Raw genomic sequence first — 72,089 nt, forward strand, 5'->3', positions numbered from 1 at the left:
ATTTATACCCTGATTTTGACTGTACTTCTGTTGTGGCTATAAATACTCCCTGACTTGTGTAGAGTATCCCCAGCCTTAGAAACTGTAACACAAACAGCATCTGCTGCTTTAAAGCTCTGCTCTCTAGTGTATTCTCGCTCTGATTTTTATTATTAGGCTAAATAAACCAAAGCTTTAGCGAACACCTTTTCGGGTCAGTGTTTGGGATGGCTGAAATAAACCACTACTACTACTTCTACTACTACCACTGATTATACACAGATAGTTCAGTGATATTAACTGAGCAGCCACTTCATTAAGCCTCCTCGTTTCTACACTCATTCCCTGGTTAAAAAAAATAAACTTAATTGTTCTTAAAACATATTGAGAAATGTCTAATTATGCTGTAAAAATACTAACAGATTTATGTGCTTACTTAAAATATAGGTACATAAGTACTTTGATATTATGCTTTTATCAAATCTTTGAAAGTAAACTTTTGTCATACTTTTTAAAAAGTACAATATAGTGTATTTAAGAAAAATAGACTACTATGAAGTATACTTTTTTCTTTTAATGTAATTCAGTATACTTCTAAAATACTTATTTCTAAATACTTTTGTACATTTTAGCAAAGTGTGTTAAAGACAACTGTTACAGTAGTTCACTTAAAGCACAATGTATCTTGTAAATTAAATTACTACGTCTCATTTAAAAAATGTAAATTAAATCTGTAACACGCTAAAATTGTAGTACAGTATATAAAAAAATATTTTTATACCCAACAAAGTATACTAGAAATGTGCTACTAACAAAAGACAGAAACTATCAATTCTTTTTACATTTCTAATATAGCCTGTGTATAATAGTGATACAGTTGTAATACTCATAAATATCAAATAGGCCTAAAAAAAATGGGGTGACCATTTTCGGTATTTTGCTTGAAATGCGCATAACTTCATAAGCTTGCTGGTTTTGCGGAGCGCGGAGGAGAGTGGGGAAGTAGTTTAAAGCAGTTTCTTAACCCTGATCTCTGCCCTAAAATTGTGTGTTTTCACCGGATCCAGCTGATCAGCTAATAAACTCTCATTTATTGAGTTTACCTGTTAAAATCCCTTAGCCCCTTAGATTTACTAATGGAATATATCTGGTCCTTTAGTAAAAACTCATTTAACTAACAGACTAGGAGGGTCATCTAAAGTTTATATTAACATCTGCCAAAAATCTCTATGAAACATAAGGTTACATTCTTTAATGTAAAAGACCACCATCAATACACAATAAACAGAAGTACAGAAAGAATGGTTTATTTGTGATTAAAGGTAATGGGCTCCTTGCACTCACGGCTCTGACGCATTTCCGCTTTCAAATAATACGGCTCGGACGTTTCCGGTTGTATTGTTTACATTCGCCTGTATAGGCAAAACTTAATATTTTTACTAGCGAGAGGTCAAAATGAGTATCCAGCGTGACGTTTTCAAGATGTTTTCAGCACTGCTGTGTTCCTTTTTGCATGGCATCGGCTAAGTTTTATGGAAACTTTAGGCTTTCATAGCTTCCCTGCCTCAGAGTGATCTAATAAACAGTGGCTAATGAACATTAGTCGGGACCACTTTACCATTTCACCGTATGAAAGGTCTGTATCAAACATTTCATACCAGACTACCTGCTTAAACCAAAAACATCAGAAGCTTGGAGACGACTGGCAAAGCATGCAGTGCCACTGCTTTTTAAATAGAATAATTAACGTAACAGCACCCAGGCTCCACGTGTTTGGGGGAGGAGATCAGCTAAACGTACTTGCCTGAATGATCCACCACCTAGCATTTTTATTATTATTATTATTATTATAGCTAGATATTATTATTATTATTATTATTATTATTGTAGCTAGCATTTGTTTTTTTTACTTTTATTATAGCTCGCATTGTTTGTTATTATTATAGCTAGAATGTATTATTATTATTATTATAGCTAGCATTATTTTTATAATTTAACTTTACTATCATTATTATAGTTAGCATTATTATAACTAGCATTTTAACTAGCATATTTGTATAAATATATTTTAATGGTTATTATAGTTAGCATTATTATTATTATTATTAGTATTATTAGTATTGCTAGCACTTTTATTATTATTAATAAAATTATTGCTAGCATTTGTATGATTCTTTTTGTAGTAATTATTATTTTTACGATCATCATTATTATAGTTAGCATTATTATAGCTAGCATTTTTATTATTATTATAGCTAGCATTTGTATAAATATTTTTTAATGGTTATTATAGTTAGCATTATTATTATTATTATTATTATCATTATTATTGCTAGCACTTTTATTATTATTAATAATATTATCGCTAGCGTTTGTATGATTCTTTTTATAGTAATTATTATTTTTACTATCATTATTATTATATTTAGCAATATTATAGGTAGCATTTTTATTATTATAGCTAGCATTTTTATGATGATTATTATAGTTAGCATTATTATTATTATTACTAGCATTTTATTAGACTTCCATTTGAAAACAGGAGAAACTAACAACTATCAGTAATGCACCAAGCAAGCTAGTTAGCTATACTAGCTAATGCTGAGCTGTGTGGGCTAACGTAAAATATAAGAAAAAAATCTTCGTAGTTGTGTAGGTATGAAGATGCATATAGTTTAAAGCCTTTCTCTAGCTTTCTAGTGGTAGGCTTTACTGGTCTCCTCGACGTTGAGGTTAATTTTTAGAAGCTCTTGTAAACACCAGCTGAAAATACTGCCATAGCGAGTGTATTGGAAAAGCCAAACAGGAAACGCTGGAGCAGCACTGATGAGAATGCGGAAGTAGTTGTGCAAAGAGCGCATTCCACAAATGTTGTTCTAAGAGTCTATAAGGTGGGCTTTGATTCATATAAAGCAGATGTCCCCCCCCCCCAATATCAAACCTGCTCCTACGCCCTTGCTCATTTAAATTGATGATGCCGCTAGACGCTCACGCTCTCTCTCTACCCTGAGATTTTATAATACAGTGAAAAAGGATCTAGTCTGTCAGACTCAAACCACACTACACATTTACTATTACTGTCCACTCCCAGTAATACAGGGAAACAAAAATTATCATGATTTTAATTGATTTTAAAGTGATTGACACTACTAATTTTAATATAATTTGATCTAATGCTCATATTTCCTAAAAAGAACTCTATATTTATATACTCTATATTTGTAGTAATTAGGAGTGTGCCATATCGTATCGTGCGCGATAATATCACCAACATTTTGTGAACAATATTATACCCTGAAATATGGAGCCATATCACCCACTCCTAATTATCACATCTGGGTTCTACTTTTTTGCTGTTTTTAGCAAAAGAATAATTCACACTGTTCTCATTTCCCATTATATATCTACTAGAGACAGATTATATCTGTACAGTATCATTTATTTTACTTTAATCCTGGATATATGGAGATATATGGAATGCATTAATATTATTAGAATCATGACATTCTGGATCATTGACTTCTGTTACAAATCTGATCCAATTTTTGTATTTTTTAATATCTCAGTTAGGGATGTGCCATATCATATCCTATGCAATATTAAAATTTAATTTCCATTTTGTTGCAGTAGTGTATTCTTGAAAAAAAAAAAGAAAAGGAAAAAAAACAAAAAAAAAACAAAACAAAAAAAAAAACAGTATTTTGCCCAAGAGTATCGTTATTGCAAAAATACCATTAAATATTGTGATATTATGTTAGGGCTATATTAACCACCCCTAGTAGTAATGCTGTAGTTTTTGTTATTAATAAAGCACCACAAACATGTTCACTGTTTGTTTGTTCCAATAAGATCCGAAAAGATGGTAGTCTCTCATGGTGACAGTTTGAGGATGAGATTACTCATGCCGGCTGTTAATTAAATATGATGTGAGAATAATTGTTGCTTTTTGCATTCTTTTGGTTACAATTTAGAAAAAGGTATCGAAAAAGTTATATAATTTGGGAATCAGTATTAAATTAAAAGTACGGAACATTTTAAAAACAATACCTAGGCCTAGATGTTACTCAACGAGTTCAACTGCGCTAGGCGCTAACTCTTTAGCTGTTCAGAGGTGAGTATTATCTGCCTGTAGCCTGCTGCTAACCCCGGACAGCACTGCTTGAGAAGCATTAGTATAAGCCACTAACTGTGCTAAGCGCTAGCTCTATCCCCGATCAGAGGTATATTGGCCTGTTGCCTGCTGCTATTCCCAGCTAGCACTGCTAGAGCAGTATTAGCATTAGCTGCTAACCACGCTAAGCACTACCTCTTTTGCTGTTCAGAGGTGAGTATTATTGGCTTGTAGCCTGCTGCTAACCTCGGCTAGCACTGCTGGACCACTATTAGCATTATCTGTGCTAAGCGCTAGCTCTTTTGCTGTTTAAAGGCAAGTATATCAGTATAAATGTAGCCTGTGCATATACCATGTTTAAACAAACTACAAGGGATGAAATGCTAGCTAAAATCACTCTGCTTTACCAGAACACTCAGGGTTCCTCAGTGTAGCGCTGTCAGGTTAGCTGCTAATGCTGCTGCACCCAGCCTTAATGGAAATCTGGAAATCTTCTGGAAAAAGATTACTGTAAAATCAACGAAAGCGCTTTAATCACCCAAATAACAATTTTCAGGAGAGAAATCTGTGTAGATTAATATCCTGCACTCGATTAACTATGTTTTTTTTAAGAGACCTGCTGAATTAGAAGGAAAACATAGCAACACCTTATAATAAAGTGCACCTTATACAACCCCTGGCAAAAAGTATGGAATCACCAGTCTTGGATGAGCACTCCTTCAGATATTTCATTCTGTAAAACAAACTCTGATCAAAAACATGATACAATAATAAGGTCATTCCAAAGTGCAACTTGTTGGCTTTCAGGAACACTCAAAGAAATGAAGAAAAAACATTGTGGAAGTCAGTGAATGTTACTTTTATTGACCAACCACAGGGAAAAAAATATGGAATCACTCAATTCTGAGGAGAAAAGTATGGAATCATGAAAAACAGATAAACAAAAGATGATTCAAAATACATCACTAGTATTTAGTTGCACCACCTTTGGCTTTTATAACGGCTTTCAGTCTCTGAGGCATGGACTTGATGAGTGACAAACAGTATTCTGCATCAATTTGGTGCCAACTCTCTTTGATAGCAGTTGCCAGATCAGCTTTGCAGGTCGGAGCCTTCTTGTGGACCATTTTTTTCAATTTCCACCACAGGTTTTCAATTGGGTTGAGATCTGGACTATTTGCAGGCCATGACATCGACTGAATGTGTCTTTCTCCAAGGAATGCCTTCACTGTTTTTGCCCTATGGCACGATGCATTGTCATCTTGGAAAATTATTTCTCCAAACATCTGTTCAATTGAAGGGATGAGAAAACTGTCCAAAATGTCAATGTAAACTTGTGCATTGATAGAAGAATTAACCACAGTCATCTCCCCAGTGCCTTTGCCTGACATGCAGCCCCATATCATCAAGGACTGTGGAAATTTGGTTGTTTTCTTCAGGCAGGCCTCTTCATAAATCTCACTGGAACGGCACCAAACTAAAGTTCCAGCATCATCACCTTGTCCAATGCAGATTCTTGACTCATCACTGAAGATAACTTTCATCCAGTCATCCACAGTCCATGATTGCCTCTCCTTAGCCCACTGCAGTCTTGTTCTTTTATGTTTAGGTGTCAATGATGGTTTTCTTTTAGCTTTCCTGTATTGAAATCCCATTTCCTTTAGGCGATTTCTTACGGTTCGGCCACATACATTGGCTCCAGCTTCTTCCCATTTATGCTTCATCTGTTTAGTTGTACTTTTTCGGTTTTCAAGACAAATGGCCTTAAGTTGCTTGTCTTGACGCTTTGATGTCTTTCTCGGTCTACCAGTACGCTTGGCTTTAACAACCATTCCATGCTGTTTGTATTTGGTCCATATCTTGGATACAGCTGACTGTGAACAGCCCACATCTTTAGCAACCATGCGTGAAGAGTTACCTTCTTCAAGAAGTTTCACAATCCTCTCTTTTGTTTCAAGAGACATTTCTCTTGTTGGAGCCATGGTTCTTGCCACTCTAATTCGTCCAGCAGCCCTCCAAGGTGTCATGACTGCAGGTGTTTTTAACTGCAGACTAACGAGCAGATCTAATCTGAGGCAGGTGTCCATTTAGGGAAAGGAAATTGACTGGGTGTGTCCTTATTTTCTACTTTCAATTTGAGTGATTCCATACTTTTTTCCTCAGAATTGAGTGATTCCATATTTTTTTCCCTGTGGTTGGTCAATAAAAGTAACATTCACTGACTTCCACAATGTTTTTTCTTCATTTCTTTGAGTGTTCCTGAAAGCCAACAAGTTGCACTTTGGAATGACCTTATTATTGTATCATGTTTTTGATCAGAGTTTGTTTTACAGAATGAAATGTCTGAAGGAGTGCTCATCCAAGACTGGTGATTCCATACTTTTTGCCAGGGGTTGTAGTGCGAAAAACACAATAGCTGGTTTGTGTTGGTCATCCTCAGCATCCTTTAGCAATAGGTGCTTAAATTAAAGTAGCTAAAAGAATTGATAAGAAAGGAGGTCTCTACTAACATTTGTAAATATAGTGTATTAATATAACCCATATTAGTGCAGTTATGCAAATGTTCATGATCAAACCTGTCCACTGCAGTGTCCTCAATATTAAATGTTCTAATTCACCACACCTGTTCCAGAAAATCGGGTAATTTCAGGAGTGCCTGGGGTGTGTTAATGACTGAGATTAACTTTCCAAGTCAGTAGGTCAACAGAGGCAGGGCAGGACATCCTTAACACACAGATACTAGCTTGTTTGCGCAACTTCATTTGCAAATGTTTGTGGACGCCCCTGGAAATGAATGCATTCGGCTACTTTAATGACGCTTATCCACAGCATGGTACCAACAATACTTGACTCAACTCCTGGTACTTAGAATCACGTATGTTTCTGCTAACTGGACAGAGAGAATAATCACTGTATGCAGAGGGGGGGAAATCACAGGGCATCTCACAATATGACATTATCCTGATACACAATAAAGCCCACAATGACATCACAATACTGTGACACTCAAAATATCGCCAGACAATTCTCTACGATACTTCAGAGTATCTGTTACTAAAGAGGATAAAATGGAAAAAAGGAATAATGGATTTATTGGTGTGAGTTATCAATATTCTTTACTGCAGGTTTACCCTATTCATTTGATTATAGCGCCACCATGTGGAGTAATGAAGCAGTGACTCTATTAAGTCAAATTGGGGTTGAGTCTTTGAGTATTTGACGCCACATATTGATAATGTAATAATCTGGAACACAATCTCTTTAGTAGTTGGCACCAGTTACATTTTGGGCAAGGGGTGGGATAGGTCTATTAACTTGTCTAGTCCAGATGGAGTTTCTGAAGAAGATAAACATAAACCCCTTTTTTAAGATACCTAATGCCCGGTAGATTGATACACAGCCCTCCAGCATTGAGCTGTGGAGCAGTGGAACTGTGTTCTCTGGAATGATGGAGCTCTACTGCTGCTCTTGTTAATGATCGCAATCAAATCCTCACAGCGCTGCTCCAAAATCTAGTAAAAGGCCTACTAGCAGGACAAATTATTTGCCTTACTACCTCAAAATCTAGTAAAAGGCCTACTAGCAGGACAAATTATTTGAATACCCTTGATTTTAAAAGAAACTGTTGAAAAGCAGGTGTACCAATACTGTTGTACAGTCTATTACTATACTAAGTAAAATTAGTCTCCTATCACTTAGTGCTCTTCTGCAAAGGAAAAGAGATAGAGAGACTACAGATGGAGAAAAATTCAGAACGGAAAGAGAGAGAAAAGAGCATCAGGAAGATTAGGAGGAGGAACGTGGGAGGCAGAGGAAAAGGATGTGGGAGGCAGGAAGGAGATGAAAGACCTGATCACTCTCATCAGCTGTTTCTCTGGACTGATAAGAAGAAGACAAGCTAGTGGTGGACATCAAGATACACACACAAACACACACACACACACACACACACAGATACGATATGAGAGCGCGAGAGAGAGAGTCCTGCTTAGCACAGCTAAATGAAGGTGTAGTCCTGTCGAGAAATAAACACCGCTGAATCTAATTTCAGTACAAGCTCCGTCTACAGAGACAAGCTACAAACAAATAACCACAACACTGCTGCTGCTGGAGCCCAGCCAAGCAGCCTCACGCCTTACTGATCACTGCCTTACAGTCTCACAGCATTACTACCTCACTGCCTTACAGTCTCACAGCCTCACTGCATTACTACCTCACTGCCTTACAGTCTCACAGCCTCACTGCATTACTACCTCACTGCCTTACAGTCTCACAGCCTCACTGCATTACTACCTCACTGCCTTACAGTCTCACAGCCTCACTGCATTACTACCTCACTGCCTTACAGTCTCACAGCCTCACTGCATTACTACCTCACTGCCTTACAGTCTCACAGCCTCAATGCTTTACAGTCTCACAGCCTCATAGCCTTACTACCTCACTGCCTTACAGTCTCACAGCCTCACTGCATTACTACCTCACTGCCTTACAGTCTCACAGCCTTACTACCTCACTGCCTTACAGTCTCACAGCCTCACTGCATTACTACCTCACTGCCTTACAGTCTCACAGCCTCAATGCTTTACAGTCTCACAGCTTCATAGCCTTACTACCTCACTGCCTTACAGTCTCACAGCCTCACTGCATTACTACCTCACTGCCTTACAGTCTCACAGCCTTACTACCTCACTGCCTCACTGCATTACTACCTCACTGCCTTACAGTCTCACAGCCTCAATGCTTTACAGCCTTACAGCCTCATAGCCTTACTACCTCACTGCCTCACAGCCTTACTACCTCATAGCCTTACTACCTCACGGCCTTACAGCCTCACAGCCTTACTACCTTACAGCCTCACAGCCTTACTACCTCACTGCCTTACAGTCTCACAGCCTTAATGCCTTACAGCCTCACTGCCTTACAGTCTCACACCCTCAATGCTTTAATACTTCACTTTCTTACAGCCTTATAGTCTCATAGTCCTACTGCCTCACTATCTCATGGCCTTAGAATATTGTAGCCTCACTGCCCCACTACATCACTGCCTCACTGACTTACTGACTGATGACTTCACAGCATTACAGACTTATAGCCTCACTACGCTTCCTCATGGCCTTAATGCCTCACAGCCTCATTGCCTCGCATAACAGCTTCAACCCCTCAATGCCTTACAGCCTCATTGCCTCACTGCCTTACTGCAACATTGCCTTCCTGCCTCATGGCCTCCCTGCCTCACAGTGTCACAGCCTCATGCCCACACTGCCTCATTACCTGAGGCCCGCAGGTTTGTTTACTGATAAATAAAGACTGAAATTGCAGCAGAATGAAGATCTCCAGAGGGGTGATGCTATAATCAGCTCTAATCACACACTCATCTCTGACTGTATAACATACACACTAACCTGACGGGTAAACACAACCAGACCCCCGATCACTGCAGTGGAGGCTATTTAGAGAGGCAGAAAGTGCAGAGGCAAGCAGAACGACAGAGAGAAGGAGAGAGGGAGAGAAAGAAGAAGATGGTGGAGGGGGCCAAGAACACTGGGAGGAGACAGAGACAGGGTGTTGGGGAGAAGAAAAGATAGGAAGAACAATAGTGAAATAAAGAAAGAAAGAAAGAAAGAAAGAAAGAAAGGGATATCTGTAAAGCCAAACTGTTAAAAACATTCTTCTATATACTATACTACTCTATACTACTCTATATTAATCTCTACTCCCCATTCTACTATACAATACTCCATACTACCCTATACACGCCCTTATATTATATACTAATATATACTACCTCTTACTCTACCTTATACGACCCAATACTGTATATTGTACTCCATATTGTACTCTTTCACATATACTCTACACTATACTACCCACTACTTCCCATTATACTATACACTACCCTCTGCTCCCATTATACACTTTACTACTCTATACTACCCTATACTACATTCTACCACTATACACTATTCTACACTGCCGTCTTCTCCCCATTATACTATATACTACCTGACTCCCCTTTATACTATTTACTACTCTTATCTATCCTATGCCAGCGTATACAAAAACATACACCATATACACACAGTTAGGTAGATGGAGAAAAAAAATCAGAAAGGAGCAAAACAATGAAAAAGAGAGAGATAGAAAAGAGAGTGAGAGCTATATAGGAGGACCCACATAATGGTATTGGGAAAAGAACAGAAAAGAGATTTTTAATAATTCCAATTATAGAAGAAAAAGGAGTAAAGCATGAAAAATGGAAGAAAAAGAAAGGACAAAGAAAAGGGTCAGAGAGAATGAGAGAGGTGAGCTAGAAAAGTTTCAATACCACTAAAGTCAGTAAAAAAATAATAATAATAATAAATAATAAATGATGATGTATTAAGCCATAAGCACGCTGACCCCTGGGGAGTCAGAGAGCTGCTGTCGGATTGCTGGAGATGGGCGGCCTGGCTGAGATCCTCAGGGCAGCAGCTGTAATGAAGATGAAACACTCTCGCTGTCCTGAGGACATGAGGCCCAGACACTTATCTGTCACTCTCTCTCTCCTCCCCTCTCTTCACTCATTCCCCTCACTCTCTCCCTCTTTCCTTTCTCCCTCCGTCTCTCTCTCTCTCTTTTTCTCTCTCTGCTCTACTTCATCCAGAAACACAGCATCCTGCAGCCCAAATGGCCTCGTACTCTGTCCACTCCAGCAGCCGGCACTATCCATCACCCGCATGGCCAATAGCGCTGTCCGTTTTCTGTAAAGTCTCTGTTTCTCCAGTCGCCACACAAAAACAAGCCTCCATACAACACAATAATGAGGCAGGGTGTCTGTGCCAGAGAAACAAAGCTTTTAACTTCAGCTGACCTTACAGAACCAGGCTCTCAAGGGCATTCACCAGTACTGCACTGGAACCGTCCCACTGCTGAACGTGCCACAGTGAGTAAAGACTAAAACTGCAGCAGAATGAAAATCTCTACAGCAGGCATTGTGCAGCAGCTGGTAGTACAGTATTTGTATTATAAGCTATTATGCTATCTGACAGCTTGGTCAAGTTGGTGATGTGATGAACTGTCTGGTCGACCAGCATGACTGTGATTGACCACCAGCTGATTCAGGTAGGTCATGTTGATGGAGCTGGCTGACCTGCACCTCTGAGACATTGAATATTAAATATGACCAACTTGATCAAACTGGTTAACTAGCAGTACCAGAGCTTAGTCAAATTAGTCATGATTTTGACGACCTACACCTGCATGGCCAAACTGGTGCAGCAGTACGACCAGCCTGCCCACACTGTACCCACCAATAGGACCAGCTTGGCTAAACTGGTTAACCAGATGCACCAATTCAGCCATCCACTATGATCTGCTTGATAGCGATAGATTGGTCAAATTGTTCATGATTTGCACCAGCTGATCTACAAGCATGACATGTCCCTGCATGACTATACTCTCACATGACCAAGCCAGCCAACCAGTATGACCAGCTTGACTGCCAGCTTTTTCAAGGTGATCAAGCTGATGGACCAGCTGGTTGACCAGCATGACCTGCACCTGCATAACCAAGCTGGTGCGGCTCTATGACCAGCCTGACCATATTGCTTCAACAGTGTAACCAGCTTAACTAGACTGGTCACCCAACGTTAACAAACTAGCCAATAAAGTATGACTCGATTGACAACCAGTTTGTTTCAGTTTGTTATGTTGATGAAGCTTGCTGACCAAGATATTGCTGGTTGACCAGTATTACCTGCCTGCTCACACTGACCCACCAATATGATCAGCTTGATCAGTAGTACCAATTCAGCCAACCAGTTAGATCTGCTTGACAACCAGAGCTTGGTCAACATGGAAATTATTTGGAACTTCTGGTCAACCAGCATGAACTGTACCTGCATGACTCCACTCTGGCATAACCAAGCTTCCTGACCTCTATGACCAGAATGACCAAACTTGACTGCCAGCTTGTTTAAGGTAATCAAGCTGATGAACCAGCTGGTCAACGAGCATGACCTGCACCTGTTTGACCAAGCTGGTACAGCAGTATGACCAGCCTGACCATTCTGCTTCAGCATTGAAACCATCTTAAACACATTGGTCAATCAACATTATTAAATTAGTAAATAAGTATGAATCAATTGACAATCAGCCAGTTGGTCGTGTTGATGTGGCTGGTCGACCAGCATGACCTGCACTTCTAAGACCATGCTGGTTGACCAGTATAACCAGCCTGTCCACACTGCCCCATCAATATGACCACCTTGACCAAACTTGTCAACCAACATTATCAAACTGGTCAATAAGTATGCCTCAACTGACAACCAGCTTCAAGTTGGCCATGTTGATGGTTGACCAACATGGAACAACCCAACCACACTAGTCTCCTTGTATGAGAAGCAATAGCAACTAGGCAAACCAGTAAGTCCAGTTGGACACCCATCTTAGTTGGTCATGCTGGCAGATCTGGATAGTGCATTAAACTTAAATGGTAACATACACTGTGCTGCCAATACCTAATAATCAAGTGTACCAGCATAACCAGGATGGTCTATGTTTTCACCTAGATGCTCAGCACTTCCACCACCTAGACCATTAAAGACCAAGTTAGGTAGAGCTGAGTATTGGCAAGAACTTGACGATCACAATACAAGAGGTTAAAATTCTATATATCACAATGTATAACAATAGGAATACTGTCATAGAAACTAAATAAAGCACAATCAAAATAGTTAACTTTTTATCCAATCAGAACAGTGAAATCTAACAACAAGTACAACACTGCTGTCTAGTGGGCGGGGCTTAAACACAAGACTAAATGAATCACACATTGTCTGATATCAATATATACAAGTAAGCAAATAATTAATAATCAGTATTGTGTTTTTTAAATGTATACAATATTGCAAAATAAAATCTCACAGTACTTTGATACATCAATACTTTCTTTCACCCCTAATATAAGGCTTCCTAAAAGCAGCTGTTTTAGCAGAAGCTGTTATTGAGCAGGATTGTTGAGCGGGGTAGTATCACCATCTGCTAATGCCTGCATTATACACCATCTGTAGCTGAGGAAAGAAGAATGCAGGTTGTTCAATAAGTTTCTGTTTACATTAGTAAAGTCACAGTGCAATGTCACCTTGCAGCAAAATGCAGAGTCTGTACCGTATAATAAAGAGGAAAACCTGCCTCAGAGCTGACAGACAGACCACACTCTAACACTTTAAAAATCCCAAACATCCTACGCCTCACTGACACCACTAAATCACAAGTGTTCTGCAATAGTGAACGTAATTTTAAGTAAAAGTTAGTATGTACATGTTGATGTGAAGCTCTAAATACACTGTTCACTACCTAAAAAACAAGTAAACAGAAGACTGCACACAGAACATGCACAACCTGTGGCTCAGTGTTTCTCAAGATTTTGTAACTTAGTGATTTTCCAACTAGTAATGCACTTTATATGTACTTATACTTTATTTTAATTTATATACTGTATTTTATTCGCGTCTACATGTACTTTTCCACTGTTACAAATTTTAATCTAGGGCTGTGCCATATTGTATTGTACATAAAAATATCACCAAAAATACTAACACAATAAAAAAAAAAAATTTGTGATATTCTTGAAAGCAGTCTGGATATTTACTGTGGCTAAATGTTTGTTTGCAGTTTACATGCACTAAATATGCTTTAGTAAAAAACTAAAAACTTTTATTTTTATTTTGTTATTATTTCATACAAAATCAGGGTCACGGTAAGTTTTAGATTTTTTGTTTCTACCAAATATATATCACCAAGATTTTTTAATTATCATGAAAATTCCCTGAAATTATTTTAGGTCCATGCCCCTAGTTAAATCTAACCAGTCCATAACTTTATTAAACTTTATTTAATCTTTTAAACACTTAAAAAAAAAACATTTACTTTCTTACTTTTTTCGTCAAAGATTTTGGGTAAAAAGTGACTTAATTATATATTGTAAAATGACTTTGGATGTTTCAGACCTGGTTATTTTACCCCAAAATAACAGCCACTGAATCTCCTCTTGGAATAATGGCAAAAAATGTAAAAATGTAGTGTAAAAAATACAATTAGGACTATATTGGTACAATAACCTGGATTACTCATTCCTAAAAAAACAAAGAAAGCATAATTTAGATAAAAAAGTTAAATACATTTTACGCATCTAGGCGACTTATGACTCCACAACACACCACACAACACTTTAACTGTACCACATTAAATTAAATACAAATGGAGATACAGAAAGTCTCAGCATATGATATATAGAGAAAGATATGCTAACATTACTATGCTAGCCCTGTACAGCTAGTGTTTTTCTGCTGGAAAAGCAGTCTGCCAGTTCATAAAGAGTTTTTTAAACTGATACCAAGCGTGGTCAGTGATACTGAGCTTTATTACATTTAATGTGTGTGTGTTGAGTGGAAAAGGGGTGGAGGGAGGATGGAGAGAGGTGTAGAGGCTGTGGGTGAATTCTGAAGAGCTGCTCTCTTGTTTGAAAATTAGCTTTGATGATTTAAAAATATCCACCAGCATAGATACCCGTTTCTGGGTCCGTATTGTCAAAATAAGCTAATTAACCGTGATTTTATTAATTCAGCTTTGGAAGAATGCTACACTATATTTGTTTTTTTTTTTATTATATGATGAGGCAGTGCATCTTTTTTTACTGATTTTAAATTAGTTTAACTTTTTTTTCAGATCACTGTTTAGAATGTGAGCATTCCATTTTGCAGCATTTTGTTTTGAGACAAAATGATGAGATTTTATTAGAGACAAATCTAGAATCTAGTATATAACTTTGGCTCTCTACATAACAGATACAATGTGGATTGGTTTTAAACTGTCAGTGTCATGCAAAAGGATGTGTCATCTCTAGAATGGCAACTTTATAGGAAAAGGCAATATGAACACTCTAAAAACACTTTGTCACTTCAAATTCATTTTGCATTCCTATTGATCTGTTCATCATGACATTTCTAAACAATATGGGCACAAGAGACACGCACCAGACTAACATTGTGCCCAAACCTGAAAAACAGCAAACAATGTTGCAAAAAAAAGTTACAAGCATATTTGCACAAAACACCTCTCTTCAAATTATACGGTGCATTCCACTGAATAGGGCCATCCAAATTAAACTTTTTTTTTTTTTTACTTTGAATCACATATTTTTAATAATTTAAAACATGTACTGGTCAAACTCAGGCAGCTTAATCTTTTCCAAGGTTTCTAAGCTGAAGATGGTTACAAAACTCATGTGACATTTATAAAGCATGTTTAAAAGCAAGTCCACAAATTCCTTTGAGTTTCTCTCAAGAAAGTCTTTATTTTAAAGAAATGGTTGACTGTATGTTCAAATAATTTATATTTATGCCAAAAAAATCTGTCCTGTTAATGGCACTCTTTCCTGTAACTGGCACTCTTTTTATCTTTTGAGTAACAGGAATGAAAGTAACAGGAAGGAGTTTTTAGCATAGAATTAGCTAAAACATGAAAAATTGCTAAATGGTGGCTATGCTAATAGCATGAGGACATTGAGCACATTCTAGTGATCTTCCCAAAATGTGTATTTTAAAAATAAAACAGACCTAAGAATTAATCTAGGTAACAGGACTGAGTGTTGAGACTGATCTCTTCAGTCTCAGAGTTACAATAAGATCAAATATACAGAAAAACTAATGAGGGAACTTAATTTTGATCTTCCCATGATCTTCAGAGAAACCACTTCCTTAGATGTAACTGGTAGAATGTTCCAGATGTTTCAGATAGGGTAATGTGTTACGGTAACAGGAATGAGTGTAACCCGGGGACACAACTAAAATGTGTATTTAAACTTAAATATTATGGATTTATTATTTAAAAAATGCAATAATAATTATATTTCATGATAAAGTTTATAGTTAGAGAGTGGTTTAACAAATGCTATTGTTTTAGTGTTCTTGGTAGTTTTTATTTATGTTTTTAATTGTGTAGACATTTATACATGTAACTTTCTAGGGACAGAAATGGCACCGATTCGGTGGAATGGCCCATGCACATTATAAAGACTAAAACTGGCACTAAATCCACGTTGCAATCACAGAGACATGGGTAACATGTGGTTGTTGTTGTGGGTTACAAATGCATAACGCATAATGCACCATGCATCATAAAACACAGACTTCATCAATAGGATCAATATCTCAAATAACGATGATATACAGCAATATGACTGCCAAGTCATTGTGCATCCCTGATGCCACCACCACCACCACACTGTATGACCTCCATGTCTCATTCAACTGGTCCTCCTTCTCTCTCACACAGAGCTCTGCTGCCAAACTTGTCTGCCTGTGAACTATTCAGCCTCCCTCTATACAGCACTGACTGCTGCCCGAGACACATCTCCATCCATCCATCCATCCATCCATCCGTCAGCCTGAGACCTATCTCCATCTATCTGTCTGAGTCAACACTCACCTGTTTACTGGCTGCTCTGTGCTGTTTCTGGATGAGGAAGACAGATCAGATTAGCAGCCACAGGCCATGTCTTGTGCTGTCCTGTCCTGTAGACACTGGGAGGAACTGTGTGTAACTAATCCTGATATAGCAAGATCTTACAGCCTCCTCCTGTCAACAGAAACACAGCAGCAGGAGGGTCTGGAGAAGGTCAAGAAGAGAGTGAGAGCTGATACCTGAGGATGGAGGGAAGGCTGTGTGTGTGAGGAGACTGCGTCCGTCTGTCCTTCTGTCCTCCTCCTCCTGTGTTGCTGCTGCTGCTGCTGCAGTCCGCATGAGGCAGAGCAGCTCCCAGCACCGGGCTCCAGTCTCCAGCAGCAGCAGCTCCACCACCGCATAAGATCAGCTGTGAGTCAGGCTGGGCTCCTCCAGAAGCTCTGCTGCTTCTAAACTGGACCAAACAGACCTGCTGTCATGCTGCCTTCTTATCTCTGCTTCAGTCTCGAGCTCCGTGCCCGGCTCGTGGCGCCGGAGTCACTGCACACACATACACACACTCCTCCTGCACTCCGGCACGCACACATGCGTGCACACACACACACACACTCTCGCGCTCACCCTCCCAGCCGGTTGGAGCATGCTCAGTGCGCTCCTCCACATGCACACTTGCACAGTGCAATCGCTTTGCAGGTGTGACGAGTCCTGCTCTTTTTTCCCCCACAGCGCCTGAGAGAACGAGGAGCTATGGAGAGGCGCGTGCACACGTGCTAGCAGTGTTTTTAAAGAGCCCGTGTGCTCGTATTTCATACCTTCATATGTAGTCTCTGGGTCATTGGGTCATTCTTGGCACTGCAGTCACACAACTGCCTTCAGAAGTCGCTTAATTAGATAATAGCTGTGTGTAATTCAGTCTCAGTATAAACACACCTGTTCTGTGAAGGTCTCAGTGGGTTTGTTAGAGAACTCTAGTGAACAAACAGCATCATGAAGACCAAGAAACTCACCAGACAGGTCCGAGATAAAGTTGTGGAGAAGTTTAAAGCAGGGTTAGGTCATAAAAAAAAACATATCCCAAGTATTGAGCATCCCAAGGAGCACTGTTCAATCCATCATTCAAAAATGGAAAAAGTATTCTACACCTGCAAAACTCGCAAGACATGTTTTGTCCACCCAAACTGACAGATCAAGCAAGAAGAGCAGAGGTCAAAGCTAAAGCCAAAAGGCCAATGGTCACTCTGTAGGATGGGAGAATCTGTCCACAGGACAACTGTAAGTAGTGCACTTTACAAATCTGGTATTTATGGAAGAATGGCAAGACGAAAACTTTGGTTGAAAGAAAGACATAAGAAGTGCTGTTTGCATTTGTGGACACAGCAAACATGTAGAAGAATGTTCTGTGGTCAGATGAGACCAAAGGTGAACTTTTTGGAGTAAATGGAAAGCAATATGTGTGGTGGAAAAGTAACACTGCTCATCATCCTGAACACACCATCCCCACTGTGGAACATGGTGGTGGCAGCATCATGCTGTGGGGAGGATTTTCTTTATGAAAGCTGGTCAGAGTTGATAGGAAGATGGATGGAGCTAAATACAGGACAATCCTGGAGGAAAACCTGTTGAATGCTGAAAAAGACTTGATACAGTGAAAGAGGTTCACCTTCCAGCAAGCCAATGACCCTAAACATACAGCCAGAGATACAGTGGAGTCCTCACCAAAACAAATCACTCATATACCCCTACAGCCCATAGTTGACATTAGATAGACCAAAGCAGGATTTAGGAAAATAAGAACCTCTGAAGGTTGGATCTATTGACTGTGGGAATTTAGTTCTTGAAAAGCAGGACTGGAGACCACTGGATTAGACATTTGAGGTGAATGAATCTTCATGAGTCGCCAGTGTAGTATGCGATATGGCAGCAGCTGAGAAGGGCATTAGATTTCTGATCAGGCCTGATACCAAAGGACAAATTATTTTCAGCAAGGGGGTTCAATACCGAAAGGGTAAATGCCAGGAGATCTGAACACCGTTGGGATGTTCTGTAGGGTCATTTAAGTCACAAAGGCACAATTGGTTCACAATTACCAGAACACTGTGTGAATATCAAATGACCAGGATTTATAAAAAAATATTAGTCTTAAAGTTCCCTTGGAGAATTCTGGCCAAAAGATAGATATATTTTATTTGAGTTTAATGGTTTAGTCAGAAATGGCCAAACTGGCCAAAATTAGCACAACTAAGCTGGTTGACCAGATAGACCAGCTTGACTAAACTATTCAACAAATTAGACCAGTTGATAGCCATTTTAGCTCCTTACCCGTTGTGAATCAGGGTTTTTTCACACCAGCACTTTTTGGTTCTTTGGCACTCTTGGTGCAATTCCTTTGGGCAGGTGGCAAATCAGTAATTGCGCGGTTTGATGCAACCCAACTATGAAATACTCCTCAAATTTAAGCTAAAGTGCTGTTTAACCTGATTAGTTACCTGGATAATTACAATAGGTATAAATAAATGCTGTCTCTGCTGTGGCTGTATGCTAAGTTGTTTCACACTGAATGCCGTATTTGCAGCACACTCCCTACGCTGGGGAAACAATTGAACCCATTGGGGTCCAGTTTACAATAATGCGGCTACTGCTTGCAATCTGAAGATTCACCTGGTCTACCAACCTGACCAAAAAAAATTAAACTCTTCTGCCTAGGAAGGAGACACTATATAGACATTACAATATATTGTATCGTATTGCATTTATACCTGTCGTCAATTATTATTTTTAATTCTTAGACTCTTCCTTCAATTTGACTTAAAGTTACTGCTTCATTACTCCACATGGTGGCGCTAATCAGGCTTGTTTACCAGCATGTCCAGCCAAACTAAACTCGGTCAACAGAAAGACCACTGGTTAAACTAGACCAGTATAAACCAAAATAGCTTCTGACCATCACAGGGTATGCTTTTGATTGTTGGTTCAGCTAGATTATAAACATGGCTAAACTTACCAAAATAGTTTGCCTGTATGACCAATCTGGACCTCAATAGTCAACCATTATGAACAGTTCGATGACCAGTTTATCAATCTGACCAAAATATCTGTCCACCTGCTTGACGAATTACCAACTTACCTGGTTTATCAATATAACAAGCTTGACCAATCTCGTCAACCAGTATGACCAGGTCATATTGGTCATGCTGATAGACCACATTATTCAACAAACACAAACAAAACAGTACTTAAAGCTGGTCAATATCTAATCTGGTAAATTAGTTTTAAATTACACTGGCCTTCAAAAACCATCTTAAAGTCCATCAGAACCCAGCTGGATGTGGTTCCCTTCAGCACTACAGTTGGATTAGTTTTAAGCATTCACTCTGTTTTCACAGTCTAATTAAATGCCTGTTGGATATTTATTATTCATAATATTAATACACTTCCATACTTCCAGAACTATGTGAGCAGATGGCACAACTTATCAGATTTTGTCATTTTCCCTGGAGACAAACTCACATAACTTACAGTTAAAGCTATGATGGGTTTATACTTCCTTAATATAGCTTAAACATGTATTAGCAAATATGGATGACATCAGCAGAGAGGCAGCCAGGGAGATTACTTGGAATAAAGCCAGGCACAAATATAGCTCTGATCATGGGGACAAAAATAGAATTTGAGCCGTGACTTTAATACACATTGACTTGAGCCTCTACTGACCTCTCCTGGTTGGCTGTGATCATTGATCATTGTACGAGTATTAAATGGACACTGCCATGAGTAAAGACCACAAACATTCAAGCCTAATGTAACAAATTAATCCACAGACCACTTCCATATTGCATTAGATCATATATTCTCTCATACAGAATATTCAGCATAAGACAATGAGGCATCTTTTACAATAGTGCTTAACAAAAGAGTACAGAATCATACAAATAACAAAAACCAAGATAAAAAAAGCAAATGAACAGTCTGATAACACAATGTGCAATATAGTGAAACTGTGGGTATTACCACTTCTCATGGGACCTCACATACATGTAGTTCATCTCTAAAAGAACCATGTTTATACTGAAGATATAAAAGTCTGAAAAACCTTTCAAACTGTTAAATAACTTTAACATATAGAGAAGATTGTTCAGATCTTGTTCCGTTATCACACATTTCAATTACAAACACAGTTCTGGTTTCATGGTTCTTCTATGGCTTAGCTCATACAACCGTACGAAGCACCTTCGTTTTTAAGAATGTACTTGTGAAAGCAACTTAGTAGTAACCATGATTTGAAAGGTTTGATATTCTTAATAGCCACTTTCTAAAAGAAATAGGTGATCTTAATGGACTTCACTTCTGATTGAGCTGATTATCAGGACTAGATGTGTTAAAAGCCAGGCTCTTATTGCCAAAAAAAAGGTAAAATAAATATATATAAAGGTAAAATAAATATACGGGTAAACTCTAAAATGTACAGAGAATAGGTTCCTGTGGGACCAGGGATAGGAACCCCAGCTATAGATATAAAGGCAAACACAGTCAAGGCCTCAACAGCGTTAACGTCCTTTTTTCATTGTAAACAAAGTCAAATGGTTCACATAACAGAGTCTTAACCATTAAACCAAGACCCAGTTTACACCTGATCAATTCATGCAACTTACGCATTAGGATTATATCTGATTAAGACCAAACCACATAAAAATGCAAGTGTAAACACACCCAAGATGCATTTAAAATGCATACTAATCTGATCACTCAAACCACCTGAAGAGATGCATTTAAAACTAATAGAAATCCAGATCTCAAACCATCTGATCTGATTAATCAAACTACTTCAGGAGGTGGTTTGAAAAACATTATACAGATACTAATCCAATCATTTAAACCACTTTAGAAGGTGGTCTGTAATGCGTTTAAAACAGACACACATCAGATTACTCGAACCACTTCAGGAAGTGGTCTCAGAAACATTTAAAACAAATAATAACGGAACACACAACTGACTACAGAGAGCAAATGTATGCAGGTAAAATCTTATCAAAATACAATACAGATGCTATTAACATGGATTGACCAGGTATAATGTGATAAGAAGATATTATGATATATCAGTCATCAGAATTGCATCTTTAAAATGCAGCTCCAGTGCCCTAAGACTAAGTTTCAGAGTTACGCATTTATTTCCCTCACAAGAAAACAATTTTGGTCCCATAAAGAAGCCAAAATTGGCTCTTCTATCGTTTAAGTCTTTAAATCTGGACCTTGACTCCAGTTTTCAGTCCTGGATGTTGCTTTTATCTCATGTGATGTAAATAAATATATACATCTCTGTAGGTCTATACAAACTCACTATGTCACTTTATAGCCACCAGGTCTGGATTATTTAGTAGCAGTTGTACAGTGCAGAAATAACAGCTTGTTTTAGGGTTTGAGGGTCTATTTATAGGATAAAGTGTGGAAGGTGCTCATCTACTGTATTCCCATGACCACTGGGACACCTCACAATCTAATGGTGATGTACAGTACTGTGCAAAGGTTTCAGGCATCTCTGAAAACTAGCATGAAAAAGCTCCTTCTCAGGGCAGTAACTGTTGCGCACACTTAGTAAAACATTAATATTAGAACAAATACAAAAAGTGGTGCTCTTACATCACTGTGCCTATTAAAACATCTCCAAAGATCTCCTCATACAAGGCTCCGAGTGGTCCAGCAAACTTAAGTGCAACCACTATGAACGGAAGATTGCTGGTTCGAATCCCGTTTATATAGCTTACCATTAGCTTCCAGAGCCCTGAGAGAGCACAATTGGCTTTGCTCTCTCTGGGTGGGTAGATGGCGCTCTCTCCCCACATCACTACAAAGGGCATCTGTGGGCTGATGTATCAGAACACTGCGCTTTCCTCCGAGCGCGCTGTGATGCTACTCGGCAATACTGCATCAGCAGCAGTTCAAAAAGAGGCGGTGGCTGACTTTACATGCATCAGAGGAAGCATGTGCTGGTCTTCACCCTCCTGGTGTGTTGGGGCATCACTAGTGATAGGGGGAGTCCTAATGAGTGGGTTGGGTAGTTGGCCTTCTATATACTATATATAACAATGCACAAATGATTTATATTAAATGCTGTAGATCACAACAAGAGTTGCTGAAGGATTAAAAAAAGACCAACAGAAACTGTGCAGCAACAGTTTCAGAGCTACTGTCTCCGACTTTACTACATCTATAAGGTGGAGCAGCTATAGGTAGGAGTGTCTAATAGAGTGAACAGTGAGTGGATGGAGTGTTTAAGAACTCCAGCAGCACTGCTGTGTCTGATACACTCGTATCAGCACAACACGCACTGTAATTATAGAACTGCAAACTGCTCCTGTGTGATCAGTGCTCCTGATAAAATGGATAATGGGTGTAAATGCTTGATCAGTGAACAAGTCAGCGATAGTTTTGAGCCACTCACTGCAGAGAACAAAGTTCATTAAATTAAGGTTTATGTTTGTAAACAACATAAATAACAATTAAAAAGTTATAGTGTGGAGCCAGTTACATATGTGTTTATGTGACTGATGCTTACACATGTTAACAATGAGGAAGAGAAATTAATTCACTTTTGTTTCTAGCACTACTTAGTAAACTAAATTATTTCCCCCTATGTAGTGCACTACTAATGAGGGAGCAGGGTTTCATTTCTGTCACAGCCATAGGCATCACCAAACATTTAGTTTGATTATTCATTATTTAATTAAGGAAAAACAGGTGAGATGCAGATGGAATTGAACACATCCACTGAGAAGCTGAGAACATCTGGGAGATATCTGGAATCTGGAGTTTTGTTTGTCTTGGACTTTTGTTTCTTTTTACTGTGTTTGTGTTGGCCGTCATCTTTTCTTATTGGATCTAGTGTTTTCATAGTATACATCTTACTGCTGTGAGAAATGATTTATAATAATATAGTGCTCAGATGCCTAAAACCCCTGTACAGTACAGTTTAAATGTATGCCACAAACAGATACTCAGGAAAGTGCAGCTGGAATCATTCAGCCTCTCATTAGTGCAAAATTATACAAAGCTTTGTGTTCACCACAAAGTAAAGCATAAAGGAAATCCAGCGGACTTCTAAAGCAATCCAACTCTTTAGGACTTAAATTCTTATAGTATAATTAGCTTTTTACATTTTGCATTTACACATGCAAACGTCAAGTAGAACAGATTCAAAATTCAAGTGTTCTGAAAATTTAGAGATTTGTTTTTGTATTCAATATAAGAGCTAAAATTTCCTAAAATAGCAGTGTGTGAAACTCTAATCCTGGAAAGCCCTCTGTAATAATGCACCAGACCCAATTCTAACACTAACAGTGTTCCAGGAGCTCCAGGACCAGATTTGGACAAACACTCCTGCTCTAAAACACTAAACTAAATATGAAATGCGTCTGTTATGCAAGTACATCCTCCACCACAATGCAGTGTGCCAGCACAGACAGCTGCTCCAAATGGACCAAGGATGACGAGATAACCTGAAACATAGGAAACAACATTGACTAGATTAAACGAAACACAATATTTATTTTACAGTTGACTAATAAAGTGTGTAATAAAGTGTGGGTAGATACAGTGTTTAAAAACTCCAGCAGCACTGCTGTCTCTGATCCACTTGTACCAGCAGAACATACAAAGTATCAATGAACTATCCTGGGTTCCAAGCTTTTATCATTTTAGTTCTTGACTACATTCAGGATGATTAGCTGCAGTGTCACAGGTTTTAAACTTTTAAAACACATTCACTCATGACAATATATGCTCTAAACAGCTACATTGCAATCATCAGTGAATTTGAATTTAAACAATGGGGGAAAAGTCTTCTCCAAAATATTAGTATTGCTAAATAAATTCTGTAAATTAAATCTTATAGAACATTTTATAGAACAGAAATAAATGTTACATATTTTTGATAATTTTAATATCTGGAAGATCCTGACAAAGTTAATCATGTCATCTTCCTTGATAACACATTTTAATCCTTTAAAAAAGTGAAAAACTGAATGAAAAACTCTCCAGGATTTGTTAATCATCGCTGGCAAACCCGAGTGAAGTTAATGAAACAGGAACAGGCCAGACAACCAATTTAATATTAAATTTATAGATCTTATTTTTTGATAATACAAAAAAAAAACAATGTTTGTCAGAATTACAATCATTTGTGTATTCTCATGTGATTGAAAAAAGAGCAAACTTACATACTACAGTTTTGTTTACTATACACTAAACCCAACACTCACCTGTTTGAACCTCCACTTGTTGAGGGATCATATGTACCACATGTCTCAGGAATGGAGTGCTGATTTAGGACTCTTAGCCTAATGTTTACTTTTATGCACAGGTGCAATTGATGGTAGCTTAGCACTCTTATCCTGAGGTGTGTGGTACACGTATACCCTGTGAGGGTGCTATATCTGAAGATTGATGAAGGGGGCAAAGCCCACCACGTCCTGAAGCAGCACTAGTGCCCTCTGGAGGGGAGGTTCCACGTCAATCTCCACATTCCTTCTTCGCAGAACGCCCAGGCTGGACTCACTGACGTTGTGACAGTGATTCACCTTTAGAGACTGCAGTTTAGGGCAGTACTCCGCCACAGTCCTACACAAACATACACAAATATACAACAGTCAGATCATAAAGCCAGTCAGCCCTATTTTATTAGGAGCATTTCTATACAGGGACTAAACAAGCTGGGTGTGCACATTTGCACATTTGCGTCAGTAATGTGTGTTTATTAGAAGGGGTATCCATTAAGGGTGAATAAAAAGGCCCCAAAATAATTCATGATAATTATTTTTTTCAATTGTGATATTCTTGGATATATGACAAAATACTGACAAATATTTTATTAATTTCAAGAAAATGATCAGGATATGTCATCAGATTAGGGAAACATGCAAACTTCAAGCATTGTCAGCAGAGCTTTAGCCAGTATTTTATTACTGGCTCTGTGCAGTATCTCACAGAAATCTGTTTGGGTGAGACTCTGACTTCACCTGTTACTCATTCCCCAACACTATTTTCACCCCCAAGGTTTCCTGGTTTAAAAACACAACAGTGGAGCTGCAGCAATAGAAGCTAACAAGCCGGCTGGTTCAGCCAAAATCTAAAAGGCCTTGCCAACTACGGAAAAAGTTATAAAATTCACATGAGCTGGTTTATAATGCTGCTTGTCATCGCAGAAGTTATTGAACTTGTCTATTGCACTTATTTCTATAGGTTCAGTGTCCTCAGCTTAGCAAGACTTTTTGGTTTTGTATAAAATAAAAATTACTTAATGCTGACTTTAATATAACAATTACCGTATTTTTTGCACTATAAGGCCTGCCTAATTATAAGGCGCACCATCAATAAACGTCTTTTTTCTGGTCTATTGTCATACATAAGGCCCACTGGATTATGAGGTGCATTTTAAGAGACACTATATGGAACTTTTAATTCAGCAGGTCTCGTCGCTGGGTGGTGGTGGGTGGTAGCTAACTAAGTTAACTAAAGCTAAGTAAACAAAACTGTAATAAAAAAAAGACTTTCTTTTAAATTCAAACCAGAGATGGATGGTAATCTACACAGGTTTCTCTCCTGTATATTTGGGTAAATAAAATGCTTCCGTTTATTTATAGTAAGCTTACATTACCGAATTTCTCCAGCACTAATGCTTGAGCTTTAGCATTAGCGGCTAACCGATCCAGCAGTGCTTGCTGGGTTAGAAGCAGGCTACAGGCCGATAATACTGACCCCTCTGAAAGGGGAAATAGTGAGCGTGGTTAGCAGGTAATGCTAATGCTACTCCAGCAGTGCTAGCCGGGGTTAGGAGCAGGCTACAGGCCGATAATACTCCCCTCTGAATGCTAATGCTACTCCATCCCCGAGTGTGTCAGCAATGAGGGGAAACTAACCTAAATGCAAAAAATCTGGTGCACACACACACAATCACACACACTCTCACCTGATGGCCTCGTTGCGCACTCTGAGACACCCAGTCAGGTCGAGCTGCTCCAGGTTCCTGCAGCGCTTGGCGACCTCCTCCACAGCCACATCCGTTATGTTTGCATTTACAGCTACAGATAGTGAGCGCAGTTCAGGCCACTTTCCCACGGCGTAACACACGGCTTCATCCCTCAGCTGCCTGCAGGCGGTGACGTCCAGCGAGCGCAGGTCCGGGCAGTGGTCAGCAAGGCTCCTCATCGCCAGGTTATCCACCCACTCGCAGTGTGCCAGGCACAGGTGCTGCAGGCGCGGGCAGCTCAGAGACACGGCCACCAGCGTGTGACGACTCAGCCGGACGCAACCGCGCAGATCCACGCGCAGCAGCAGCTGGTTCTGACCAATCACAGGCAGCAGCTCCTTATCAGTGATCCAGTCAGAGCAGCCATGAACAGAGAGGCTGTGGAGGACTTTGTTGTCGCGGAGCATGGAGCAGAAAGCTTCCTTCGGAATACGAGGACCTGTCTGGAGAAGGAGAGAGTGGAAGGTTTATCATCATCATAGTTAAAAGGTTTTATTACATTTAAAGCAACATTATTTGAGAATGAGTGTCTTTTGCTCATGGCGTCCTCCTAGAGGTGAGGAGTGTAATTGACTTTTACTTCACAGCAGTAAATAAACATGTTTTGAGATCCACCTCAAGGGCAACTGGTACACATGCATTTGATGAAAAGCTGAGAGATACAAAAGCAACAGTCTGAAAGGTAGAATTATATATACACACTACAGGGTGTGTAAATACACACAAATTTTGTCTAGTGACTGTAGATTTGGGTTGGCCAGTAGAAACAGACTCTCTGGGCAGTTAAACATGAACCTATAGGCATCAATGGCCTAATGCCACAACCTTTACTAGTTGGGATAAATCGGGAACTAATACTACAGAGTAATGTAACAGGCATTTGTCCAGGAGTACAATAAATGCAATATATGGAAAACGTGCTTGGAAAACTGTTCATTTATAATTTCTTCCAAAATCAAGGGTATTATGAAATACCTTGGGAGTAGGTGGAGGAATCGAGGAGAGGAGAAGGAGGAATGGAAAAAAAGGAGCAGTAATTGGGGAAATGAGACAACTGATCCCTTTTAGATATGATGTTGACTACTGATGAACTGAGCCAATCACAATGCTTACTTTTAGCCTACACCAATACTGCCCAGCCAATCACAGATAATGCAAGCAGTCAGCAAATATATGTTCATCCTTTAAACTGTGTTAATCATGGATATTTAAATTCATGCTTATTGCACAGAAAATCCTTAACGAATTTTTCGCACGATAAGGCGCACTTAAAATACTTTAATTTTCCCAAAAATTATCAGTGCGCTTATTAATCCGGTGTGCCTTATGTAGTCAGGTTGTAAGGAGCAGTAAAGCCACTGAAGCGTTTTAGTTATGTTCTATTATTTAATTCTCCAGCACCAAGAATCGAGGCTGTAGTATTAGCATTAGCCTGTAGCCTGCTTTTAACCCCGACTTGCACTGCTGGAGCAGCATTAACATTACCTGCTAACCGCACTAAGCACTAGTTAGCTCTTTCAATGTTTATTGGTATATATATTGGACTGTAGCCTTTCCGTTTACGGTGTTAAAACAAGCTATGTGGGATGAACAGCTAGCTAATATTGGTTAGCTGGATTACCAGAACACTCAGGGTTCCACAGTGTAGAGCTGTCTGGGTAGCCTTACTGGAAATCTGGAAATCTACGCTTACTGTAAATAAACAGAAGCGATTTACACACCCAAATTAACAGTTTTCAGAAGAGAAATCTGTGTAGATTAACATCCAGCGCTTATTTGACTTTAATAATAATGTGCCTTATAAACTGGTACGCCTTATGAGGCAAAAAATACGGTAATTTCTGAAACTTTATTAAATATTGGCCAATCCAATAAAAGTGATTGCATGTAATTTTATGCATGTTATATTATTCATAATAAGTGAACAGATTTTTCCTGCAGTCACATAAGTGTTTTTGATAAAGTTGTATTATTTCTGCACATGCACAAAAAATATTAGTAAATAAATAATGAATTAATTAAATGACATGTGCTTGTGTGCTCTGTGGGTGTGGCCACATCAATGTCACTCCAAAATCCCTAAAAGACTTCCTAGGTAGGATACTCTGGTGCATCCTCTACCTGGAAGCCACATGGAGGAGGATTTTAAGCAGCTTCTTTCATCGCTTCTGATTTGTGGGCAGATGGCAAGATGACGCCCCTCAATCAGTTTCCGGGTCACAGACAACAGAAGGAGGATCAGTAGGAAAAAGGAGTAGCTTTTGGTGTTTCTGGATGCATCCCCGAACTCACATTCCCAAATGTATCGTAAACAGCACCATCATTCCAAAGAATACTGTTCCACAGCTCTGTGCTGGGGAATGTTATATATGGTATACAAAGTATCCACAAACATTTGTTCACCTTGTGTAAATATATATCTTGAAACTGTATGTATGAAATGCATTAATACTACTCATACAGTTAAATGTACAATTTCAGCAGTGCAGCTCACCTGTGCAGGGTCGAACGTGCGACAGTTGGCCAGGTAAACCTGAACAAGAGAGCGAAAAGTCTTGCTCACACACTGCAGGCTGACCAGATGCCGCAAAGGCAGGTAACACAGCACATGCGTCACCAAGATGTCCTCCCAGGGCAGGTCCAGCAGCTGATACCTGCAATACATAACATATTCAGACCATTATTCTTCATTTTAAAAGGCTCTAACTACATGGCTCTTGAATTACACAAACTACTTTCATACATCAACGTTATTCAAACTCCCAAACTGCCGGGCCAAAAAAAGAAATAATAATAATTATTAATAAATTAACTAAGCAAATGATCTGGGGTTGCTGCAGTTGGTCAGGTCTAGGTTCAGCAACAGTATGTATCTCCAGACCAGAACCCCACTAAAAAAAAGCTATGATTGTAATCATGTAAGATGTAAGTTGGATGGTCACAAGCCATGCTTGATTTTTTGTGCCAGGAGTGGAATAAGGTCACTCAAAAGCAGTGTGAAAGACTTGTGGAGAGCATTTCTAGATGCATAAACGCTGTGATTAAACATCAGGGTAATTCTATGAAAAATTGATTTCTGAACTCTTTAAAACATTAACATTGTTGTTTTTAAATGAAAATTAATTTGTTGTCTTTGCATTATGTAATCACTGGTTTGAAAGCACTGTACATTTGTCATTATTTTGACCATTTCTCATTTTCTGCAAAAAAATGCTCTAAATGACAATATTTGTATTTGTAACTTGGGAGAACTGTTGTCAGTGGGTTATAGAATAAAACCAAAATGTTCATTTTACTCAAATATATACGTGTACATAAAGTCAGAGAAACTGATAATACATAATAAAAAGGGGTCCATTTTGTATTCCAGAGCTGTATGCTGTTACCATATTTACAGTCATGTTCCCTCAGTCATACATGAATGCTCACTGAATTATTCTGATTTAATTGTGAATTTGGTATCAATATTCAGTTAAAATTTAAGATAAAAATTAAGTAAAACCATTAAGGTTAAAAAATTAAAAGACATTTTAATACATTTAACTAAGATATATAAAGCAGTTTGGAACGTAAAGAGCAGACAAACAGCTAAGCTAAGCTAAGCTAACCAGGTTAACCTACCCTAGCTAAGCTAGCTCGTTAGCCGCAGGTGCTAAAAACAAACCCAGACATGATGTTTTACTGCAGCTCCTGCAGATCTCCTCAAAGGTTAAGAGCAGGTATTATATCCCCGCTGTGAACAGTACCGGTACCTGGTTCCTGCGGTCCGGTCCTCTGGTTTCGGCTCCATTGCAGTAAAACAGAGACTCAGAGGAGTCAGTCAGCGCTGCTCATGTTTAGAAACGCTGACCGGCTGATTCCCCGCCGCCCCGGCTCCGCTTCATTACCGCCATCTAGTGCTGGAGGCTGGAAGTGGCCCCACCCTCCCTCAGACTCACACTGAGCACCTGGCCCGATCCCATTACTAAACTGTACCCTATCCCCTTGTTTTATAGTGTAACCCCTCCCCTTAGAACAGAGTTACAAAAGTAAGGGAAGAATCCTCCCCTAATAAAAGTATTGGGACAACAACCCTTCGAGCACCGATACAGACATTATACTAGTGCTCTCAAAAAACATAGAATATCATTGAAATGTTTCTTGATTTCAGTAATGCAGTTTTAAATATGAGACTCATATATTATATATATTATATTAAACACAGAATGATCTATTTTAAGAGTTTATTTCTTTTATTGTTGATGATTTTAGTTACAGCCAATAAACAAATACAAAAATCAGTGTGTCAGACATTTAGATCAGATATTATAATATTATATCAGATCAATTAGTACTTTTGGCAGTGAGGGCAGTGTGCCAAATCCTGCAGGAAAATGAAATCATCATCTCCATAAAAGTTAACTTTTAAAAACGTACCATCAGTGTGTAGTGATTCCCCCCGGGAAACCTAAAAATGTACAAGCAATTTCACTGTCACAACCAGAGTTGTGATAAAGTCTTGTTAGAGTCGAGTTGCAGTCGCGTCATCTCAATCGTTCAGGGTGAGGTGGTTAGGATTAAAGATTTAAGATAGTCTTTTTCTCATCTAAAACTTAGCTGATGCAAATGTCAAAAATGGCAAGAATATTGTATGTGACTGTTTACAAATGATTAAAAAAAAAAAAACATTTAATTAATGTAGCAAGGACACTCTGTCCAATTACCTGTCCATTCAGAATGAGAGCACTCACAATACAGTCAGGATCTGCAAAGCTTTGCAAACACAGAACAAAAAATGAGCTAGCCAATTCACCCGCAGGCCAGGGTTACAATAGAAGTAGCCATGCAGCACAATTGCTGAGCCATGTGGTTGTAGAGCTCTGAATGAGGCTGAAACCGCAACCCTGTAGACGATTACTACAAACCTATCTACCAGCGCATACTGTCAGCTCGTACCGTGGATCTCTGGCAGGAAGATGGCAGGGAATTCCATTTATGACTTTACTATGGAGTCCCTGGATGGGAAGCCTGTTTCTCTTGGAGTCTACAGGGGAAAAGTGCTGATCATCGTCAATGTGGCTACTTTCTGAGGCTCCACTATTGAGGAGGTAAACATGTGTGCATGAGTGTTTAGTAGAGCTGGATACAGATTTGGTCCATTCTTTGGCTTTAATTTTTGATTTCAGCTAAATCACTTTTACACACACACTTTATAATAAGTATTTATAAGACTTTAGAATTCTAGAAGCCAATATTTGATTGGATAACATCTGGTAGATTAAGTATAATTCAAGGCTACGAGAGATTTTAGAATATCTGATTTTATATGGGTTTATAATTCAAGCAGGATGACCAAAGAACAGTTTAGAATGAAGAGTTTAGTAACGTAGTTGGAAAAAATAAACATAGAGATTGTAGATTGCAGACTCTTTTATTATGCTAACATTATACATTTGAATAAAGAATTTACATATGTATAAGACAAACAAATGAAAATCTACATATCAGTCCCATAGGTGAATAAACATTACTGTGTTTATTAAAACACAAAAAAAAGTTATCCTCATGTAGTATTATATATGTTTCTCCTCTTATCAACAGCTGGTTTGGTAGATACTTGTATATAATAAGAGAAGTATAAATGGGCCTTATAGTAAATCAGATTAGCTGCTGAGGGAATTGAATACTGGGGTGCTGGCTGGGGGCATCCAGGAGAAATCTGGAACCAAGCTTTGTTCTTGGCTAAATGGCTAAATCTATGTGTGTATATCTACTTTGTTCAGAATTTTAAAAAAAAAATATTTCTGTTTACTGGATATATGTTTACCTTTAGATCTGTTACTTAATTTCTTAAAGGTCACCTTCCGTCGTTTTTTCTTTCATTTTAAAATGTCTAGTTGTGGTCTCTAGTATGAATGAATGACATGTGAGCCGTTTTTGTAAAAAAAAAGTGCTCAGGTGTCTCTGTATAGCTCTTTTTTAATGGACTGTTTTAGGGGTGTGTCCAAAATGACCGGATTCCAGCTTTGCTCATGAATATTCATACATGCAAACAGCATGCAAATATCTCTCCTCTGATTGGCTAGGAGCACTGCGACGCCCCTCCACCGCTCTGCCGCTCACTGCCTCCCACCTCCTAACTGATGAGCGGTGATGTTGCGTCGCTTCAGCTCCGCCTCTGGGAGTTTCTCGAGCCAAGGTGGGCTGGTCTGTGAGTTTCTGCCTACGTAGGCAGAAAGATAATTCAAAATTCACCCGTTTTTCGGAGGGGGGAGGGGGATTTCTTTGCTTAGCTCCTGCAGACAATGGGGGCTGCAAAACAGTTTAATGTGCAGGTGTACACATTCAACTCGGAGAGACCTACTGTATTCCACAAAAAACAAGAAAAATCGGATTTTCGCGGAAGGTGACCTTTAAAAATATGCTATTTTTAAAAAGGAAAAAAAATGTATGTAATGTGACTGGCACAATGAAACTCAAAGTCCACACATTGACTGATTGCTTAATTCTATGTAGGTATCTGTAGGGTACGAATTATACAATGACACTCGTACATTGATTTTCAGTGTATTAAAGAGAAACATCACAGTCACTTTAGTGAACAAAATTATTGCAATTCTTTCACTTGCCTCCTGTAAAGTCTACAGTATATAAATGATAAATCCTTTACACCAGAGGGGTTCCCAAGCAGAGGGGTTCCCAACCTTTTGCAACTCATGGTCCTATTAGCCTAATGCAAACTTTTTCCAGGCCCCTCCGGAATATATATATATATATATATATATATATATATATATATATATATATATATATATATATATATATATGTGTGTGTGTGTGTGTGTGTGTTTTTCTTTTTGCAATTTAAAACTAAATACAGCACAACCATCAACTTGTTGTTTCCATTCTGGCCACCCTATAAACTGTCATTATGAGCCAGAGCCCAATTAAAACCCCACAGTTCTTTAGTATGTAGAGTGGTAAAACCTTTTTTACTACAAAAACAAGTGGTAGGTGGCCGTATTTTCTGATTTCTGCCCCAAAAGATTCCATTATCCTGCCTGCTGCACAGACCGTGTCTGTGGCCATCGTGGAGCAGAGCATTTATTTTATCCACACAGAGCTGCAGCTGCTGACAAGTGGAGGGGCTCACTATATAGACCATTTTTTTAAGCGGTAGGAACTTGGCTTGGGCTGGTGCAGAAAATGTAAACTTATGTGAAGGCTAGTGCTACTCACTCTTATATTTCCTTTTTTGGATTTTACTTTTCTCGGTGGATAGATAGATGGCGCAGCTTCAGTGTCTTTTGTTGTCAAACACTCTGTTTTTAACTATTTATCTGTTATGTGTAAAACATATAGCACAGGAAAACTGCTTTAATTAAACTTATTAATATTTTAACTAGCGTGTTAAAAATAACTATATCTGACTGTGACTGAACTACAGCAAACCAATCAACTAGTTTTATCAAATAAATCTACTTCTTATCATTTTATCAATTAACTTCACATCTTAAATTACATTTGCTGAACTATTTATATATTTACAATAATTTTTACTGGCCAAAAAAGGTCACACACGCTAATATTTCAGTGAACTGCCATTAGCTTTGATTGCGGCACACATTTGCTGTGGCATTGTTTCAATAAGCAAGATGTCACAAGATTTATTTCAATCCAGTGTTGCATTAATTAAGTCTTCTCCAGCACATCCCAAAGATTTTGTGGTGAACAATCCATGTATGGAAATGAAGATCTCATGCTCCCTGAACCACTCTTTTACAAATCCAGCACCATCAATCCTGACAGTATGATCTTGGAATATGTCTGTGCCATCAGGGAAGAAAAAAATCCATGTGATGTCCCTTCACATTGTGCGTTTGACTATGCTCTTACTGTTACTGTTAAACATAACCCTGAGTTGTTTTGTCACTGTTGTTTTTTTATTTGATTTCACCAAACGTTTAAGTGATCGGCGATCACTCAGGAATCATTCAGGACTTTCTTCCTCGAAAGGTGGTTTGGTAGTTTCTGAAATCTCCTTAGATGTTTTCTCTGCTTAATGCCTGCCAATGATTTGACCCTTCTCAAACAGACTGACATCTTTTCCATGACCATGGGATGTGTCTTTTTAATATGGTTGTTTAAGAAATAAGAAGCAACTCATTTCACCAGTTGGGGTTAAATAACTTGTGCCACAACGCTATTGTGTAAAGTACACTGAGTGAGCAGCAGCACTGAAAAACTCTATATTGTGGGCTTGTTAAAAATATTCGGGCCTATAGTGCCTTGACCCTCCCAAACTATATTTTTTTCACATTTTGGGGGTTCAAGTCTTAAAACAAACATTGCTATAAACATTGCTATAAAAGTGGCGTTTTTACATCACTGTGTTCATTAAAATATCTCCAAAGTACTATTTTTTTTATAGTTCTCATCATAGCAATGGCTGGTTTGGTAGATATTTGGTAGAATATATAAATAAAAGTATAACTGTAGCCTATAATATTAGGCCCAGTGTGTGTTGTTTTATAGGTGGCATTGGCATTTATCACAATAGCAGTGTTTGTTTCAGTGCGGAAGGATATAAATAGTGTAATGGTTGTTTTTTTTCTGTGTGTTTGGTTGCAGTATCAGAGACTGAATGCACTGATGGATATGTATGGTGGTCAGAATTTTACCATTCTCGGATTCCCATGTAATCAGTTTGGACTACAGGCACCTGGTAAGGATCAACACTTTTACATGTGTGAATGTAGTGTAGTGTGTGATAAAGGTTTGCTGAAGTAAGCCCTTGTTCATGTGCTTCTATCAGCTATTATTGAATGACAGTTTTTGATGCAGTGTTGTCTGATGGATTGGAGATCACAGTGTTTAGCTTAGGCATGTGCCTTTTCCTTTTACACACTAAAATATTTTTACTGCTTTTATAAATAGAAATATTGTGAATTTAATTTGTTTAAAAAATCATTTTTAATGTTAAAGTGACACAATACAAAATAAGTTATTGTTTAAATAATCACTCCCTTTAAAAAGACTAAACTTAAAGTGTCAAAGTGTTTTTATTGTCATTTCAGCTATATACAGAGTACACAGTGAAACGAAACAACGTTCCTCCAGGGACCATGGTGCACATAAACACAGTGCAGACAGACAATACAACACCATACAGACAAAGAATAATAAATAACAAGACAGTGTGCAAATTATGTAGTGTGCAAAAAGTGTGCAAAAAAGACCAGTGAGGTAGTAATTACCTCTATTACACAGTGTGCAATAGAGTCCAGTGAGGTAGTAGGGTTTTTAGTGCTTTCCATTTTCTGGGGTAAGTGGGGTAAGAGTGTGTGTGCATGTACAGAAAAACCATCAGTTCAGTCTCTGCAGTTGAGGAGTCTGATGGCTTGGGGGTAGAAGCTGTTGCAGAATCTGGTCGTGCTGGACCGGATGCTGCGGTACCTTCTTCCCGAAGGCAGGAGGGAGAACAGTTCGTGTGAGGGATGAGTGGGGTCATTCACAATGCTGGTTGCTTTGCGGATGCTGCGGGTGGTGTAAATGTCCGTGATGGAGGGGAGAGAGACACCGATGATCCTCTCAGCTGTCCTCACAATACGCTGGAGGGTCTTGCGGTCAGAGACGGTGCAGGTCCCAAACCAGGCAGTGATGCAGCTGCTCAGGATGCTCTCAATGGTCCCTCTATAGAAGAGTGTGAGGATGGGTGGAGGGAGACGGGCCTTTCTCAGCTTCCGGAGGAAGTAGAGACGCTGCTGGGCTTTCTTGGCTGTAGAGCTGGTGTTCAGGGTCCAGGTGAGGTTATCTGCTAAGTGGACACCAAGGAACTTGGTGCTCTTAACAATCTCCACAGAGGACCCGTCGATGTTGAGTGGAGAGTGGGTGTGTTGTGCTCTCCTGAAGTCAACAACCATTTCCTTTGTCTTGTCCACATTCAGGTGAAGGTTGTTGACTGTACACCAGTCTGTCAGCCGCTGCACCTCCTCTCTGTATGCTGACTCGTCGCCTTTGGTGATGAGACCCAGCACGGTTGTATCATCGGCGAACTTGATAAAGCTGTTAGAACTGTGTTTTGCAGCACAGTCATGAGTCAGCAGGGTGAACAGTAGAGGACTCAGGACACTGCCCTGGGGGGCCCCCGTGTTCAGTGTGATGGTGCTGGAGGTGCTGCCCCCAAACCAGACTGACTGGGGTCTCCCCGTCAGAAAGTCCAGGATCCAGTTGCAGAGGGGGGTGTTGAGGCCGAGCGAGCTTAGCTTCCTGATGAGGTTCTGTGGGATGAAGGTGTTGAATGCTGAACTGAAGTCTATAAACAGCATTCTGACGTAAGTGTCCTTCTTCTCCAGGTGGGTGAGGGAGAGATGAAGGGTGGTAGTGATGGCATCGTCCGTGGAGCGATTGGGACGATACGCAAACTGCAGGGGGTCCAGTGAAGAGGGCAGTTGTGTCTTGATGTTCCTCATGACTAGCCTCTCGAAGCACTTCATGATGATGGATGTAAGTGCAACGGTACGGTAGTCATTGAGGCAGGACACTGTGGACTTCTTCGGCATGGGGACGATGGTGGTGGACTTGAGGCACGTTGGGACAGTGGCGCTGCACAGGGAGATGTTGAAGATGTCCGTGAGAACATCTGTCAGCTGGTCTGCGCACTCCCTGAGCACTCTGCCGGGGATGTTGTCTGGTCCTGCAGCTTGTCGTGGGTTGACTCTGCGCAGAGTGTTCCTCACATCCACTGCAGTCAGGCACAACACCTGCTTGTCCGGCTTGGGCGTGGTCTTTCTCGCCATCGTGTTGTTTTGTGCCTCAAACCGTGCATAAAAGTTGTTCAGGGCATCAGGGAGGGAGGCATCACGTTCACAGGACGGTGGCATTGTCCTGTAGTTGGTGATTGCCTGGATGCCCTGCCACATACGCCGCGCGTCACCCGTGTCCTTGAAGTGGCTGTGGATTCTCTGGGCGTGTGCGCGCTTTGCCTCTGTACTGAGTAGATGTGCAAGCAATTAGTGCTGGTAGTCTCACATGTGTACCGTATGTTTCGCACCATAAGGTGCACTTAAAATCCTTTCATTATTACCCAAAATCTTCAGTGTGCCTTTTAATCCAGTGCATCTTATGTATGAATTTTACCAGTCAAGTTGTAAAGAGCAGTAAAGCCACTCCGCTGAAGTACAGCGTTATACAGGAGTTTCAGTTTAGTTCTCCAGCAGTATTAGCACTAGCTGCAAAGCGCTAGCTCTTTTTCCATTCAGAGGTGAGTACTTTCAGGCTAGAGACTGCTGCTAACCCCGGCTAGCACTGCTGGAGCAGCATTAGCAATACCCACTAACCACGCTAACTGCTAGATCTTTTTTTTTGTTCAGAGGCAAGTATATCAGACTATAGCCTGCGTGTTTACCAGGATGGTTTACGTAGGATGAACCGCTATCTAATATCACCCTGGCTTACCAGTGTAGTACTGTCGGGCAGCATTAGAGGAAATCTGGAAATAGCTTATTGTAAATAAACAGAAGCGCTTTACTCACCCAAATAAACAGTTTTCAGGAGTGAAATCATCTTAAATTAACATTTTAGAGCTTGTTTGACTTTAAAAGAAAATGTTTTTTAAAAAAAAACAGACTTGTTTACTTAGCTTAGCTTTACAGATGAATGAGATGGAAAACATGGCGACACTCCTGTTTTTTACTATTGTCGCATAATGCCCTTTATAAATGCACCTTATGTATGAAAATCAACCAGAAAATAGGCGTTTATTGATAGTGCACCATATAATCCGGTGCACATTATAGTCTGAAAAATCCGGTACATGTGTTTCATTGAACAGCGATGATTTGTACTCGGTTAAAAAAAAATGGTATCTCTGCATCCCTTATTAAAATAATTATAATTCTAGAGCTACATACACTGTTCAGCCATAACATAACACCACTTACAGTTAAACAAATATATATTTTTTAGCTTCATCTACTGTGGCATCTATTAAAAGGTGCACATAATTCACACAGTTGATACTATTACATAACTTTGCTGCTGTAACTGTTCTCCATCTTTCTCAGAGGAGAACCATGAGACCATGGACGTACTGCGGTGTGTGAGACCAGGTGGAGGGTTCATCCCAAAGTTCCCCATTTTCAGTAAAATTGAAGTCAATGGGATAACTGAGGAACCTCTCTTCTCCTATCTGAAGGTAAGTGACTTTTTTTTTAGAATCAGACTCTGTATGGAAGTGTCTTGAAGATTTTGGATGTGTGGTTTAGTATATATATATATATATATACCTAAACTGCACATCTAAGACACGTTTACTTACTGAAATAAAGAAAATGGTAACTTGTTTATATATCCTATAATACTGTAGCGATGCAGTCAACCAGACAGTCAACAGGGAGTTTTTCCTTACCACTGCTGCAACTACCTGTCACAATATATTGTCCCAGAAATTATTGTGAAAAACAATAATATTGTCATTTTAAAGCGCCTCTATATAAAATGCTTTTTTACCTGCCTCTGGGCTTCGAAAGGAGCTTTAAGACAATGTGCCACACTACTAATATACTAGCATAATAATACACCAGCATGTTTATCGTGTGGGACTTGAGGCAAGATCTCTCTGGGGGAACAAAACCCGTTTTCAATATTCAGCTTGGAAAATAGAATAAATGAAGTTATTGTAAATTAACCTGATAAGACCAAACTAACTAATAAATAATCATTTGAGATACACAATTAGATTATTTGTAAAAGATTTAGAAATATTTTGAGTTAAGGTGGATTGATTTATTTGCGTTACACTGACAGCAGTGATTCATTTGAGTAAAATATGGTAACATTTAGGCTTAGTTAGTATCTTATGTTTGTGTTGTGAACATTTATGAGTAAAACACCTTTCCTATTGGCTCCTGCGCCCATTTATTTGCATACTGGGTATCACCCCATATCGTTCCTTATGTGTTCTCTTTTAGTATATGAAGCTGCCTGGCCTCAGTGTTAAAGGCTGTAAGACCCTTTTCTCTGCTGCAGAGAGCTGCTCTATGTTTGCTGAATGTCACAGCAGTTACTTATGCAAAATATTTAAGTCTAATGTCAGTTAGCTGTGCTCACAGTTCTGTTCATGTTCTAAAATTTAGAACTTTGAATCCAAATTCCAGTCCTGAGTTTTGTTCCTGCTGGAATTTAAAGGAACAGTTCATGTATTTGATTGGCCTACCTTTACTGTGTGGTCTCCTCATTATGAGTCATTATGATATTTGAATGATATTTTGGTGTTTTTTTTTTGGATCCTTTCTTTCCTAATGCCAATAGTTTGTTATCTCCATTGTTGTGAACAGAAATTGGATAAAGTTTGTAGGAAGTTATTATTAACTGTTATTTACTAAACAAGGTGTTTCAAACACTAAACTGTGCTCATCCATATGAGCTACACTGTAACCTATAATTCCACACAAAACCCCTTAAAAAATGCAGTACTCTTCACCTCTGATGTGTGACAGGAGTGTCTGCCTTCCAACAATCCCCTCATTGGAGAAATCAAGAAGCTTTACTGGTCTCCAATCAAAGACAGCGACATCCGATGGAATTTCGAGAAGTTCCTCATCACTGCAGATGGGAAGCCGTACAGACGGTATGTAATGTGTGTTTACAAACTGCAGAGTTACATTTATAGCAGATTCTGTTATTCTGTGGCCTGATTCGCTTCTTGGAACTACACTGCAAGTCTGAATGTTTGTATACAAATCTTCTAACAAATGCATTCGGCTATTTTAAAGCCCTGTTTACACCTGGCATTAACACACATACAGGGTGATCTGATCACAAATTACTCATAAACAAACAGTCGTTCACACCTAGTGCTTAAAATGCTAGGGTTGTTCAAAATTCAGAACTGAATTGAGAATGACCCCTAAATTACAAATACATTTTTTAATTTGAATTTGAACAGGAAAAAGGAATCAGAATTGCGATTTAAATTCAAAATTGCAATTTAAAAAAATCCTCATACATACTTAAAGCGTATTTAATAAAGAAGCCTTACAGTATATGTTACATATACAACATTAAAACATACATTTCATAAAACACTAAAAATCGTAATAACTATTACAATTGTAATATCATTTCATTGGGATGTTTTTTTGTAATGTTTGTGTCTGTGCTTCAATTAGGAAGAAATTAAATGTATGTAAAAAGGATCATATTCTCACTGATATGTAATAAGAATATACTTCAATAATTCAAATTCAATTTTCTCTGAATTCAAATTCAACGTTCTGTAGGGTGGAACCAATTCAAATTCAAATGCATTTATTCAATTAAATGAACTACTGCCACTATAAACACTCCAAGCATGAAAAAAACCCATCTGTGAATCAGCTGAAAGAGTTTGTTGTCATGCTTCTATTAGCTGTTTGGATGGTTCCCTTATTGTGATGTCACAATAAGGAAACCTGCATAGAACCAACATGGCTCTACCCGTCACTAGTCAACCCCTCAGACAGTACACAGCAGGATTAGCCAGCAGACTTTGTCTGAGGGAGGGATCTGTGACAAGTCAGGGTGGGTCCTTGGCAAGTCAGCAGATGAAGAGTTTTGTTCTTCTATCACATTGAGGCATGAACTAGCTTGTTTATGTGGTAAACCATATGCATATACATGGCATGGCCAGCAACAGCTTATTTGCATAAAAGTGACAGAGCCCCTAAATGGCTTGTTTTAAAAGAAGCTGAACCTGGTAGAGCGTGAAAAGAGCATGTTAGATCTCTTCATGTAAGAGTGACTTTGTGCAAAGAACTTTATAAACATGTGTGGAAAATATGCTTTAAAAATGTTACTATAATCAATAACTTTACTATAATTAATACTAATCAAGCTAATGAAGTATAATCCACTGCATTACTATAATCCAAATACTAATCAAGTTAATTAAGTATAATTAAATGCATTATGAATAAAGGTGTGATACTATGGTAGGCAACATGGCTTGCCCCACTGACCTAGAGGCCAGCTAAAGGGAAGGTGTTGACATGTTACCAGCAGAGCGGAGGAGAGCAGCTGAGACAGTTCTCTAAAATACTTCTCTGATTTAACTTTACTTGCAAGATCTGTCCGTTAGCACCTAGGCCCCAAAAGTATAGTTAGGCAAGAGGACTGCGTACTACTGTATGCGTAAGAATGAAACAAATTGACACAGACAACTTCTGATCAAGACCAGCCAGAACCAGTTTTTGTGGAACTGTCCAGGGTGCTTTTCTCTGTGGGGTTTGTCTATAAATGCGTGTGTCTGTAAAATACTCTGCAGACTATTTCTTTTTAACTCCTCGTAAGTGGAAGTGGTCCCCAGATGTCTCTGTACAAATACATTTGGAGATGCACCTCCAGATATCCAGCCTCAGTTTTTTCTTTTTCCCAGAGTAAACGAACGCGTGAGTAACACCAATATTTAGGATCAGTATGCGTACTCAACACATGTTTTGCAGAGCCCATAGATCTAACATACATTGTATTTCCAAGTATTTGTGAACACCCCTTCTGATGAATTCTTTCAGCTAACTATAAGTCACACCCATTGCTGACACAGATGTACAAATGCACAGACACAGCTTGCCTAATACTGCCCAAAAATAGCACTTTCTGAGGCACATAAACATAAACCTATTGGAACCATGCCTAATGCCAAGTGTGGACTACAAGGGTATAAATCACTCCAGTAATAAACACAGATTTACAGAATATGCTGTCATTTAAAACGTCTGCATTCACTTGGCATCAAATAAAAAAGTTTAGCACCTCTACTTTTTTTAAATTTATTAATAGTAATTAAGGATGATAAACTTATGTTTTATATCTATGCATTTTAAATGAATTATAAGCCCACCCTTTTCTTAATTTCTTTTGGTAGATATGATCTACACTGTCCATTTGAAGAGGTGGAGAAAGATATAGCAGCACTCCTTTAGAGAGGAACCATCCATCCTGTTGATGCATCAACATCAGACCAACCTCGGATTTGCTAAATACCACTCTGAAGGGTTAATAATCATCAGCACATCAGAACAAACTGAGCACAGATCAGCAGCTACAGTTGTCCATCCCTTAGGCCTTGTTTGTAGTCCTGTAGATATCATGGCGAACTGAAACGTAAGTAGAACTCAACCTGTGGGTCTGAACCAACCAGCTCTTCATTTCAGATCTGACCACGCTTAAAAATAAAGGTTTCTGAGTAGTGTTTGGATGCATGGTTCTGAGAAGACTGTTAGTTGGTAGGAAACCATAAAGAGTTTTTCAAACCTCTTTTACATTAACATTTAAATAATTTAGAGGCAAATTTTAGAATTTTTGAATTCTACGTGAATGTGCAGGTCAGTGACACATAAAAGCACTGCGCTGTTAAGATACCAACACGCCAAAGTCAGAGCACACCTGGCTCTTAAAGGGAATGGCAAGTGATATACTAATTGGTTTATTTTGTGATACAGCCAAAACCCAACCATGATTAATTAAAAGAATTAGCACATGCCTTTTGAGCATATCGAGCCATGTAAGGCTTATTTTTTTCACCCTCATGATACCAAAGACACACCGACATGCCTTAAATCCAGATGCGTGATGCACAATTGACGTCTCACTATAGATCGGTAAAATAGGGCCTTCTAGCTTTTTACATAGAAATTTACATAAGCTATGTTCTAAAGGCTACAGAAGATACCTTAAGATCAAAATATAAAAGACAATATAGATACCTACAAACCAATACTCCATATACTACACTTATACTACATTACGTAAGATATTCGTAAGCCTTTAATAAAGAAAAGAAAAGAGCTCATTTAGAAGAAAGCACAGTACTTCAACGCATTGCTTCAAAGTCTTTATCCAAATGAAAATGCCAGATTGTCCCAGAAAACATTTAATTATGTCATGTAAATTGTTTTTTCCCAATTTTCGAATGTTTGAAGCAGCTGACCTGAATCAAATCCCTGAGTTCATAATGTTTTGACCCAAAATCTTCCAAATAAGAGATAAAAAATCTGCTTGTTGTCAACTTGACACATACACAGTAGATTTACACAGATTATATTAATTTAATGCTGTTAGTGTCAAAATTGAAAACTGTCAGTGTTAAATCAACACTGGAAACATTTCACAACATTATCACACCCTTACATTTTCTTTATAAACCTCTTGAGATCCGGTGTCCTCATATGGGGACATCACATTACTGCTTTTCTCCACCATTATACTGATTTTTTTTAAAACATTGAACCCTTTGGACTCTAGTGGTCACATGACTGCATTACGCTCAATTGAGTGGCAATCTAAATCAAACGTTTAAATAGCCAGTCCAGATAGAATAATGTGCCAGGTAACAATCGTCACAACAATTGTTTTTACACTAATTGGGTCCTATAAGGCAAAGATCATTGTTATAATATATGTTAAAATAAACTGCTGTCCCCATATAAGGACATTGTTTTTTTGCAAAGTGACCTTATGTTCAAAGACAAGGTTTAGTTTTTATACTTGTAAAGTCCTACTAATCCCAAATAGAAAGAATACATTAAAAAAATCACACCAAGCAGGAGGTTCATTCATAAAATGTTCGATGTACGAAAAAAGTTACAGTTTCTTTATTATTATTATTCACTTTTTTAGTTATCTGCAAGATAAGTGGCTGTTGGTTTGATCACTGACTAACCATCTGATGTCACTGTGAAAAAGCCCCACATATACTGCGACTACCATTTAGGTGCTGGGACAGAGATATCACGGATGACTGTGTTTCATGCATTTTAAAGGATGGTAAGGAATTGGAAATTCCTCTTCTGGGACCCAAAAAAATAATGGAACCTTTATTTTTAAGTGGGTATAGACAGACAGGGCTGGACTCAGGGACTTCCTCCTTTCTTTAGATAGAACACTTTTTAGTCTTCTTCTGTTTCTCTGCATGCTTTATTATCCTCCGTTCACCCTGTTCTTCAGTGGTCAGGATCATTGGGTGGTGGGTCATTCTCAGCACTGCAGTGACACTGGAATGCTGGCGGTGTGTTAGTGTGTGTTGTTCTCGGTGGATCACGGAGCTGTTTCAAGGCATTTAAGCATTTATACAAGACACATCTAATATAACCAATGTAAATCATCACCTACCGCTGTCTTGTTTGTTTGTTTTTTCTTCCTTTCTCTCCTGCGTTACTGAAGGATAACTTTGCTTCATGATTAAATCATTTAAAGGGGCGCTCCCACAGTTAGATTGATTGATTGGTTTGCTTGCCTTGTTGCAACAGGCCTGTTGGATCAGACACAGCAGTGCTGCTGGAGTTTTTAAACAGTGTATACACTCACTGTCAACTCTATTAGACACTCCTTTCTACAGCTGTTCCACCTTGTATATGGAAAGTCTGAGACAGAAGCTCTGAATCTGTTGGATTGTGTTGATTGTATTGGTCATCCTTTAGTCTTTCATCAGTGGTCGCAGGACGATGCCCAGAGGATTTTACCCCTGAAAAGCTACCCACAGGACGCTGTTGTTGGTGATGTTTAAGAACTCCAGCAGCACTGCTGCAATAACAGAAATCCCTGCTTTGTCGTGGTCATGTGGGTTCTTGACCACTGAAGAACAGTTTGAAAGGAAGATAATGGATAAATTAGGCAGAGAAACAAGAATTAATCTGACAATTGAATATTCCATAGATTTTTCTGGTGTAAAGCTGACATCTTTGAGATACAAGGTTTTTGTGACAGCAACAACATTTTCCTTTGATACTTTTGATACATTACATTGTATACACATCACTTGGGATGGACCTCAATGACTCCACTGTCTCTTCAGCTCTGTGAGTGTGTGGGGACCGGTGTCAGGGGCCGTGTGAAGACCCCTCAGTAAAGGCCCTGCAGCAGCTGAGCTGGGTCTGATGGGGCAGGAGAGGAACTCTGAGCTTCAGTGTGTTCACTCAGAGACCCCGACTCCGCCCAGTCCCGAACACTGCGTCCAAACACTCACAGCGTGCACGCTTACTGTTCCTCTGTGGAAGTGTGGAGATGTTTTATACATGATGAATGAAGAGCAGTAAAGGTGCTTTTTAACCTTACAGAGTGTCAGAGGTGTGGTTTTTGTATGATAGTGAGAATGGATGCATGGGGTGGACCTTCCGAAAGTCTCCTACATTTGTATAAACATCTACAAAAATATATTTAAACAATTTTAATCATGGTCAGTGTTTCCACAAAAGGAAACTGAACATTTTTAATGTAAAATGTCTTTTTGGTACACACGAAACCCTTTTGTAGTATTGTTCACCTAAACCATTTTAACTGTAAATACAGCTTTGGAAAGAGAGACATTTTAAAATGATCAGTATCTCTGATTTTACTATTTATAGGTTTATGTTTGAGTTAAATGAACATTGTTGTTTTATTCTATAAACTACAGACAACATTTCTCCCAAATTACAAATAAAAATATTTTAACTATTATATTAACTAAAATATTTTAAAAGATGCAGAGCTTTCAGACCTCAAATAATGCAAAGAAAACAAGTTCATATTCATTCAGAATGAATAACTAGTACAATACCACAGATTTTTTTATACCTTTTTCATAAATTTGACCATTTCTCATTTTCTGTAAATAAATGCTCTAAATGAGAATATTTTTATTTGGAATTTGGGAGAAATGTTGTCTGTAGTTTATAGAATAAAACAACAATGTTCATTTTACTCAAACATAAACCTATAAATAGTAAAATCAGAGAAACTGATTGTTTTGAAGTGGTCTCTTATTTTTGTTCAGAGATGTTTATATCTGGAAAGGGTGGCAAAGCAAAGTTAAAAGGTTTAGGGGGCAAACACTTTTAACAAAGGTCTTGGTTGGTTTGGATAGTTTTTCCATTAATAAATAAAATATTAATTTAAAAGTGCTTTTCATATTTACTCACTTATCTTTGTCTGATATTAAAGTTTGTTTAATAATCAGAAAAATATCACAACAAAAGAAATCTGTAGGATATATATATCCTATATATATATATATATATATATATACATTGCCAGTCAAAAGTTTAAAACACCTCCATTTTATGCTTTATGTCCAGTTAATAACTGTATATGGTACAATATCCAGTGAACAAGAGTTTGCAGTAAACTACCAGAGTCTTTAACAAAAACAAATGAACTGAAAACTAAGATAGAATCAGAAAGAAATATATGTAAAAAAGCATATATTGTTTAAAAAAGAGGGGGGATTTTTAGCAAACAATTAATTGGTTAACAATAAAAATACACTGAACTTTAGAAATTGATTTAGAAAAATGTAAATTCCTTTAAAAGTCTGTGTCTGTAGTAAAGCAGAGCTGGAACAGATTGTGTTACTGCACTCCAGCACATTCACACTTTCATCAGAAAAATAACTAGAAAAACACACAGAAACACAGAGAACCCTGTAACTATTAAAATATATTATATGCATAAATAATATAAATATATAAAAAATAAATGTACACACAAAAGAACTTTAAAATACACTTATTAATATTATTAAGCATAGTGTTTTGTACATTGATCTAATTGTAATAGTAAGATATGTAATTAAAAATATTAATAAAAACTACTTGGAAAACATTATCATAAAATATAATTATTAAAATCATTCAGAGATGTATTTTTTTGCATTGTTGTGTGACTCCAAATCTCATCTATGCTTTGAAAATATTTTTTTCATAATAAAAAAATAATATTTAAGTTAAAACACATTTTAGTTGTGTCCCTGCATTTTCACTCATTCCTGTTACCGTAACACATTACCCTATCTGAAACATCTGGAACGTTCTACAAATCACATCTACAACAGGAAGTGACATCAGCTGTTTATTCTGAAGATCATGGGAAGACCAAAATTAAGTTCCTTCATTAGTTTTTCTGTATATTTGATCTTATTGTAACTCTGAGACTGAGGAGATCAGTCTCAACACTCAGTCCTGTTACCTAAAAGAATTCTTAGATCTTATTGGCTTATTTTAAAAAAATTGGTTTTTCTAATTCTATGCTAAAAACTCCTGATACTTTCAGTCCTGTTACTCAAAACGAAAAAAGTAACAGGAGTGAGTTTCAGTAACAGGAATGAGCGTTGTCCCCTGGTTTATTGATTTTTTAATGTGAATATTAGTTCATTCAAATTCTGTTTGGTTAATCATTTATCCATTTGTTTAAGAAATTACATGCTATTAAATTTGATACATTTTAGGTTTCAGTCTTCTTGAAAATAATTATAAAAATAATTAAATAATAAAAATAAGATGTCTGGCTGACCCACATGGCTGAGACATTTAGCTCAGCTTAAAATACGTATTGTAAGTGAGTTATACACATTAAGCATACTAAAAATGAATATATTAATTAAATCAGTGCAGTGTTTTCCTGGAAAATCTTACAGCACTTTGTGTTTCCCTCTGCTGACAACTTTTATAGAGATGCAGATTTCATTTTCCAGCAGGACTTGGCACACTGCCCACACAGCCAAAAGTACCAATTGGTCTTATATAATATTCTAATTTTCTGAGACACTGATTTTTGAGTTTTCATTGGCTGTAAACTCTAATCATTAACAATAAAATAAATACACACTTAAAATAGATCAATATGTGTGTAATACATCTATATAATATATAAATTTAACATTTTAAACTGAATTACTGAATAAATATTAAATGTATTTAAAGTATGTAATTTGTTTGTGATGCTCTAGTATTCATCCATAAAACTGCTGTTTCAAAGCAGTTATTCTGAATAGACTGTGTGAACATGAGTTGGCCTCTAGGTGTCACTATTTCATCACTCATTTTGCAGCACTGGGCTGAACTGTCAACACTGAGCCTTTATTTAATGCAGGTCCATAAAACTCTGCGACACAACACAAAGAAGGACAGATTTAAGAGAGTTTACATACTGCTGATCTCTACACCTGATTTACACACTTTAAATATTGGTGACACTTTAAAATAACTGTACTTATGAAAGCAATAAACATTTTAAAGTAGTTAAGTAATGTTTAACCCTTTTTTAATTATTACTTATAATTATTTACACTATTTAAGACATGAGTAAACATTACTAAATATTAATGCTCAAGGATGTTATATTTAATAAAAAAAGTAAATTGATCCATTAGTTAAAATGTTGTTATGATTAGTGTTAATTAATAATTAATTCATAAATAATTAGTCTATCTTTACATGCCACCTGACAAGAGGTGGAATATACAGTACCAGTCAAAAGTTAGGACACACCTTCTAATTCAATGCATTTATTTATTTATTTATTTTCTCCTACATTGTAAATGAATAGTGGAGTGATCCGGACTATGAAGGAACACATAATGAATGATGTAGTAACTTTAAAAAATATTAAATAAATCAAAATACTCTTAACTTGTGTTTTTTTGCATGGCTGGTAACTTTGATGAACTTATCCTGTACAACAGAAGGAACTCTTGGCTTTCCTTTATTTGGATGATCCTGATGAGAGCCAGTTCCATCATATTTTTTTATTATATTTGCGACTGCACTTGAGGATACAAAGTTCTAAAGTATTTTTTTCTTTATTTAGTTAAGAGGTTCTTGCCATAATATGGATTATAACATTAATCTAATAGAGCTATTCACATGGAGCCAAATCAGGGACAAAAGTTTTGTCAATTTGAAAAAAAAAATTGAAACTGAAAGTTTAAGTATTAAGCTTGAACTTTGAAAAATACAAAAATATATTCGAAATAAATATAAGTGTATTAAATAATTTTTCAGCTTGTATATAATTTTGATTCAATTCGAAAATAGTTTTAAACAATTTTAGTTTTTTAAATTTTCACTTTTTTGTGTATTTTGATATTTGAGATCTTCTATTTTTCAGGTGCAGTTTTTTTTTTTCACAGTTTCGATTTTTTTTTCAGGGTTCAAATCTTTTTCTTTTACTTTCAGATCTCAGTTTTCAGGTTTCAGACTTTTGGCCCTGATTTTGCGTGTGGGCGTGGTATCATAGGAAAGGGGCGTGGTATCATAGGAAAGGGGCGTGGTATACGGTTGAGGACCTACTCCGGAGGACCCTGTCAATGTGCCTGCGTGGATTATATATGTCTGTACGTTCTCCCTCGCGCGATGGCGTCCGCTCCTCCTGGACAGCCTGCTGGCTCCAGCACACAGGTAAGATATATTAGGTAACTTTAGTTATATTGAGCTGGTACTCTAGAAAAATGCTAAGTTAAAGTCGTGTATGTGAAATAGCGATATGTATTAAGGGAAAAGGAGTCTTGTGGCGGGGAAAGTTGCGAATTAAATTCAGGGCTAGCGTTATCTAGCATTAGCCTAGCATTAGCCTATGCTAGTAGCTACATAGCTAACTAGTTGGGGTAAATTTTACTCGTCAGTCGGGTTCAGCTCACTGTTCTGTATTGTAAGTGTATGGTCTTAGCTATTTGTCTTCGTGAACATCTGTGTTTTTGCCAGAAAGTCGACTATAATTCGACAGTGGCTGCAGCTGCGCAGAGCCTCATAAATGTGCTCACGCAGAACCTCTCTCATGGACAGCAAGAGCAAGGAAGAAGGCAGGAACAGAGCCAGTCTACTGTAGAGCAAGATATGGCCAGGTTTTAGATTTATTGCAGTTTTATTTTACATTTTCATTTAAAGGTCATTTGGTTAGGCCATATTGTGGTGATTGAATTTTAGTTGGAAATGTATTTTTCAGACGGTGGAATGTCTAATTTCTAATGGGTCTGAGTTCTTATAAATATACACCCTTATTTCTAAAGATTTAGAGAGCTCTTTGGATATGTCCATAGATATCCACTTAATGATTTAATTCAGTCAGTGTCAAAGTAAAGGGATGTTTTTGCTTTTTATAGGAACAACTGAAAAGGGATTTTCTTCAGAGACTACTGACTAAAGTTTCTCAGGCCACACAAAGACTGCCCCTAGATGTTGACTATTTGCAGTTTGTAGTGAAGCAGGAGATGATCATTTTTAGATCATTGTCGAGCCAGATGGAGATGCCACAGGATGTTATCAGTGCTTTGACTGAGCTGTCGGCACTTGTTAACGAAGAGGAAAGGGATTATCCAACACCCAGTCACGTATCAGTGTTTCAAGGGGAGATGGGCCGTCCTAAATATCTTGTATCTGCTGAACAACTAAAAGGCCTCTTAGAACTACAGCTACCAGTGTCATGCATTGCAAAACATCTGGGTGTATCTGAGATGACCGTGAAAAGACGCATGCGTGAGCAGGACCTTTCTATAAAGCAGCGGTATAGTAACCTAACTGATGAACAGCTGGACAGTTTGGTGAGGTCGGTGAAGGCCAGGACACCACATGTAGGATACCGAATGATGAAGGGAATTCTGCAGGCCATGGGCCACCGTGTACAGTGTCTTCCTCTATGCATCGTGTGGACTCTGTTGGTGTACTCTCAAGAATGACTAGGATGGGATGTGTTTCAAGAAGAACATATTCTGTTCAGGGTCCTCTGCACTTGGTACATATCGACACAAATCATAAGCTTATCAGGTATGCAATAATTTTTTTACATGTTATGTCGCTCTACCTTTGGGTAAATGTAGGAAATGCACTAAAACAATGTTTACAAATTATCTGTCCAACTCTTCTTGTGCATCAACAAGTGAATGCAAAGAAATGTAGCCAGATACTAATTTAAACTGATGGTATTTTTTTCCTGAACAGATATGGCCTTGTAATTTTTGGAGGTGTTGATGGCTTCTCAAGAAAGGTAATTAAATTTTTTCAGCAATGAACACACAAATAGAAATCCTTCCAGTGTATTTAGTGTTGAGCAGTATACCTGTTTACTTGGTACATCGGAGGGGAAGTTATAACCGGTATGCATTTTTTACATACCGCCATACCACTAGAGGCAATCCGGAATGCTGTGTACAACAGCACCACCAAAAAAGCACACTGGCAGAGCTCGCTAGATAATGCTAGCCAGTTAGCATAACAAGCTTATACACTGTAGTGACAGTAGCTCAGCTACTGTCCTTTATCAGCTACTGTCCTTTATCAGAGGACCTCCTGCTGCTCTTCCTTGAAATATGAGTAACTGTAGACTTTTTAAATATATTAATACTGTAGTTTGAATGATAATATAAATGCACACTGAATTAAATGTATTTTGTTAACTGGAGAAAGAAGGGAATTGTGGCTGATTTTAATACTGTAAGTGTAGTGTTCTTTTACAGTCTAAGTTTACATAGCTCATTCAGGTTATCGGATGGTTCACTGAGTCTGTTCTTAGGTCAATAGACACTGTACAGTCAATTTGGAAAGTCTTCAGATTATTTGTTTTTTTTTTTGCATTTTATGTTAAATATTTAATATACATATTTGATTTTTCTACACTTTAATTGGAGCCAATATAAGGTCTTACAGCCAACAATACATATCAGAGCAATTCGAGCAGGATCTGCTGTGTGGCTCAGAGACAGGACTGTGTGGAAGCACAGATCTGGTGATGGCTACTAAAAATTGTGCTGTATTGAAAATTCCTAAGAGCATAGTGGCTCCATATTTCTGAAATTGAAGAGTTCTGGAACAAACATGATTCTTCCTGGAGCTGGATGCCCTTTGAATCGGGGAAGAAATGCCTTGGTAATAAATTTGACCAAGAACCCATTGGTTACACTGGCTGAGTTCCAAAGATCCTGTGTGTAGATGGTAGAAAATTCCACCAACATCAATGCAGCACTGCACCAATCTGGGTTTTATGGCCCATGATTGGCCAGACAGAAACCTCTCCAAACCTGGATTTTTAAAACAAGCACAAGGCTGCAACATAGCATAAAAATATGAAAATGTGTGAAGACTTCTACTGCATTGTATATTCTGAAATACTCTGTGTTTTTGTCATATTCTTCTTGTACCATGTAAGAAACTTCTGGTGTGAGCAGGTTATATTTACATATTTTAAGGTCAGATATTTAAATGACATTTTCACTAAATTATGTTCTATCATTCAGATCATGTACCTAGGTGCTGCAACCAATAATAAAGCATCAACTGCACTTGCATTTTTCTTGGAGGCAGTACAAAAGTATGGCTTTCCGTTACGGTAAGAACAAAAAACTTAAAAAAAAAAAAACACCTTCAGGTCTATTTACAATGTTGGAGCACTTTGTAGTCTGTACTGACAGACTGTAGTCTTGTATCTGTTTCTTGGCATACTTTATCATATTTTCACCCTGTTCTTCAATGGTTAGGACCTCACAGAGCAAGAATTACAAGACTGCTGTCTGATTCATTCACACCAGAACATGAGACACTAACACCAATATAGCAGTGTCACTGCAAAACCCTGTTGATGCTCCAGAACATGTAGAGGTATGCACTGTTCTTTAGACATGTTTACAAAATGGTAAAGAAACCATTCAAATGTTAATACAGATCAAAAAGTTGGAAAGTACAACTTCACTTTAAATATTACAATCTTTTCAGATAATGGTATGTAGTATAGTTGGAAGTTTGCATGACTAGTTTTGACATCTAACCGATTTTCATATTTTAAATATACTCTTAGGAAAATGAAGATTTCAACATTGCCAGCGAGATGGATGCGGTCAGCTCTGGAGTGATTGTTCCACCTGTGGAGTGTCCCTTACATGACAACGATATGGCAGGCTTAAGAACGACAATTGAGGTTACCAGACAATCCGAGTCCTATGGTCGAGATGTTTATTTAGCTGTGTTGAACTATGTTCTAAATCATGTACCTTAGTCCAACATTGTCCTTCAGTGTGTTTACCCACACCAAAAATGGACATGGTTTATGAAATGGCAACAGTGAAGATGAGGACTTTTCACCTGTAAATAACAGAACTTTAAGATTGCTAAAATACATGTTTTATTAAAAGTTGTAACAATTACTTCATACAACAGTTCGTACTTGCCTACTTGACTTTCTTTTCAAACATGGCAAGATCTTGAAACAAAGTGAACATACATATAAAAATGTTTCTTTAACCAGAGTACATAACAGTTGGTACTAAACATTGTATTTTAAGTTTACATAGAGGCATTTGATTTAGGGCTGTGCCATATCGCATTGTACGCAATGATATCGCCAACATTTTTAAATATTGTGAACGATATTATATCCTGAAATATGGAGCCATATCACCCACCCCTAATTATCACATCCAGGGAACTACTTTTTTACTGTTTGTATCAAAAGGAAAATTCACACTGTCCTCATTTCCCATTCTATATCTACTAGAGTCAGATTATATCTGTCCAGTAAAATTTTTTACTTCAATCCTGGATATATGGAGTGCATTATTAGTAACTAGACATTCTGGATCATTTTGTTTCCTAATATTCATTTTGTTGCAGTACTGTATTCTTGAAATATATATTTTGTTTAATTCAATGTTTTGTCATATCACCAAGAGTATCGTTATCACAAAAATACAATGAAATATCGTGATATTATTTTAGGGCCATATTGCCCAGCCCTAATTTGATTACACAATGTTAAATTCTTGGCCTAGATAAAAAGCCTCCAGTAGAATGATTTTGAATTGGTCATAGGACTTAATGTGTCTAACAGGTAGCACAATTCTTTTGGCACATGCTGACACAACAGGGTAACAGATGTTATGAATTCCAAAGTCTGCATTGCAGTCATGGTTAAATTTGACAGTTACAGCGAAGTCCTTCTTCTCTGAAGGAAGAAGGGGGATGTGACCTTGACCTGTAACCCACTGCAGAAACCTGGCAGGTGTAATGGAGTGTGGTCCCTCTTTTTCCTCTCCATGCCCCTGATCTTCAACTTCAACTCAGCATTACAAATTCAGGTTAATAACTAGAAATTCTCTGTCTTAGGCTGTCCATACACTAGGACTACTAAAAGTTAAGGCTAAAGTCTGACACCCTCTCTCATGCTACCACCTTGTATAGCAATATATTTGCCTTTGTTTTATATAGAATTAATGCAACATCATTCTTGCAAAATTCACTGCACAATAAGACAAAGTTGTGCAAAATAAATAACTTTAAATATAGTGACTTTAAAGTGCATTAGAAAAAATAAAGTGCTACCTGTGTTTAAAATACTGTACATATTAAAGTAAGAATCATATATTGACTACAGACTATTTGAAATACAACACATTTTGCAAACAGTCAACCAAAATATTCTTGCCTTGCAGCTTCCCCTAGCTCTCCTGTTGGTAGGTGACATTGTTCACGTCACAATTTTCATGAGCCGAGTCTCAAGACTTACGGTAATATTAAACACGGTTGATTTTATCTGAATGCCAGTACAAGAAAGAGACTGACTTAAACTTTCAATCCGAACCACCTTACACTGAACGATTGAGATGGCGCGACTGAAACTCGACTCTAGCAAGACACTGAAATCACTTGAAAATCGTTAGGTGAAAGGTAGGCATTAGTAAAGCTTGCGCAGTCGATTCATATTCATCACAAAGGAAACAGGAAAACCAAGTGAAGAAGTGCTCCCTGCTACTGATAAGTCATATTTATATAAATAGCACGGTTTGTTTTTCTTTAACCCTTCCCTCCACCAGTCTGCCTTGCCTTCTTATTCCCCTGTTTTGCTTCTCCTGTTAATGAATCGTTAGGATTCTTTTATTTCCCTACAAGTGCTGGATTTGCCTTCACCCCGCTTCCTTCCAGAGTTGCTTATTGGGTGTTATTCAATTTATTGAGATGCACCTGTACTACATGTGGCAGCTGGTCAGTGGTTTCAAAGTGTATAGAATATAAATTTGATGTTTGTTTTGCAAAACTATACCTTCAGCTTCATAAAGGAAGTATTGAAGAAAGTTGATAAGCTCCAGCTCAATCTGATGTCTCGTACTCCCTTTATCACTAAGTTGAGGACAAATGGACGCCATGACAAACTCTGCACTGACCTATAAAAAAAATGTCAAAATATAAATAACCATGCTTTAATTATAAAATAGCAAGCATTCATAATAAATGGTCACTCTTGTTTTGCTTACTTTTACATCTTCTCCAGGAACCAAAAGGGGCTGGCAGATATCAGGGTACTGCCTGAGGAGTGAAAGAAGGTCATACAGTTGCAGGCCTTCCCTTAGTTGCTCTAGCATAGGCTGCAACCTCAGCACTGCGTGGAGTATAACGGCACTACAACATTAGAAAGAAAAAAGTTTTACACTAGAGAAGTACCAATAAAAAAAAAAAATTCAGTTCCAATACGATACATAAACTTTCCGTACTGGTCGATACCATTGTTGAATTACACAACCATGTGTAACCATATCTTTTCATGTGGGAAAAGACTAACTTTGTGAAAAACTAATTGACACTACTGAAATGTTATTTGTCAAAAAAAAAAAAAACTAAAAAACTCTTTTTAAAAAAAGGGGCGGTGGTAGCGCTGTGAAAGAGAACATGTATATATAGCTTTTAATGGTTCTCCTTTCTTGCCATCACAGACACAAATTTCTGTGCCCTGTTCTAGCGTAGCACGAGACTGTTCAGCACATTTTCAACAATGTGGACGGAAAAAAGGCGCAGATATGCCCGTTTTCATGAGAAAGAACATGAAAAGTGAGCAAAGATGTGCCGACTCCCCTTGTCGTGCAGGTGCATCACGCAGCAGTATGAACACACACGTAGACTGGGAATTCATTTATTTATAAACAGAAATAAAAGGTATCTGAGGGTAATCTTTTATGCTCGTTCTGCTGTGGGGCACACATGCGACACAGGGAGTTGGATTCCGTCAGACAGCTAATATTCATCACAACACCTGGCAAAGCAACTTGCCGAATAACATTCTACAAACCAATTAATATGAAGTATAGGGAACTGTAGTCCACATAGCTGATGAGGACATCCAAACTTTAATTATATTACCTGGACAAAAAGAAATACATGTTCTAACATACCGAATGATTAACTCCTTGTTTTGAATGGAGATGGTGCCTGTATATCCACAGTTTAAGATTTCATCAGATAGGTCTTCAATAGAATGCTCAGTCGACTTCTCCACCTAAAAAATAATTTCAAGATCACATCCAAAGATTTGTACGTAAACATAAATTTACATTTGACAAATGTACTTTTCCTTCAGATGGAGGTCATACCTGGTCAATTAACCCTCGCACGTGAACATCTGCAACTGCATCACTGTTGAGGGTCGTCGGGTTTATCTGCCCATTACAAAGGTAATAGTAGCTCCACGGGCTGAAAGAGGGAGGGGCCGGGCCACCTTGTGCCAAACTAACAGCCAAAATTTCACCAACTGGCCTATTTGCACAAATTGAGCATGAATGTATTACGTTAGAAAGCAAGTTCAGCACAGCTGTTAACTGAAAGACATTCCAGGTGACTCATAAAGCTGACTTAGAAAATCCAGCCAAAATGTGCAAAACTGTCATCTAAGCAAGAGGTGCTACTTTGAAGAATCTAAATTATAAACATATTCTGGTTTGTATAACACTTTTATAAACTTTTGCTGTTTACTAAATAATTCCATATTCGTTTCTTTATAGTGTGGATTAAATTAGAATGAATCTACAGTGCAGATTTTTCTTGTGAAAAAATGAATGAAGTTCAATTTATATAGCGCCTTTCTAGAAACCCAAGGACGCTTTACAATTAACACATTTTACACACAAGCACATTACACATTAACACTCATCCACACACCGGTGAGAAGCGGCAGCCAATAGCGCACAGCGTACTCTCAACCGGAAACGACCGTCCACCTGGAGGACTGCATCGGGCACTACAGCACTTTTACACATACACACCAGATTAATTTTAGTATCCAATTTACCAGATCAATTTATAGTATTCAATTTTCTGAACAATTAGGAGTATCCAATTTACCTGATCTCCTTGTTTTTGGACTGTGGGAGGAACCCGGAGTCCCTGGAGGAAACCCACGCAGACACGGGGAGAGTACTACAAGGAAGAACAACTGGTGAGAGGATGATGGACACCAAGTCTCACTCAATTGACCCATGAAGGCCCACCTTCAAATACAGTTGCAAGAAAAAGTATGTGAACCCTTAAGGATTACTTGGATTTCTGCATAAATTGGTCATTAAATGTGTTCTGATCTTCATCTTCAGTCACAACAATAGACAAACACAGTCTGCTTAAACTAATACCACAGAAAATATATGTTTGCATGATTTTTTTGAACAAAACATGTTAAAATGTTAGTGAGCACAGTGCAGAATGATCAATGAGGTGAGGAAGAATCAGCTAAAGAATTACTGGCACCTACTAACATTTTTGTTGACAAATCTACAATAAGGAAAACGTTAAACAAGCATGAAGTTCATGGGAGGACACCATGGAGGAAGCCACTGCCGTCCAAAAAAAAAAAAAAAAAAAAACATTGCTGCACGTTTGAAGTTTGCTAAAGAGCACCTGGATGTTCCACAGCAGTACTGGCTAAATATGCTGTGCACACGTGAAACAAAATTGAGTGGTTTAGGAAAAACACACAACAATATGTGTGGAGAAAAAAACGCACAGCACATCATCATCAAAACCTCATCCCAACTGTGAAACATGGTGGAGGGAGCATCATGGTTTGGGGCTGCTTTGTTGCCTCAGGGCCTTGACCGATTGCTGTCATCAATGGAAAAATGAATTCCCAAGTTTAGCTGTAAGGCGGTTGGGGAGCGGTAGCTCTCCAGCCCAGAAGGTTGTAGAATCCAAGTGCAGAGCAGTAGATCTCGAAGCAGGTAAACCCAAGAAAAAAAAGGATAATAATAGTAATAATAACAATAATAATAATAATAAGAATTAATATATAATCGTTAATATATATATTAATAGGATATATAATAATATTATATAATAATATTTTATATATATATATATATATATATATATATATATATATATATATATATATATATATATATAATTATTATTATTATTAAACCCCGCTCCACGCGGGGATCGAACTCAGGCTGTCGCGGCCCAATGCTCTAACCGCTGAACCAGCGAGCGGATTGGGACGCAGCCGCTTTAATCACTCTTAAGGACCTCCGCCGAAAGGGGCGGAGCAACGAAAACGGACGGAGGAGGAAAACGGGTGGAAAACAAAAGTCACGCTTAGCGTGAGTGAGAGAGAGGGGGAGAACACGTAACTAAGGATCGCCTGGAAGCGGCTACCTCTTATGGCGCGAGGTGAAGGATTAACTAAACAAAAGGGCTTCCAAAGAAAACAAAACTGAACTAAGGTGATTGTGGATTAAATGCTGTTTCACCAGAGAAGGGAGAAACAGCGAGGGAAAGAGAGAAGGTGAGCAAACCGTGTGCCTCGCCTCTGCTACACCCACACACACAGACACACACACAGACACACACACAGACACACACACACACACACACACACACACACACACACACAAAGACTCGAGAGAGAGGAACGGCGGAGGAGAGCACACCACTCTGCTCCACCAGACTAGAGAGAGGGAGATGGTGGCTGCGAAGCTCACTGCTCTACACAGCTCCACCAAACTCGAAGGGAAACAATGAAGGGAAGAGATAAAGAGCCGGGGCTCGCTCGGAAAACCGGCATAGATTCGCTCTCACGAGCTTCAAAGATCCAGCGCCGAGTGGCTGGTTGGCGTCCCTTAAAAGGTGTTCATGACAGGTGTTAGTAATTAGCCAATTAACCCTCGGCGCTTACAGGACCCACCACCCCCCCCCCCCCGAGGGGTGGCACCCGATGGCCCTAAACACTCCGCACGGTCCCGCCGAAAAGCCCTGACTAGTTCCGGGTCCAAGACGTGCCGAGCGGGTACCCAGGACCGCTCCTCAGGCCCGTACCCTTCCCAGTCCACCAGGTACTGGAGGCGCGTACCCTTATGGAGTCCAGGAGCCGGCGGACGGTGTAGGCGGGGGCACCACCGATGGTACGGGGACCTGGGGGAGCAGCAGGGCCCAAGGAACAGAGGTAGGGCTTAAGGCGGGACACGTGAAAGGTCGGGTGGATTCTTTTAAGGGCGGGGGGCAGGGCGAGCCAGTAAGAAACTGGATTGATCTGGCGCAGTATTTTAAACGTACCGTGGGGCCAGTTTCCGTGGGGTACCCCGCAACGGGATATCCCTGGCAGAGAGCCAGACTCGTTGCCCCGGGCGAAAAGTCGTTAGCCGGTAGCCTTCTTCGGTCCGCGTAGCGTTTCTGGGAGGCGATGGCAGACAGGAGGGCTCTGCGGGCCTTCCTCCAGGCCCTGCGACACTGCCTGACCATCTGTTCAGCAGACCGAACGCCTGTCCCCGTCTCCTGTCCAGGGAATGCAGGCGGGGCATACCCAAACGGCATCACCAGATATTCATAGTGCCCAGATGGGGTGATGAATGCCGTCTTCCATTCGTCCCCCTGTCTCACCCGAACCAAGTTGTAGGCACTGCGCAGGTCCAGTTTGGTAAAGATGGAGGCCTGCTGCAGTGCCTCGAAGGCAGAGGTCATTAGGGGCAAGGGGTAGCGGTCCTTCAAAGTTATTTTATTAAGACCCCTATAGTCAATGCAGGGCCTCAGACCCCTGTCCTTCTTCCCCACAAAGAAGAACCCTGCACCGGCTGGGGACGTTGAAGGCCGGATGATCCCAAGGGCTAGGGCTTCTTGAATATAGCCCTCCATCGCCTGGCATTCCGGCCCTGTCAGGGAGAACAGCCTACCCCTGGGAGGGCTAGTGCCAGGCAGAAGGTCTATAGCAATTTCAGGGACGATGTGGGGGCAGGAGCTGTGCCTGCTGCCTGCTAAATACCCTCCGGAGATCCCAGTACTCCTTGGGCACTAAGGAAAGTTCGGGATCCCCGGGGTCAGTGTCAGCCTTTTGAGGCTCCTTGCGTGGCCGCAGGCAAGAAGCTTGGCAGGCTGGTCCCCAAGACAAGACTGACCGAGACAGCCAATCAATGTGAGGATTGCGTCGCTGAAGCCAAGGAAAGCCCAAGACGGATGCCCTGGAGGACACTGCAATCTGGCACCATGCAAATATATACATTTTACGTATTAGTTTAAGCAGACTGTGTTTGTCTATTGTTGTGATTTAGATGAAGATCAGAACACATTTAATGATCAATATATGCAGAAATCCAAGTAATCCCAAGGGGTTCACATACTTTTTCCTGCAACTGTATACAGAACTTACAGTGTTAATGATCTGCTGCTATTGTTAGCTTTGGTGCAGATTCCACAGGACAGCTGTAGAGGTCTCGATGTGTCAGAGCTGTTATGACAGTATACACAGTATTAACACAGTGGTTTTCTTATAATAGCTTATGCTTCATAATTCATAGCACATGTAGTACCATGTAATGCACCAAAAGATAATAATTTAGTGATTAACCAAAGATATAAGAACTGCAGTTGCTGTCATAACATATGCACGAGAGAGATAGACAGAGAGAAAGAGTGAGAGAGAGAGAGAGAGAATGAGAGAGAAAGAGAGAGAGAAAGATGGGGAGAGAGTTACAGCCATATCTAACAGAGACATGAAGATGACTAATGTATCTCTGAGTAGTGTGAAATATGATTTATATATTGCTGGCTGGCTGCTGGAAGGGTGGATGTGGGTGAACAGTCTTTTTTCATGCTTTCTGACTGCACTGGTGGGTCAGCCATAACATTAAAACCACCTGACTCAAATTGTGTAAGTCCTCCTTGCGCCGCCAACATCACAGTTTGGATCTTGTAAAGGTGGCCCAGGTTAAAATTACACTCATCTTTTTTCCTGATTCTTAAACTGACTCTTCACTTATTGCCTAATATGAATATTTCACATCTTGATAGGTGTCATTTTAGAGCAGGCAGTATCTTTTTTTTCCATTAGACACTACAGTTCTGGGAAAAAATAAGAGACCACTTAAAATGATGAGTTTCTTTGATTTTACCAAATTGAAAACCTCTGGAATACAATCAAGAGGAAGATGGATGATCACAAACCATCAAACCACCAAACTGAACTGCTTGAATTTTTACACCAGGAGTAAAGCAGCATAAAGTTATCCAAAAGCAGTGTGTAAGACTGGTGGAGGAGTACATGATGCCAAGATGCATGAAAACTGTGATTAAAAAATACTGCTTTCTGAACTCTTAAAACTTTGTATTATTTGAAGTCTAAAAGCTTTGCATTTTTTTGTTATTTCAGCCATTTCTCATTTTCTGCAACTAAATGCTCTAAATGACAATATTTATTTGTGAATTTGGGAAAAATTGTTGTCTGTAGTTTATAGAATAAAACAACAAAGTTCATTTTACTCAAACATAAACCTATAAACAGTAAAATCAGAGAAAGTGATTTCGAAACTGAATGGTCTCTTATTTTTTTCCCAGAGCTGTATATTGCCAAAAGTATCTGGTCATCTGCATTTTGATTGGCGAGGCTTGGATGGAGCTGCTCGGCCATGGAAACCCGCTGAACCCATGAAGCTCCCTATGCTCTACTGTTCTTGATCTAATCTGAAGACCACATGAAGTTTGGAGGTCTATAGTAATAAACTCTGCAGAAAGTTGGAGACCTCTGTGCACTAAAAGAATCAGCATCTGTTGTCCTTACTCTGTTTTTTTACGTTGACAGAGCTTTTGAGTTGCTTTAATTTCCCGTCACCTTTTCCATGTTATTATAATATCACTGACAGTTGACTGTGGATTATTTACAGGTGCATCTCAAAAAAATTCATTGAAAAGTTACTTTATTTCAGTATTTCAGTTGAAAATGTGAAACTCATATAGCGTTGTATTATACACAGAGTGTTTATTTATTTTATTGTTGATTATGGCTTACAGCTAATGAAATACCAGAAGTCAGTGTCTCAGAAATGTTTTATATTATTTAAGACCAATTGATACTTTTAGCAGTGTGGGCAGTGTGCCAAGTCCTGCTGGAAAATAAAATCTGCATCTCTATAAAATCTGTCAGTAGAGGGAAGCATGAAGTGCTGTAAGATTTAGCGGGAAAACTGCACTGAGTTTAGACTTGATAATAAAACACAGTGGATCAACACCAGCAGTCTCTCCAAACCATCACTGATTGTAGAAACTTCACACTAGACCTCAAACAGCTTGGACTGTGTGTCTCTCCACTCTTCCTCCAGATTTTGATTCCTTAATTTACAAATGAAATGTAAAATTTACTGATGATCAGTGATGGTTTGGAGAGACATGTCATCTGCTGGTGTTGATCCACTGTGTTACATGTGTCTCAGGTGGGAGAATCTGTCTACATGACAACTACAGTAACACAAATCTGTCCTTTATGAAAGAGTGGCCGGACAAAAATAGTTCATAGTTGAAAGAAAGACATGAGAAGTGATGTTTGTAGTTTACCACAAGCTATGTATGTAAGCGTGTGGCAAACTGCAAACAACATGTGGAAAAAGGTGCTAAGTTTAGATGAATCCAAAGTTGAACTTTTGTCCTAAATGTAAACATATGTTATATGTGTGGCGGAAAAGTAACACTGCTTATCACCCTGAACCACTGTGAAACATGGTGGTGGCAGCATCTTGCTCTAGGGATGATTTTCTTCAGCAGAAACAGGAAAGCTGATCAGAGTTGATGGGAAGATAGATGAAGTTAATTACAGGGCAATCCTGGATAAAAACATGTTAGAGGCTGCAAAACAGTTGAGACTAAAAAGGAGAATCACCTTCCAGTAAGACAATGACCCTAAACATACAGCCAGAGATACAGTGGAATGGTTTAGATCCAAGAATATTCATGTGTTAAAGTCCTGACCTAAATCCCGTCGAGCATCTGAGCATCTGAAACTTTACTGCAAATCCACTGTCTGAACTCACTCCTTGAATAATAATAATACTTGAGTCCAGTTTCTTCTGCCTAACTAGGATGAGGAATGCTAAAATGAATAAATTATGATTAATGATACACAGGCATGCTGCCAGTTCATTTGCATCATTATTGTGTGTGCAGACTAATTAGAAACTGCACTAATTTTCAAAGGTCATTAGCTTCCATTTCATTTATGCTTTACTGCTAAAGAGGAAATCTACAGCTTCTCCAAAACAAGCTTTCTCTTAGAAATATGACTTGCATTTTTCTGTTCTGTAGAAACAAATAAATGCTTTCAGCTGCTTTAAGTTGAACCCATTGCTGATACAGATGTGCAAACAGACACACAGCTTGTTTAGTCCCTGTACAGACATTCTACCAATACTTGCAGATATAATTTTAATAATATTGTGGCGTGGAAGAGGAAGGAAGACCCGTGAGACTCATGATGAACGCTCATAAGCTCTTTTATTGAACAGGCTTGCCACTCACTTACAGTCTTCAACAAGACTAGGAGAGCTAAAACCACCAACCCACAGAGCTCAGATAACCCAAAGGCCACCAACCCAGCTGTGTGTCTCCCAGATGGCAGATCCAGAGTGGTGCCCACCCTCTCTGCATAACCCCTCCCAAGGGAGATGCCCACCCCCGTCATCCTCGCACACAGGAGAACAGAAACATGCCTGCAGGCAGCCACACACACAACCCAGAGCCGCCACAATATGAACCTGTTGGCACCATGTCTAATGCCAGGGGTGGGCTATTAGGGGCTATAAAGTCCCCCAGGACTGAGCTGTGGAGCAGTGGAAGAACTGAGTTCTGTGGAATGATGGTGCTCCATCCAATAGCTTTGCTGAAGGCAATCAAATTCTAACAGCAAAGATTTACCATATTTTTTATACTATAAGGCGCACCGGAGCCTGTTTTAACATGATTAACACAAAGACTACAGTCTGATAAACTCACCTCTGAACAGCAAAAGAGCTAGCTAATGCTAATGCTGCTCCAGTAGTGCAACCCGAGGTTAGCAGCAGGGTACAGTCCGATAATACTCACTTCAGAATAACAAAAGAGCTAGCGCAGTTAGCGGGTAATGCTAATGCTGCTCAAGCAGTGCTAGCTGTGGTTAGCAGCAAGCTATAGGCTGATAATACTAACCTCTGAATGGCGAAATTGCTAGTACTTACCAAGGTTAGCAGCTAATGCTAATGCTGCTGCAGAAATGCAAGCCAGGGTTAGCAGCAGGCTACAGACTGATAATACTCACCTCTAAATGGCAAAAGATCTAGCACTTAGTGTGGTTAGCAGCTAATGCTAATACTGCTCCAGCAGTGCAAGTCGGGGTTAGCAGCAGACTACAGGCTGATAATACTCACCTCTGAATAGCAAAAGAGCTAGTGCTTATCACATTTAGCAACTAATGCTTATACTGCTGGAGTAACTAAACTGAACCTCCTGTATAAAGCTGCACTTGCGAAATGGCTTTATTGCTCCTTAGAACCTGACTGGTAAATTTCGCACATAAAGAACACCGGATTATTAAGCACACTGGCGATTTTTGGGAACATTTATAGATTTAAAGTGCCATGTAGAGGCCCCCCCTTGAACTTTGTCTCTCTGCAGCTCCTCCAGAGTGACCATGGGCTTCTTGGCTACTTATCTTTCCAGTGATCTCTTGCAGATAAGTAGCACATATTGATTGCTAGCACAACTGTGTATAATATTTGAATAGACTTGCATCACTTGTCCTAACACCTTTTTTGTTGAGTATAATATAGGAATAGGCTTACACTACTTGGGCCAACACCTTTTTGTTGAGAATGGGAATAGGTGTATATGAAAGTATGATTACAGAGATTTGCTACAGTATTTCTCTGTATTTTTCTGTGTTACTACTGAAGGAAAAGTTCAGTGTAAGACCTGGATCAAAAATGTTTGCCCAGAAAATGGTACCTCCCCCATACACACACACACACTCACACACACACACATAGAGAAATGTAGGCCGCTCTGTGCTGGTTTGATGCTCACTGGGGTTAAACGCACACAGCCAAAGCCATCCATCATCTGCAGAACCTCCTGCATTACCATTGATCTACATGGACAATAAGAATAACATGCTTTTATTGTTCTATCCCCACAGCCGCTCCGCCCGCAGTGATGGAGCACACAGCTCCATCTCTTTAGACACGCTCCCCCTGCCCTGTTCTGTCTTTCTGTCAATAACGTGGCACTTGTCCAAATTATGAATCAATAGCTGCTGATCCTTTTCCACTGTGCTGTTCTGAAGCCGCTCCACTGCCGCGCTGCAGCTGTCTCTCTATTTTACTTATTTATTTATTTTTACAGTAATATTGCTGTTTTCCTCCCGAACCCCCCGAAACCCTGGAAAAAACAGAAGAGCTGATGTGAAGCTCTGAAGGGTATCGGCTTCATATTAATGGTTTAATTTCCGGATGTTAAATTTTCTCTGGGTTTTCGAGTGCCGTTCATGTGTGCGACTGCTGGAGAGAAAAGCAGCACAGCAAGTCCCGCCGGGCCGAAGCCGAACATCTGCTGCAGCTCTGTCAGCTCTCGGCCGAGGGGGTTTGATTAGAGGAGCCTGGTACTGAGAGCTGTCTGTATCCTCATCTCCACTTCACTGCTAAATATTTAAAGTAAAATATATAAATAAAATACACTACAGTGTGTGTATGAGCACATAAAGTAGTTAAATACCCAGAACTAACTTTTTACTGGATTCTTTTGACTGTTTTTCTTGATTGCTGTCATTTGGTTTTCAATTTTTGACAAGACAGACAGACAAACCTAAGATAAACATAATAATAATATTCTTAAAAGAAACTTACTAGTCTTACTCAAAAAGTATTTTCTGAAGATTGTCTTAAGAAATTCTTAGCCTCATCTTTAGCCTAGATAGAAATATCGATTAATAGACAAAAAGAAAAAGATAGACCCCTCAAAGAATTTCATATTTTGTCACCTTAAAGTATTTTATTGAGATTAATAGAACAACACTTCTTATGTATTTATTTCAAAAATGGTTTACTTCTTGCCACTCTTCCATAAAGGCCAGATTTGTGGAGTGCACAACTTATAGTTGTCCTGTGGACAGGTTCTCCCACCAGCTGTGAGTTTCTGCAGCTTGTTATCACTTTCATTCCACTTCAGAATTATGTGCTAACTTTTGTTGGTCTATCACCTAAAATCTCAATAAAACACTAAATAATGTTGTAGTTGCTTTCTTTTTCATTGTGTATTATGGGATAATGGTGTCCATCAAAACGACAATCACATACTATACTGATTGGTTCTCAGTCAGTATTGTGGATATTTGGGTATACACAACTTTGTTAGTAATTAGTTTACAATTAGGACATAAAATATTTCTGTCTTTTTAAAATCTTCTTTGACATGTTCAAATTTCCTCATGAATGGACCAAAAAAAATAAAAAATATATTTTTACATTGGCATTGGTAGACAGTTATGAATGTTTCATTTTTTTTTACTTCTGTATTGTTGACATTTTTGAAGATACAAGTTTTATGTGTAAGAGGTAATGATATAATATGAAATGAAAATATATGTAAATATGTCGGATGTAAAACTTAAAAGGAACCGTTTAACTTATTTTTAAACATTGATTCTGATACCAAAATTAGGATAGAAAAACTGATAGAGATTCTACTTTAATATTTTAAAACATGAAAAACAGATGAATAAGAGTCCTGTTTCACTTATGAACTGAAAAAAGAAACATTAAAAAAAGTTAAGAATGCTTTAAAAATGGAATTCTTAAAAATAAAACATTAAAATACTTTAATCATTTATTATTTTCTAAAGATTTTCTCAAGAAACTTTTAGAGCACTATGTTAGTGATGTATAGTGTACTGGTCAATTGCAGATTGTGCAGCTGGATTTAGGGCATACCAGCATGTCTTTGGTGTTGTGAGAGTGCAAAAAATGTGCAAAAATGTGCATGTGCGGCTCTAAACACACAAAAGGCAGATACTAATTATCTTAACTATTTATGGGTGTGTTTTGGGTGTAATGTGAAATAAACCAATTAGTGTTCCAGTTGTCATTCCCTTTAAGAGCCAGATGTGCTCTGACTTTGGCGCGTTCGTATCTTATCAGTGTGGCACTTTGTGCGTCTTAGCAGAGGAATCTGACCTGCACGTTCATGCACCAGCAGCTCATTTAAGGGAACAGCAATGTTATTTTATTCTTTATTCTGTTTATTGATGAGTTAAAAGTCAGGTTTGTGCTCTACAGCTCGTTTGTGTGTGTGTTTATATATTACGGTGCATGCATGGTGCACCAGTAGTATCGATTGACTGTTATCTAGGTTTATTTCAGTCAGTGGAGCACCTGAGTTTTCCACTGCCAAAATAACAAAACGCCAGAAATTTACCTGAACACACCTCACGTCCAGATTACCACATCCATCAGTGTAGATTTATTCTTAAACTTTGATGCTATTTTAACAGTGCACAGGGTGTACATTAGGGACTTTAGCCTTTATGTCAATGTGGAGGGAAAGCTGGTAACCAGATCCCACAGAATCACCTGTAGAGATCTAATGAACTCCATGCATTTATGGATTACAATGGAATGAGTAGCATGGATATATACAATATTAGACAATAATGTTAAATTTGATCTCTGTATGTCATTAATATTCAAATGGCTTTAAAAATAATAAATAATATCAGTAGCTTCAATGTTAAACTCTTTTCTTTTTCTAATAAAAAATAAGAATTTAAGTAAATGTAAGGATTTGCTTTACGAGCTCTACAGTGTTCCTCCTGCACAGCTGTGAAGGTTGATGAAGTGCTTTTATGGATGACAGTTCTGGACGCTTGCCAGCATTAGAGTATTGAGATTTTAAATTACTGAGCTGAAATATCCAGATTATGAGGTTCAATAAATGCGCAGAATGCTATTAACCTGCTGCTGTGTTTTACTGTGAAAGTCAACACCAAGAACATTAATTATTACCCTGAATCTTATTCTCCAACAGGATGTTTTTTAATCTTTACTAGTGTATTTATGATTGTTTGTATGCATTCTAGTGTGAAGCCATGTTAAAAAGTGTTTAGTCTTGCTCTGATTGTAGATGTTGTAATTGTAGGTTATCTTGTGGGCCATGATTTTGCGTCCATGTTTTTTAGTCTGATGTCATCTTCTTCTACCTCAGTTGTAATATAATACGTAAGAACATATTAACCAAGAATAATAAATCTTGGAATTCGAGGATGCATTGGTGGGTAACTTGCTGTCGAGAACAACTGAACATAATTTATTGTAAGTACAGTGAGACCCATACAAGGTTCTATTTTCTTGAATTTTAAATCTGCACCTGATTCTGCTTTTTAAAATGAGTTGTAATGTTACAAATTTATAATTTACTTGTAAATGATTTAGTCTACAGGGGAAAATCAGATTTTTAATAGTTGCGAGATCCTTTGAAACCCATTCCCAGACTCATCTGCATCTACACCTTTCTTCCTGAAGATTTCAGAGAGCTACAGTATTTGTATCTGGCCATAGTAATCCACTCACTTCAACAATCAAGATCAAATTAAACCAATGTCTGAGGTTGTCCTCCAAATTCAGCTGAATTTTATTTATTATTTAGTTATTATTATTTTATTATTTATTTTACTATTATTGTTATATTTATTTAAAATTGACTCTGTTACTCAGGTAGAATATAAATACTACTGTTTAAAAATACTTTTGTAGAAGTTTAAGTATCAACTCATAATGACTATAATGTTCTAATGTTATGGGATGAAGTAGGCCCCCTGTTTCAGCTGCATATATGTCCATTAAAATGAATGCTTTTTAGTAGAATGCAAATATATAACAGGTAAACCTTAGTCAGATATTTTGCTCGAGTTCTCTGGAGTCTCTGCCACAGATCATCTTCATCATCTTCTATGTTCTTGCTGGAGTGTGGGCATGACGTGTGCAGGTGTGATGGATCCAATGTATAAACCAATAGGGTGTCGCTATGGTACATTTTTATACTTCTCATCCAACCACAATCAATATCACTCTATCTGGATAGAGAGATTTATTTAGATAGGGTTTTTTTATTAGATGATGAAAAGATGGAATAAAAAACAAGCTGAAATAAAATAGGAGTAACAAGGTTTTTTTAATGTAAGGAGTAGAAAATATAACAGATAATTGTGTGAAAATGTAAGGAGTAGAAGTTAAGTAAGCTAACAAAGTATTTGCACTAAGTTACTTGACACCTCTGAGAGCAAGAGAGTTAAAAAAGGGTTGGGAATTTTGATTTCACTGATGTGTGTTTGTGTAGTAGCAGTATTGTTCTAAGCAGATGTGATTACTGTAGCTACTTTCCAAAGCCTAGACTGCAGTGGTGGGTCCTCAGGAGCAGGGCTATGAATCCTTTTTTTTAACAGCCTTTTGGTCAAGTGACCCAGTCATAGATACCCACCGGTCTCTGAACCAACAACCGTCTGACCGTGTTTAGCCACTGTGTCACTGCCACGCCTTTTAACAACACGAGGAAATCCCATCCCCTGACCACAGTCTGAACTGCTGCAAGAACTTCAGCCAGGGGCAGCGCTCCACAGAGCCACAGGGCCACTCCATCTCTCCGGAGTCCAGCTCATGTGCTATTTATCTTCTGACAGCTCGAATCTGCCCACGATTTTTCATCTACACAACACATTAGTGTCCAGTCTCAACCGGAGAGGCCCTGCGTCAGCTCCACTTTGGACCGGCCATAAATAACGCTGCATCTCGGTCCGTAAATAAACGCCCAAAACAAGAGCTGCAATTCAATCTGATCTCTTACGGATGACTCTATTACAGCGCCGGCCTCCCCCAGTCTGCTCTCTATGAAACCCACCCGAGTCACTTTGCCATGAATTACTGTTGTAGTAAACACTGTGATCGGACCTGATCTGCGGTTGTAAAGGACAGACCAGATCATTGAAGTTTGGTGGATTTATTGCAGCTTCAACCTTGCGTGGATGAGAGTTTTTGCCAAGTTTCATTACTTTGTTACTTTAAACTGTAATATGATATCAGATGTGTCAAGTAACAAATACTTTGTTACCTTATTTGAGTAGAAAGTTTTGTTATCAATACTTTACTGGAGTTATTATTTTAAGACAACTTTTTACTTCTACTTTTTTTTAGATTTATTTGTAATTTTCTCCCCAAATTAGCTAGGCTGATTTTCCCATCCATTCAGCTGCTAGTCATCTGCATATTCTTTATCACTAGGGACGCTCCAATACAAGGAGGATGAAGACTAGCACATGCCTCCACTGATACATGTAAAGTCAGCCACTACCTCTTTTCCAGCTGCTGAGTAGCATCACATTGCGCTCGGAAGAAAAGCGCAGCGGTTCTGATACATCAGCTCACAGACGATGATGTAGGGCTTATTGTGAAAAAAAATGATTTATAATATTTTAAGTATGCAGTATTTAACAATAAATACTATTAATGAAGGTCAATTAGGGTCAGAGCTGATTTGTCAGCTGAAGTGAGAGCTACACAATATTAGACAGGTGGTTTTAATGTTCTGGCTGATCAGTAGACCTGTAGATTTGCTGCTTTAGCTCTTGATAAATCGCTCAGTCTGAGTGAAGGACAGAAAATGAAATGTTAGAACTTCACTAAGGTGCAGAAAAAAAGAGCACAATCGATGCTCCAGATACTTATTTCATTTTCATATTTCTAATTAAGCGAGCTCCTCTAGCGTGTTGGGCAAGAGGACCGGCTCTTTTCTCTGCTTATTTGATGTGTTTTATCTCTGAGCACCATTCACTCACGGATCCACGGGATTGGCCCAGCTCCTGGACGCCACAGAGGCAGAACTAATGATGACATTAGTCTGGCTTTGTGTGCGGGGCCACCGGATATGGATTAACCAAGCAAGAAATAATCTAGGATTTCATAATATGCATGAATAAACATGTGATGTGTTTTTTTTTTTCGCTCCTTTTCTCTGGTTTTGGTTTTTCTTTTTTTATTTTAATCAAAAGGTGTTTTTAATTTTTTAGGAGGCTGTCATTTAGTTCTTCACTTATTCAAGAGTCGCTAAAAGAGGGATTTATTTTCAACAAGGGCCTTGAAGAGGGTTAAGTATGTATCATATGTACTTTTATTAAGTTCTCTTTTGTGTTTTTGTCTCTGATTTTAAATGTAACATTACTGAAACTGAAAGTGAATTTTCTTGAGTTTAATTTAATAAAGGCTGACTTTAAAAAATCACTTAAATAGAACCTGACTGATATCATGAAGCAGCTAAAAGATCTCAAAAAGCAACACATTATTCCCCAATCTGAAAAATTTCAAAAATAGATAATAAAACAAAGTCGTTGATCATCTGTCAGTCTTGAAAAGGTTATAAAGTCATTTCTAAAGCTTTGGGACTCCAGCAAACCACAGTGAGAGCTATTATTCACCTTTACAGGTGCTGGCAGGTTCACCAAAACTAATCCAACAGGGCATGGACAACTCATCCAGGAGGTCAGAAAAGAACCCAGAACAACATTGCCTCAGTTAATGTCAGTGTTAATGATTTAATAACAAGAAAAAGAAAGATAGAAAATGGTATCACCACAAAGATATTGCACCTTGTCACTTCAGTTTAACAGTATTTGCATTGTATCCTGATATCGATAAGATATTGACCACACTAAAAAAAGAGAATTGTTGGACCAATTTAAAAACATTATTTCAAC

At 38.6% G+C, this 72,089-nt stretch overlaps 4 protein-coding genes across 9 annotated transcripts in view; 2 read left to right on the forward strand and 2 right to left on the reverse strand.

Moving 5' to 3' along the window:
* The window catches only part of LOC103042928 (uncharacterized), a 142,181-nt gene extending 124,986 nt beyond the window's left edge, over positions 1-17,195 (reverse strand). The window contains exons 1-2 of one of the 4 annotated variants that reach the window (XM_022666797.2): positions 16,774-17,195; positions 16,559-16,653 (exon numbers count right to left, since the gene is read on the reverse strand). The gene's annotated coding sequence lies outside the window, so the exon portion shown is untranslated. Of the gene's footprint in view, positions 1-16,558; positions 16,694-16,773 lie in introns of those variants that run through there. The other 3 variants (XM_022666798.2, XM_049465063.1, XM_022666796.2) reach the window with 3 other exon arrangements.
* Positions 17,196-20,364: 3,169 nt separating this feature from the next.
* On the reverse strand, positions 20,365-30,439 carry fbxl15 (F-box and leucine-rich repeat protein 15). Its single transcript, XM_007233888.4, has 5 exons — positions 30,308-30,439; positions 29,050-29,209; positions 26,496-26,998; positions 24,790-25,147; positions 20,365-24,027 (listed from the first exon to the last, which is right to left on the reverse strand). The coding sequence occupies exons 1-4, from the start codon at positions 30,343-30,345 to the stop codon at positions 24,958-24,960; spliced, it is 891 nt and encodes a 296-aa protein (XP_007233950.1). The 5' UTR covers positions 30,346-30,439; the 3' UTR covers positions 20,365-24,027; positions 24,790-24,957.
* Positions 30,440-31,407: 968 nt separating this feature from the next.
* gpx9 (glutathione peroxidase 9) lies at positions 31,408-45,625 on the forward strand. The gene is made up of 5 exons (XM_022666806.2): positions 31,408-31,642; positions 35,166-35,259; positions 38,600-38,730; positions 40,034-40,164; positions 42,439-45,625. The coding sequence occupies exons 2-5, from the start codon at positions 35,187-35,189 to the stop codon at positions 42,494-42,496; spliced, it is 393 nt and encodes a 130-aa protein (XP_022522527.1). The 5' UTR covers positions 31,408-31,642; positions 35,166-35,186; the 3' UTR covers positions 42,497-45,625.
* A 3,883-nt stretch (positions 45,626-49,508) lies between these two features.
* LOC125781285 (uncharacterized) lies at positions 49,509-51,265 on the forward strand. 3 transcript variants are annotated; one of them, XR_007424494.1, is made up of 2 exons: positions 49,509-49,726; positions 50,030-50,271. XR_007424494.1 is itself a non-coding variant. In XM_049464894.1 (2 exons), the coding sequence occupies exons 1-2, from the start codon at positions 49,682-49,684 to the stop codon at positions 50,998-51,000; spliced, it is 618 nt and encodes a 205-aa protein (XP_049320851.1). In that variant the 5' UTR covers positions 49,509-49,681; the 3' UTR covers positions 51,001-51,265. The 3 variants fall into 3 exon arrangements, 1 of the variants encoding a protein (XP_049320851.1); XM_049464894.1 differs by lacking the exon at positions 50,030-50,271 and adding an exon at positions 50,428-51,265; XR_007424495.1 differs by lacking the exon at positions 49,509-49,726 and adding an exon at positions 50,428-51,265 and having other exon boundaries at positions 49,848-50,169.
* Positions 51,266-72,089: the final 20,824 nt, after the last annotated feature.

Source organism: Astyanax mexicanus, chromosome 15 (genome assembly GCF_023375975.1).
Source record: "Astyanax mexicanus isolate ESR-SI-001 chromosome 15, AstMex3_surface, whole genome shotgun sequence".
NCBI classification, from domain to species: Eukaryota; Metazoa; Chordata; class Actinopteri; order Characiformes; family Acestrorhamphidae; genus Astyanax; species Astyanax mexicanus.

Bases quoted from the DNA above. Each gene is read 5' to 3' on its own strand.
- fbxl15 (XM_007233888.4), bottom strand. From the start codon at position 30,345: ATGGAGCCGAAACCAGAGGACCGGACCGCAGGAACCAG. The intron at 29,210-30,307 runs GTACCGGTACTG...TATGTATTGCAG, and splicing joins GACCGGACCGCAGGAACCAG to GTATCAGCTGCTGGACCTGC. The intron at 26,999-29,049 runs GTGAGCTGCACT...CTCCTTCTCCAG, and splicing joins GCACGTTCGACCCTGCACAG to ACAGGTCCTCGTATTCCGAA.
- gpx9 (XM_022666806.2), top strand. From the start codon at position 35,187: ATGGATATGTATGGTGGTCAGAATTTTACCATTCTCGGATTCCCATGT. The intron at 35,260-38,599 runs GTAAGGATCAAC...CATCTTTCTCAG, and splicing joins GTTTGGACTACAGGCACCTG to AGGAGAACCATGAGACCATG. The intron at 40,165-42,438 runs GTATGTAATGTG...TTCTTTTGGTAG, and splicing joins GATGGGAAGCCGTACAGACG to ATATGATCTACACTGTCCAT.
- LOC125781285 (XM_049464894.1), top strand. From the start codon at position 49,682: ATGGCGTCCGCTCCTCCTGGACAGCCTGCTGGCTCCAGCACACAG. The intron at 49,727-50,427 runs GTAAGATATATT...TGCTTTTTATAG, and splicing joins CTGCTGGCTCCAGCACACAG to GAACAACTGAAAAGGGATTT.